This window comes from Prionailurus bengalensis, chromosome C1 (assembly GCF_016509475.1).
Source record: "Prionailurus bengalensis isolate Pbe53 chromosome C1, Fcat_Pben_1.1_paternal_pri, whole genome shotgun sequence".
In the NCBI taxonomy this organism is placed as follows: Eukaryota; Metazoa; Chordata; class Mammalia; order Carnivora; family Felidae; genus Prionailurus; species Prionailurus bengalensis.
Genome location: NC_057345.1, coordinates 19,595,802 through 19,656,749, shown reverse-complemented (window position 1 = coordinate 19,656,749; position 60,948 = coordinate 19,595,802). Strand labels below are relative to the sequence as shown.

General features: G+C 53.0%; 6 protein-coding genes across 7 annotated transcripts; 2 read left to right on the top strand and 4 right to left on the bottom strand.

Annotated features, from left to right (window-relative positions):
* Positions 1–11,164: 11,164 nt before the first annotated feature.
* On the bottom strand, positions 11,165–26,764 carry CATSPER4 (cation channel sperm associated 4). Its single transcript, XM_043574133.1, has 11 exons — positions 26,044–26,764; positions 25,846–25,920; positions 25,226–25,369; positions 21,258–21,359; positions 16,530–16,627; positions 16,255–16,375; positions 15,911–16,044; positions 14,459–14,633; positions 13,024–13,235; positions 12,542–12,707; positions 11,165–11,638 (listed from the first exon to the last, which is right to left on the bottom strand). Exons 1-11 carry the CDS (start codon positions 26,110–26,112, stop codon positions 11,585–11,587), a joined length of 1,350 nt encoding a protein of 449 aa, XP_043430068.1. The 5' UTR covers positions 26,113–26,764; the 3' UTR covers positions 11,165–11,584.
* Positions 26,765–26,861: 97 nt separating this feature from the next.
* On the bottom strand, positions 26,862–37,121 carry CNKSR1 (connector enhancer of kinase suppressor of Ras 1). The gene is made up of 21 exons (XM_043574132.1): positions 36,851–37,121; positions 34,343–34,500; positions 34,055–34,236; positions 33,413–33,497; positions 32,956–32,997; positions 32,771–32,875; positions 32,150–32,209; positions 31,980–32,048; positions 31,579–31,680; positions 31,424–31,494; positions 31,271–31,344; positions 31,015–31,121; positions 30,907–30,937; positions 30,156–30,328; positions 29,185–29,258; positions 28,971–29,042; positions 28,448–28,521; positions 28,222–28,283; positions 28,043–28,142; positions 27,767–27,948; positions 26,862–27,516 (listed from the first exon to the last, which is right to left on the bottom strand). Exons 1-21 carry the CDS (start codon positions 37,074–37,076, stop codon positions 27,244–27,246), a joined length of 2,322 nt encoding a protein of 773 aa, XP_043430067.1. The 5' UTR covers positions 37,077–37,121; the 3' UTR covers positions 26,862–27,243.
* A 3,487-nt stretch (positions 37,122–40,608) lies between these two features.
* Positions 40,609–42,859, top strand: LOC122480117 (putative transmembrane protein ZNF593OS). 2 transcript variants are annotated; one of them, XM_043574131.1, is made up of 4 exons: positions 40,609–40,641; positions 40,746–40,819; positions 41,099–41,249; positions 42,180–42,859. In XM_043574131.1, exons 2-3 carry the CDS (start codon positions 40,775–40,777, stop codon positions 41,240–41,242), a joined length of 189 nt encoding a protein of 62 aa, XP_043430066.1. In that variant the 5' UTR covers positions 40,609–40,641; positions 40,746–40,774; the 3' UTR covers positions 41,243–41,249; positions 42,180–42,859. The 2 variants fall into 2 exon arrangements, with proteins under 2 accessions (XP_043430066.1, XP_043430065.1); XM_043574130.1 differs by having other exon boundaries at positions 41,099–42,859.
* On the bottom strand, positions 41,555–42,401 carry ZNF593 (zinc finger protein 593). Its single transcript, XM_043574129.1, has 3 exons — positions 42,202–42,401; positions 41,944–42,006; positions 41,555–41,849 (listed from the first exon to the last, which is right to left on the bottom strand). The coding sequence occupies exons 1-3, from the start codon at positions 42,399–42,401 to the stop codon at positions 41,708–41,710; spliced, it is 405 nt and encodes a 134-aa protein (XP_043430064.1). The 3' UTR covers positions 41,555–41,707.
* On the top strand, positions 42,394–47,150 carry CC1H1orf232 (chromosome C1 C1orf232 homolog). The gene is made up of 5 exons (XM_043574128.1): positions 42,394–42,505; positions 42,892–43,966; positions 45,080–45,163; positions 45,274–45,371; positions 46,813–47,150. Exons 2-5 carry the CDS (start codon positions 43,883–43,885, stop codon positions 47,111–47,113), a joined length of 567 nt encoding a protein of 188 aa, XP_043430063.1. The 5' UTR covers positions 42,394–42,505; positions 42,892–43,882; the 3' UTR covers positions 47,114–47,150.
* A 1,163-nt stretch (positions 47,151–48,313) lies between these two features.
* Positions 48,314–52,411, bottom strand: FAM110D (family with sequence similarity 110 member D). Its single transcript, XM_043574127.1, has 2 exons — positions 51,685–52,411; positions 48,314–49,564 (listed from the first exon to the last, which is right to left on the bottom strand). Exon 2 carries the CDS (start codon positions 49,468–49,470, stop codon positions 48,640–48,642), a length of 831 nt encoding a protein of 276 aa, XP_043430062.1. The 5' UTR covers positions 49,471–49,564; positions 51,685–52,411; the 3' UTR covers positions 48,314–48,639.
* Between the last annotated feature and the right edge of the window lie 8,537 nt (positions 52,412–60,948).

Below are 60,948 nucleotides of genomic sequence, written 5' to 3'. Positions count from 1 at the left end.
GTGAAGCTTTAAGGATAGGGCATAAAAAAAGATTTTGACCCACAGCACATGGCAAGAAACCAATAAATATTGGTTGTGATTGCAGTTGCTCTTGTTTTAAAGGGGTTTTGTGGCTGTCAAGTTTGGAAACCGATATCTCAATCCATCGAACATGGCGTCATTTATAAGGACATTCCCAGTCTGATGGGGGACAACATGGTCTTTTCCCCAAAAAAGACTGGTCTGATAGCTAAGACTTGACTCCATTCCAGAGAATTATTCCTCGGTCAGATGGATATAAAGTCACAACTGGTGCCCAATCACCCATTTCTCAGTCCTCCCTGCACCCCACTCCTCCCCTAGACACTCCCCCATTCTTAACAGGCATCCCGTCCCAGCTTGCTTACAGAGAGGCAGAGTCCACAAGTACCCTCCTTCGTCTCCAGCACGAAGACCTGCACACGGTGATCCTCCTCTATCTTGCTGACACTGGGACATCCTGAGAAGGTGCCTTCCCTAAGGATCCAGCGGTAAGTCTTCAGGAAGCAGCTGCTCAGAACCACCTCAATTGTCTGTGGCTGGCAGTGCAGGGCCACCAACACTAGGGACAGTTCTGCAGGAGGACAAGAGCCAGTGCAAGGGCTCCTGGGATGATGCCATAGGAAAGGGTACTAGTTCTAATCTGGGTAGAAGAGACATTGTGGGTGTATTAGCCTAACCCACAATGACTCCCTTAAACAAAGACTCCCCTCATGGGAGTGACATCCTTATACCATGATGGCCCTGGGGGACCCTGATCCCTGGCCTCAACTGATCCACTCACAGTCTCTTTCCCAGGAACTGAGCCTAAAAGAAGGTGATATAAAGCTTGAGATTCTGAGACAGCAGTTCTCGGTCATGCGTGCTAAGAGGCAGGGGAGCCAGTGTGTGGAGAAAGGAACAAAGTAGGTATAGGTGCAGAATGAGACGAGAGGCAACTCCCTGGTTCCTGCCACTTTGACAGTCCCAAGTCCTAGACCCTGGAGAACCTGCTTGGAGCCTATCCGTGGCCTCCAGGAGACACCTTATAATAAATTCTCCTGTCTTCCCTGAGCAGCCCAACCAAACAGTTGGTTTCTGTCACTTGCCTTGCAAGATTATTTTTAGAGATGCTAATTTGTTTTGTTCTTTGATTTCCCTCACATTCCAACAGGTAGCCTGGGCCTTGGGGATTTTGAAGGGCTTACACTGCTTGAATCAAGCCTCCTGTCTTATAAAGGTCGAATCTGAAGAGACAACACTGGGGTGCTTGGCTGGCTCAGTCGGTGGAACATGTGACTTGATCTCGGAGTTGTGAGTTCGAGCCCCACGTTGAGTGTAGAGATTACTTAAAAATGAAATATTTTTGGGGTGCCTGGGTGGCTCAGTTGGTTAAGCGTCTGACGGTTGATTTCAGCTTAGGTCGTGATCTCACGGTTCCTGAGATCGAGCCCCAGGTCAGGCTCCACACTGACAGGGCGGAACCTGCCTGGGGTATATCTCTCTCCCTCTTTCTCTGCCCCTCCCCTGCTTGTGAGCCTGTTCTCTCACTCTCTCTCAAAACAAATTAACCTTAAAAAAAAAAACTTTAATTTTTTTCTTATTTTAGAGAGAAACAGAGCTGGGGAAGGGGCAGAGGGAGGGAGGGAGAGAGAGAGAGAGAGAGAGAGAGAGAGAGAGAGAATCTCAAGCAGGCTCTGTGCTCAGCACAGAGACGACATAGGGCTTGATCCCATGACCCTGGGATCATGACCTGAGCTGAATTCAAGAGTCAGATACTCAACTGACTGAACCTCCCAGGTGTCTTCCCGAAAATAAAATCTTAAAAAAAAAAAATGAAGAGACAACCCTGAGGGAGGGGAGGGAGCGCCTTTGGGAGCCAGGAGCAGGAGGCTGGGGTGTTTTCAAGCCCTCTTCAGGACTTTTTAGTCTCATGAGCCAACAAATTCTGTTTTATTTCATGGTTTCAATTTTATTTATTATTTATTTTGCTCAAGCCAATTGGGAATAGGTTTTCTGCCACTTGCAACACACTGTGTCCTGAAACCTTTTTTTGGGTGATGAATGAGAAGCTGATACTCAACCCTTCCCTCCTTTCTGTACCTGCTCTTTCCACACTTTCTGCTGAATTTGAGATGACCTGTTTAAAAGTCATTAAAAAGCAAAATGTACTGGAGATATCAGTGTAAAATATTTCTGGACTTGTTTTATTATTTTGAGTTTAAAGACTTTACCCTTTCCTTTTTTTTTTTTTTTTTTTTTTTTTACCATTTATTTATTATTGAGAGATGGAGAGACACAGAGCGTGAGCAGGGGAGGGGTAGACACAGAATCGGAAGCAGGCTCCAGGCTCCGAGCTGTCAACACAGAGCCCGACGTGGGGCTTGAACTCACAAACTGAGAGATCATGACCTGAGCCACAGTCGGCAGCCCAACGGACTGAGCCACCCAGGCGCCCCACCCCCTTTCCTTTTGAAATAAGTTCACTGTTTCTGTTTTGGCAGGCATATTTGGTCAGAGGGATGGGTTACAATTTAAGGGCAGGTGTGTGAGACGGGGCAAGGTGGGGGTTAAGTCAGCCACATAACTTTCTGCTATTGCAATCAATAGTATATTGTGATGCAGAATGCCAAATAATAATATTGATAACAGCTAACCCTCAAACACGAATGCTATGCAGTAAATGTGCTCTTAACCCCGGCAGAAGAAAATGAGGCACAGTTCAAACCCAGACAGTCTATCTTACAGACTTTATGTTCTTAGTAACCGGGAAAAAAATTAACACAAAAAGAAAAGCTGTCTCATCCTTAGTGCATGAAAACACAATAATATGCTTCATAACTTCTGTGGAGGGATACACACAGTATTTCACAAGTGAGCACACTATCCTGGTCTCACCAAGACAATTTGTTGACATGGGGACAACCTTCTAATGAGCCAGCACCTACTCGGGGCTTGGCTAAAACCCCCTGGGTTGGACTTGTCACCCCAGTCACTTCTGCCTGCCCAGCACTGCTCTATTCTCATCTGAATTCCTCTCCTCTGTAGCCAAGTGTATTCCAAGGTGCTGCATAAATGTTCCTCAGAATGAGGATTCTGGGGACAGATAATCTTGGGAAATGTATACTATAATCTGCTTTCAAAATCTGATTTTTAAGGGAGTCATGGTAGATGGTGGAATATTAAAGCCTCTAAAAAGTCCCGAGTCAAGAAACCATTTTGTTTAATCCAGTATTTCCTCCAATATATTTAACAACAGAACACCACCCTTTTTTTTGTGTAATGTCTATTGAAATCCCAAGGCACTGGTGTCCCACAAAACACAGTCTGAGAAATACTGGCCTGTAAGTTAAACACTGACTAGCTGTGAACGTAATGGAAACTTCATCCCAAAGCTAGATTATCCAGAGAGCAGAAGAGGAATGCTAAAGAAGTATTTTTTGAAGGAATTTGATATTTGGAATTTTTTAATGTTAATTTATTTTTGAAAGAGAGAGAGCGAGAGAGAGAAAGAGAGAATGAGTGGGGAGGGGCAGAGAGCGGGAAACACAGAATCCCAAGCAGGCTCCAGGCTCCCAGCTGTCAGCACAGAGCCTGACGCCGGGCTTGAACTCACGAGCCGTGAGATCATGACCTGAGTCAAAGTTGGACCTTTAACCAACTAAGCCACCCAGGTGCCCCTGAGTTTGAGATTTTATAAATTTTTTTTTCAACGTTTATTTATTTTTGGGACAGAGAGAGACAGAGCATGAACGGGGGAGGGGCAGAGAGAGAGGGAGACACAGAATCGGAAACAGGCTCCAGGCTCTGAGCCATCAGCCCAGAGCCTGACGCGGGGCTCGAACTCACGGGCCGCGAGATCGTGACCTGGCTAAAGTCGGACGCTTAACCGACTGCGCCACCCAGGCGCCCCAGAGATTTTAAAGAGCAGAGTAGTCATTTTAGGAAAATAAGAATTTTATAAAATTGAAAGGTTTGGGAGTTAGAATTATTTTGACTATGGGGGACATAGATTTGGGGGATACCATCATCTTTTTGATTCCCAGGACCCAGCTTCTGCCCTGCCAGAGGGTGAGTCTGGGAGTTAGTTGTGTCACGTGAGGGAGGCCCTGTAAACTCAGCCTCTCTGTAGTATCTGTCACACTGGTCTTGTCCCAACAACTATCTAGCCCCTCCTGGCCTCTTCTGGGGGCTACAGCCTTTGTCTTTCATGGATCATCAGTTCCTTCCTCTGGGAAGATTCATTTTCTGGACAGCATTGGGGTCCTGGGAGCTGATGAATTATCCATTCTATCTCTGATACGGAGTGAATTTTTATGCTCCCCCCCCCACCCCAGCAATCCATATGTTAAATCCTAACACCTAATACAACGGTATTAGGAGGGGATGGATGGGATTAGTGCCCCTATAAAAGAGACTCCAGGGGGCACCTGGGTGGCTTGTCAGTTAAGCAGCTGACTCTTGATTTACATTCAGGTCATGATCTCATGATTTGTGAGATCGAGCCCCACATCAGGCTCCACCCTGACATCAGAAAGCCTGTTTGGGATTCTCCTTTTCTCTCTCTCTCTCTCTCTCTCTGCCCCTCCCCCACACATTCTCTCCCTCCCTCGCTCTCTCAAAATAAATAAAAAATATTAAAGAAAATATTTTCTCTCTCCCTTTCTCTCTACCCTCCCCGCCCAACCCAGAAAAGAGACCTCACAGAACTCCCTTGCCCCTTGCACTATAGAGAAGATAGCTGTCTATGAACCAGGAAGTGGGCTCTTATCAGATACTTAATCTGCCCGTGCCTTGACCTTGGACTGTGAGCCTCCAGAACTGTGAGAAGTAAAATTCTGTTGTTTATAAGACACCGGGTCTGGTATTTTGTTACAGCAGCCTGAACTTACTACAACAACCTCATGTGCTCAGCTACCTAGCCTCTTACTAGAAATCACCTCTACCCCAGTGGACTCTTTAGAGGCCAATGTTTGACCAAATCTCACTGGCCCTCCCATGGCCTTTGGACACTCATTTGTCTGGGCCTTCACAGAGTTCTGATGTCCACTCTGGCCCCCACCTCTTCTTTGCTGTATAGACACGAGTTGTTCAGACTCACTCGAGTAGGCATAGTAGCTGTTATCAGCTACTCCCCCTTCAGCTGGGTACTTGTCTGGAGCACAGGCTCGTGCTCCAGGACTACTGCTCTGGGTGGGTTTAGGGGAAGCTTGACTGGACCCAGTCCTATCAGAGGGCTGTGTTGTCCCTGAGGAGCTGGGGATAAGGGCTATCAAATGAGCAGCTGCTGTCTCAGGTGACTGGGCTGCTGCAGTGAGGGCACCAGGGGCTGATTCCACTGGCCCAGAAGGTGTCCGTGTGGCAGAGCCGTGATGTGTTTCAGACAGCGTGCTCACCATGCTGGGGTGGGGTGCGCCTATAGTTTCTCCTTCCTGAGTCCCAGATATGGTTGTTCTAGAAGCAGCTGTCCCTAGGGTGGTCAGGGTCAGTGTGGATAACTGCACTCGTTGTCCTGGATATAGAGATTCTTTCACATCAGTGGTCTTGTTCAGTGCTGTTGAGGATTTCATTGTAGCTGACTTCTCAGAGACAGCGGCTATCATGGACCTTGATGATGTAACGTCATCGCCTGGTATGTTTAATGCTGCTGGAGCAGTGATCTTGGCTGACCTCTGAGAGTCAGTGGACAATGATGATTCCAATCCATTGATTATGGAGCTTGATGCTAAACGGGGTGTGGTTGGAGCTCTCTGATTGTGTTTTAGGGTCTTAGCTGAAGTGGCCATGCTGGACAAGGCCGCGCTTCTGGATCTCTCCTCCTGGGTCTCATGTATGGGGGTTGTCTGTTCAGTGGACCCAGCAGAGCGGTTGGCTTATGGTAAAGTGGGAGGAGTAGCTGGTGTTGTATTCTTCCGGGACTCTGACGTTGCTGTCCTCCTGATTGTTGGTGATGCGTTAATCGGAACTGCAGACATGTTGTCTCTCCCATTGCTGGATAGAGCTGAGGTTGTCAATGAGGATACTGTAGGTCCCTTAGGCAGAGAGACTTTTGTGGAGTCTGCTGTATTTGATTCAACCCCCTGGGTTGTAATAATGCCTGTAAACAAAGAAACAAACAAAAAGAATCCAATGCACCTGTTCTCTCCACCAATCCAGAGTTCTTTTCAAATGTTCTCACTTAACCAAGTATCTTTTTTTAAAAGAATTGTTAATGTTTATTTTTGAGAGAGAAAGAGAGAGAGAGAGCATGAGCAGGGGAGGAGGGGGAGACAGAATCTGAAGCAGGCTCCAGGCTCCAAGCTGTCAGCACACAGCCTGATGTGGGGCTCAAACTCATGAATCATGAGATCTGACCTGGGCCAAAGTCGGACGCTTAACCGACTGAGCCACCCAGGTGCCTCTTAATCAAGTATTTTTATTAGAAGATTCAATAAAGGGGCACCTAGGTGGCTTAGTCGGTTAAGCGTCTGACTTTGGCTCAGGTCATGATGTCACTGCTCGTGAGTTCAAGCCCCACGTCAGGCTCTGTGCTAACAGCTCAGAGCCTAGAGCCTGTTTCAGATTCTGTCTCCGTCTCTCTGCATCTCCCCTGATCTCTCTGTCTGTCTCTCTCTCTCAGATATAACATTAAAAAAATTAAAAAAAGAAGATTCAATAAAAATAATATCAGCACCAACTACATTATTACTGCCTCACATTCATTTATGTGCCAGCTCTGTGCTAACACATAGTAACTGATGCATGATCTTAATTCACCTTATTTTTTAAATGTTTTATTTTTATTTTTGAGAGAGAGAGAGAGAGAGAGAGAGAGCAAGTGGGGGAGGGGCAGAGAGAAGAGGGAGACACAGAATCCAAAGCAGGCTCCAGGCTCTGAGTTGACAACATAGAGCCTGACGCAGGGCTCAAACTCACGAACCGTGAAATCATGACCTTAGCCAAAGTCGGATACTTAACTGACTGAGCACCCAGGCACCCCGTCTTAACTCATGAATTTAACTAGTGCTGGCAACTATGTCTTCTGCTCAATAACCACTCTAATTTTTTTTTTAACATTTCTTTTTGAGAGACAGAGACAGAGCATGGGCGGGAGAGGGGCAGAGAGAGAGGAGGACATAGAATCGGGAGCAGGCTCCAGGCTCTGAGGTGTACACATAGAGCTTGACGCAGGGCTCAAACTCACAACCATGAGATCATGACCTGAGCCAAAGTCAGACTCTCAAGCGACTGAGCCACCCAGGCGCCCCTCAGTGACTCCTCCAGAGATAGCAAAAGGCAGAAATCTGCCATAGCATTTGGTCTTTGGTATCTGGCTGCCTTTTTTGGTGTGAGTTTCCTACTGCATTGAATATGGTTCTAATATTGAAAGATATATGTTATTTTTTAAGAAGGCTCCAACACCCAGTGCAGAGCCCAACACAGGGCTTGAACTCATGACCCTGAGATCAAGAGTCAGATGCTTAACCAACTGACCCAACCAGGCACCCCAACAATATTTTGGTATAATGTGAACGCTAATTGCAAACCAAGTGCTTTATTTAGTGCAATAGCAGTCCAGGATAGTTTTTGATATCATTCAATTTCACTTTGTCCAAGTAAGGCCCTGCTTCAATGCACGAGCATTGGTATGGTGAATCCTGACAAAGAACCTGAGGTAAGGATTATTATTTCTTAAAAAAAAATTTTTTTAATGTCTATTTACTTTGAGAGAGAGATAGAGCAAGCGGGGGATGGTCAGAGAGAGGGAGACAGAGAATCCCAAGCAGGCTGGGCACTGTTAGCGCAGAGCCTGATGTGGGGCTTGAACTCACAAACTATGAGATCATGACCTAAGCCAAAATCAGGAGTTGGATGCTTAACCAACTGAGCCACCTAGGCGCCCCAAGGGTTATTATTTCTATTTATCAGATGAAGAAACTGAGGCTCAGACAAGTGAAGAGGTTTGTGCAAGGTCACACAGCCAGGAAGTGGTGACGCTGCATTTGAAACAAGGTCCATCAGATTCGGGAGCCCGGTGTCTCCCCTAACACACTGTACCAACTTGCAAAAACACAGCTTCCTTCTCATGGCTGAGCCAAACCACTCTCTCTAGAGAGAAAGGCCCAAATCAGCTATCCTGAGCTGGATCCCTTGGAAATCTCCCTCTTTCCCCTGGGCGAAGGGCAGAAATAGGCCCTTGACCTGCTGCTCTGTCATTGCATCCTTGGCACAGTAGCCAAAGGACTAATTCAGAAAACTAGAAGTTGACTCAGCACAGGTAGCAGGCTCATCCATCCCACAATCTAGGTCTGAAGAGGCACTGACCCTTGCGTTCAATTCTGCCCCCACACAGCACCTGCTCCTTCCACACTCCACTTTATTCTAGCTCTGTGCAGAGCTGAGGGGTCACAGTAGGGCAGGAGAGCTGGCCAGAATGCATGAAAGAGTAGACCAAGGCTCTAGACCTGGCTCTGTTACTGACTTGCTGTGTCATCTTGAGGAAGACCCAAACCTCTTGGTACTTCCATGTCCCCTCAAAACGGTGAGGAACAGAGAAGTCCTTTAAACTCTAGTGATCTGTGGGTTTGCAACATAAATCCTGGCTGTAATGAAGAGATGTCTTGCCACAGGCGTCTCAAGGTTTTATTTGCAGGGAGAAATGTTTCCATCGGATCTGATTTTGTTTTTCCCGCATCTGGTTAACCAGTTGTTCCTGCTGCCTTATGGAAAAGTCCGTCCTTTCCCCGGTGATTTGTCACGCTGTCATTATGTATCCAGACCAACTTCCATGCTCTTTCATCCCATTGGTCTGCTTGTCTATCACTGTACGGGCACCATGTTACTTTCATGTAAATCTCAGGATCTGGTAGAGTGAGTCTCCCATCTTGCTCTTCAAAATTATCTTGGCTTTTGTTTGCCTTTGGTTCTTCCATATATTTTAGAATCTCCTTATCAAGTTCTACACAAACCCTGTTGGGATCTTGTTTGGAAGTGTGATACTTAGTAAGAGCTGACAATTTCATGATACTGAGGTTTCCTGACCACAGCATTTTTTTTGAGAGGCAGTGGAGTGTAGACTCGCCTCTGAAGTCAGACCTGGCATAGAATCCCAGCTCTGTGATAGGGGACAAATCACTTCACGTCCATGAGTCTCAGTATCCTCAACTCTACAACAGGGATGATAATGGTCACTGATGGTCATGGGGGTTAAATGAGATAACACCTGTAAAGCACTTAGCACGGTTCTTAGCATATAGTAGGTGCTCAATGAATAGAACCTGTTGTTGGTAATGACTGTCCCCTTCTCCTCTCGCCAAGATTGGTATCTGCTTCCTGAGTGCTTTGCCAAGGATACTTCTCCCTTGAAAAAGCTATGGACTTGTGGGAGTGGTGAGATGTGCAATGTCCTGCCCCTTCCCAATATCTACCTTCATACTGTCCTAGGAGCTCAGTGCCCAGGGCTGTACTCCTTCTTCAGGCTCGATGACGCATTGGAGGTGGCAGTTGTTCTTTGTTGGAGGAGGGCAGGGGATGGCAGCAGGGGTCCAAGATCTTGGGTCCCCAGTTCTGGGCCATCTTGGAGGGAACTAGTTTGCTGGAACCCCAAGCTCTTGGCCAGGCCCAGATGGGAAGGATAGACAGCAAGGGAGACACAACTGGGATGACAGACAAGATGGAGTAGACAAAGACAACATCCTGGAAGAGGATAGAGGGGCAAAGCCAGAAGTCCCTTGAAGGTTATCCTGTCAGGCTCCTGCCTCCAAACTCATCGGTGCCTCAAGCCTTTCAGACAATTTAGGATTGGGGCTAGTGATGGCTGTGCTCACATTGCAAGATTTTCCTGGGTACACTACCTTCTGTCTCTTCTTCTCTTGTCACCTTCTTCCCTTCTCTGGCCAGCCAGAAGAGGGGCTATGAGAGCCCCCCAGAAGAGGATAGATAGAAAGGGTATATGGGGGTACTCGCCAGGAAGACTGAAGGCTCCATCCCCGGTAAATAGCAGTTAGCAGTAAAAGCCACTGGATGCCCATGGCTCTGCCCATGTTGATGGTCCTGGAAAGCACGGATAAGGAGTCTCAGCTTGAACAGGGGAACAGACAGCAGCTCCAAGACAGTGAGGCACTGCTGGCACTGGTGCCATCTCTCATCTGCCTGCTGAGTTACCACCCCACCCCCAGCTGTCCAGACTCCTTCCCAGCTGGCCCCAGGGGGTGCTTTACGGGGCTGGAACCAATGCAGACCAGAGGGGGATGGAGGGTGGATTTTCTCATTAGTTGCAATCAGTGGGCCTCTGGGGACTCCCATTCCAACTGGTGAATATCCCTAAGGCCCCTGTTAGCCTTTGTTGAACAGCTGGGCAGAACTCTCGGCCTTCCAGGCTTCTCCCCAACCCAACCCAAGGGAATCTGAGTCTCAGGGACGTGGATGATCTTACTGGTCTCCCAACTCTTGAGCTAAAAGTTGGCCATTGGATTTTAGAGCTGGAGAGCAATCTCACCCTCGCCCCACTGCACAGGTGGGAAAAATAAGGCCCAGTGACTTACCCAAGGATGAGAATCCAGTCCTCCAAGGCAGTTCTTCCTATTGCCCATGACTTCCGCAGCTCTCTCAGACTCTCTGCATTACCCAGCTCAGGAATTTGCTGTGGCTCTCAATGGTCTTTACTGTGAAGGTCCCAAGACCTCACAGGTCCTAGGTTCCCCACTAGACCTCATTCACTGGACCCACAGACTCCTCCTGCTATCTTCCAGCAAGTTCCAGTGCCCCTCTCCTCTGAAAAGCCTACCAGGACCCATGCTTTGCCAGTCACTCTCCATTGCCCCAGCATAAAACTGCTTGTATTTGCACAACTTGATCAATGGTGACCTCAACAGACTAGGGCTCCCCAGAATAAGGACCAGTCTTCTCTACCTTCAGAGAGGGAGGGTAGGGCTGTCTCCATCAGACCAGGCTCCTAACCATGAGGACCAAATTCCCACCCACTGCCACCCCCCCCAACCAAAAAAAAATTAGAACACTAAGGGCAGAGATTATATCCCTACCATTAAGTCACAAATTTTCAGGGTGCAGATTCTCTCTCCCATTAGATTAGAAGCTCTAGAGGGCTGTCAGTAACTCTTCCACCAGACAAACAGGCTTTTGGCAAGAATTGCCCCAAGGGGTTTGTAGAGCCACCATTCAGACATACTGATCCCAACGCAAAATTTTATTGTCAATACACAGATGCCTGGCCCCACTGGCCTCACCTTTCTCCTCTTGGTGCTTAAGCCCACTTAGGCCCCATCTAGCTCTGGCCTAATGCAGAGGACCAGGGATGCCCATCCTTAGGACAAACCCTGGCTGCCTTAGCCAGCACCCCCACTAGGTGCTCATCCTTGCTGTGGGGCTCCCTCTCTCATCCAGCATCCTTGTCCATCTGAATTCCTCTGAACCTGGGGTTCACAGGTACAAGCCCTGGACATGCCACCCCCTTCTCAGCCCCAGGCATCTGCCGAGGTGTAAGGGAGAGGATGGGCTCAGACCAGGCTGTGCCAAGTCACACTAGAGGTGCAGGAAGATGCAGCAGCTGGGTGTGTGTGCGCAGGTCCCTTGGCTCCCGTCCTGCCTCTCAGCGGCTGGCCTTATGTTTGTTAAGGAGCAGGTTTGTGTTGGATTCCTGAACCTGCAAACCAAGGGGTTTTCTTGTCGATCCCTCACCTTCACATGGCAAACACTGCCTTGCTCCCCTCCCCTCCTGGCAGCTACCCTGCCAGGCCTCCCAGGGAAGTCCTTCATATGTCTGACTCTAGCTGCCTTAGTATCCACTCTGAGCTTGGGAGCCCAGGCTGTGGACATTCACAAGGCTCCAGGCCATTCTAGCCCAGTCAGGTGGTTTGGGAAGTGGAGAAAGGAAATTAAGTTATGTGGGTGTGTGCCTTTTTCTCCCTAAAAGCTTCCTCCCTCAGGAGGAGGCTGTGTGTGTGTGTGTGTGTGTGTGTGTGTGTGTATATATATATATATATTTTTTTTTTAAGAGAGAGAGAGAGAAAGGGAGCACAAGCAGGGGTAGTGGGGCAGAGGGAGAGAGAGAATCTTAAGCAGGCTCCATGCTTATCCCGGAGCACAACACAGGGCTCAATCCCATAGCCCTGGGATCATGACCTGAGCCCAAATCAAGAGTCAGACCCTCAACTGACTGAGCCACCCAGGTGCCCCAAGAGGAGGCCATTCTGATGCACCCTGGAGAGAACCCAGGGGCCCTCTGCCCCCAGTGGGCCTACGTATCTGCCACTAAGCAGAAACTGAGCTGGCTCAAGCCACCCTAGGAAGGGGTAGGTTTGAAGGCATTAGAAACATAAGTGGCTCCATGGGAGGAGCCTGAAGGGAGCCGGCAGAGGCTCTCTGAGGAGGAAAGGGTGGAACCTAACCGATCAGCTGTGGCTGAGGGAGCGCAGTCCATGCACAGAAGTCTAGAAGGTAGACCAGTCTTGAAATCGACAGAAAGTTTGACTAATGGGGCAGAGGCTGAGCTGGGTGGGGTGGCTGGACGAGCACTTATTGGGTAGGAGAGGGAGGCTGCATGCACCTTATCCCTGTTGATGAGCGCAGTGATCAAGTCTTGCTGGCAAGTCATGTCGTGGATGTCCAGGGAGGACCCACTCACCACCGACAGGCTCAGGGACACATGCTTGTGCATCAGCTCCTCCTCCTGCTCCTGGTTGAAGCGGATGGAGCGCACCTCCTCTACTATCCTGGGGGCAGAGGGGTGAGTACTTTCCGAGGGCTGAGGGAGTTTGGAGGGGAAGGAGAAAAAGGGGGGCAGACCCCACATCTCTTCCCTGGCATCCACCCCGCTTTGCCCTCCCCCCTCACTCCTATGGAGATCCAGCCAAAGCTGTGCGCTCACTTGGGATGGAAGAACAGGGAGGTCTGGGGATTCTAGCTCCTGCACCCACAGACCCCGGTCAAGTAGGGCCCCAGGGTCCGTGTTATAGGATGGTGATGGCCCCGAGGTCTGCGCTCAGCCCAGACTTATGGGACTCGGGGTACCCCCAATGCCCGGCCTACATGTTAAGCTCATCTCGGATCTCCTTGTACTGCATCAAGTTCTCCTGTATTGCCTCGAGCACCAGGCAAAAGTTGTCACAGGTGTTTTCCGAGAGGTTAGACAGGTTGCCCCCCGTAAGTGGCTCCTGGGGGAGGCCAGACATCTCCAAACGGGCGACCGCACAGTGCACCAGTGGCAGGTAGTCACTTCCATCCTCCTCCTCCTTGCCTGTCTGGGAAGAGGGAAACGGGGAAGGGACAGAGCTCAGCCGGCACCCCTCCCCCAGTCCCTTCCTGCTTGGCTTCGGGGAGGATGAGTCTCCTAGGATACCAGGGTTCTAATGCCCCTCATTGAGCTCCAACAGATCTTAGCCTCCCTACGCTGGTGGTGGGAGGCTTCAGATGCATAAGCCCTTTCCCTACCTCTTTGAAAATTCTTAGCCCCTTTTCAAAATTTAGCACCCAGTTTCCCTCCTGATAAATCCTACCCAGCCAACTTCTAAAGCCCTGTCTACTCTGAAGTCATAGCCCACAGCCGTCAACATTTTGGAAGTACTCCACCCTCCACCCCCACCGACCTTTTGGAAGTTCTACCCCTGAATGAGTAGCACTGCAGCTAACATTTAATGAGTTGTATGTGTGTTCATTTATCTCCATAATTCTCATAACAGTCCTATGAGAAAATAACTATTATTATTCCCATTTTGCAGAAGAAATTGAGGCTTAAATTGGTTATCTGCCCAAAGGTCACCCAGCCACTCAGTTTTGAGTTGCCATAGAAATAAGGCATCTAGGGGCGCCTGGGTGGCGCAGTCGGTTAAGCGTCCGACTTCAGCCAGGTCACGATCTCACGGTCCGTGAGTTCGAGCCCCGCGTCGGGCTCTGGGCTGATGGCTTGGAGCCTGGAGCCTGTTTCCGATTCTGTGTCTCCCTCTCTCTCTGCCCCTCCCCCGTTCATGCTCTGTCTCTCTCTGTCCCAAAAATAAATAAAAAACGTTGAAAAAAAAATTTTTTTTTTTAAAAGAAATAAGGCATCTAGGGGGCGCCTGAGTGGCTCAGTCAGTTAAGTGTCAGCTCTGGTCATGATCTCATGGTTCATGGGTTCAGGTCCCACATTGAGCTCTGTGCTGGCAGTGTGGAGCCTGCTTGGGATCCTCTCTCTCTAGCTCTCTCTCTCTCTCTGCCCCTCCCCCCTTGTGCACGCGCATGCTCTCTCTCTCTCTCTCTCTCAAAATAAAAAAACTTTAAAAATCTAGGAAATCCATACCCCTCAGATGTCACTCAAGGTAGGGGATGCTGCCCCCAGGTCTCAGGCTTGACTTTCCCCAGGCCCTCGAGTGTGGAAGCATGTGCATGTGCGCTCACATACACACATACACACACATATGTGCACATATACACAGTCAAGTCAGTACATTCTGCGCCCTCCTCCCTTCTGCCCTTCCATCCCACTCACCTCACGGAAGGTTGTCTGATGCAGTTGTCCATGCTCCCCTGCCTTCATCATCTGCTCCAGATTGGTGGTCACCACAACGACCAACAGGTTGATGCCAATGAAGGCACCAATGGTGATGAAGATGGCGAAGTAGACAGCACCCCCAATCTCCATTGCGTACTCTCTTGTCTCCATCCTGGAGATGGCAGACAGGGGCCCCATCACCTCCCTGGCCCTTTGAGCCTCGATTTCCCCATCTAGGAAACGGGGACACTACCTCAAGGCCCACTGGGTCTGCTACCTCACTGCTGTTGTTCTGATCGAATGCCTGTTCCTGACTGTCATAGCAGCTGCTCTTTGTTGAGCACACAGGGCCTCAAGCCAGCCCTCTAAGGTGGAGATGTGTGCATCGGCATTATCAAGTTTAATCTATTGGCTACACTCTTCATTCACGATTTTCTTATTTTAAAAAATAACTCAAGCTAATAATAGGAGAATTAGAAGGAAGATATATAGGAAAAAAAAACCCCATCTACTATTAATACCTTGTTATGAATCTCCTATAAAATATTTTCCTAAAGACTAGGTCTTTCTTTCTCTCTTTCCATACACACACACACACACACACACACACACATAGACGCACACACGCACACACGCACGCGCGCGCGCATATAGAGATACTCTGTGCCAGGCTCTATGCTAAGAGATTTAAATAGATTTTCTCTGTTGATCCTTACAGCAATTCAGACACAGTTAATTACAATAATCCCCAATCAGCAGGTGAGGAAGCTGAGGCTCAGAAGAGAGATGAAGGAATTTGTCCAAGGTTGCATGGCTAGTGTGATGGAGCAAAGACTCAAAAGCCCAGCCTCCAGCATACCTTTATTGTACACTCTATGATTTTCCCACTACCTACATCATAATGGGTAGTGCCCACAGAAACCCTTTGCCAGCTGTGCTTCTAGTCTCACAAGAGATAAAAAGAAATCAGTCAGGAGGACCCACTTCCTAGAGTGCACTGGAAACAAATAGGGTAATGGAAAAGAACAGAACCTGGTGGCCATCTATGGCCCCAAATGGACTTGGGCAGCAGGTGTAAGAAAGAATGAAATGGGGCTCTGAGTTCCCAGGAATCCAGGCAGCTTGGTGGGCTCAGATGTGGGCTGGGAGGCTGTCCTGAAACCACAGAGCTGCTCTCTTGCTCAAGGCCTACCCAGTTGTTTAGCATGACAGGAGAAATGATGAACAGGCCTGCAGTAGGACTTTGAACAGGTGGAATTTCAAGGGGAACAAGGCTTCAAGCAGGCCACAAACCCAGAGGCCCCAGTCTCAGGGGTCTCCCTTTCCCCAGTTTGAAGTTCCAGGCACCCCCCCTCCTGCTGGGCACACCCTCATCCCAAGCTCTGGACCACCCACTCCCACTGCCTCGCCCCACTGGGCTGGGGGCCCGGAAGCCCCACAGACACTCACTGAAAGTCCCTGTAGATGTCCACCCAGCCATCTTGGGTGATGCAGATGAAAAGGGTGTACAGGGCAACCTGCATGTTCTGGAAATGCATGGGCACAAACGCACCAAAGAGAGTGACCCCGAACACGGAGAACACCTGCCAGAGAAACCAGAGAAGATGCCTGGACTTCACCCAGGGACCTTGGGGACAGGACATGCACATGCCACGCAAATGAACACCGCCAAGGGAATGACAGGGATTCAGGCCCATAGGCCTCTCCTCTTCTTCCAGACACCCCTGTATCCCCAATGACCCAGGGGCCCCGCTCAGGGAAGGGGAGGATTGAGGGCAAGGGAGGGCACTGACCAGCATGAAGAAGAGGATGAGGGTCATGATATTGGCCATGTCAGGCACCGACTGCAGGATGACACGGATGATCCGGGCCAGAGGCTCCACCGCCATGCACACGTGCACCAGACGAAGCGCCCTGTGGCACAGCCTCTCAGGGGTGCCCCCTGGCCCCTCCCAGGCCCCTCCTCCCCCCGCCCCCTGACCTGCCCAGACAGGCAGAGCTGATCCCCACCTCATCTCCTTCCCGGGGTCCAGACAGTTCCCCTTCTTCTCCCGAGTTCCCAGCTCACCTGAGGGTATAGGTGATAGAGATGGCACTGAGTTCATTAATGAAGAACCCCAGGAGCAAGATAAAGATGATAAGGAAGTTGAGGATGTTCCAGCCGTCCTGGGGGGGTTGGGGGGGCCAGCCCCAGTGGGGTCTATCAGGCCCGGCCTGTGGGGACATCCTGGGTCTGCCCTCCCACTGCCCCAAGGTTGGGAGGCTCAGTGTTCCTCTCAGAGCAGGGCCAGTCACCTGCCATCCACTGCTGTTACTTATCTGCATTCCCCAAACGTGCCACAAAACACACATGCCCTCCCTGTCTCGTCCGTGTGTCCACAGCCAAGTGCAGTCTCAGAGACACACGGTGGAGACTCTCACGTACACACAGCTAGTTCTTAAGCTGAGCAGCCACCTGGGCTAGCGCACTGCTGAAAATGGCCTGGCCCTACGGTTAGGTGACAGGAGAGCGTTCGGATGCTCCAGGCTTTGTGTGGCTCACACTATAATTAATAATACAATAAAAGTAAATACTAATAAAAACATTCAAGAACACTACTTCGGTAGCCAGTTCAGAAGTACACTAGCCCTCACTGTACGAGAGAGAGAGAGAGAGACAGAGACAGAGACAGAGACAGAGACAGGAAATTTTTACAAGCTCTCTGTCCAGTAAGGCACAAAGTTACATAGGGGTGGGGACTGAGGAAGGAGCCTCATGTATGAAAAGTTCAAGCACAGCCACGAAAGGGGGAATTTATCTAACAAACAGTGGATACATGTATGTTTTAGCCAGTGATCCCACTACTAAAATCTGACCCACGGAAACTCTGGTTCAAGTACAAAATGACACCTGTGTAAGGTTGAAAACAACTAAAGTGTCCCGCAATGAGACACCGATTGAATAAACCACGGAGCATTTATTCAATGGAGCGCTGCGTAGCAAAAAAGACAAATGGGAAATATCTCCATGTACTGATACAGAAAGGTTGCCAGGATCCATTAAGTGACAAAAGCAAAGTGCGAGGGGAGGGAGGAGGGAGGCAAAGGCAAACAAAGGAAGGGAGGGAGAGGAGGGATGGAGGACAAAGGCAAAAGAAAACTAAAGTATACACATATTAGCTTATGATCGCAAAATACACACTGATAGGCTATAAATCTAAAAAGATTACCTGGGGTGGAGGGGAAGAGATGAAGGGAGGGAGTGGAAGGAAGAATTCTCTGTGTACCTTTCAATATAGTTTTCAACCAATCTATATCTGCATTAAATATTCAAAAAGAAAACTTTTTTTTTTTTTAACGTTTTATTTCTTTTTGAGACAGGGAGAGACAGATCATGAACAGGGGAGGGTCAGAGAGAGGGAGATACAGAATCTGAAACAGGTCCCAGGCTCTGAGCTGTCAGCACAGAGCCCGACGCGGGGCTCGAACTCACGGACTGCGAGATCATGACCTGAGCCGAAGTCGGCCGCCCAACCGACTGAGCCACCCAGGCGCCCCAAGAAAACTTTTTCTAATGGAAAAAAAAAGGTCTTAAACGTATCAGGTAGAACAGTGAACACAAGCCCTCCTGGAATCCCACATTCGGCGTGCCTGTGCCTACACGTACATCAGGAGACGCAAGTCAGCCTGGCCACAGATCCGGCGTTCTAACCAGCCAGTATTAAGCTCCTACTATATGCCAGACCCTGCACCAGATCCTGAGGATACAAGAGGACTTCTGCCCTGCAGGGCACACAATTTCCAGGAAGACAGACTGACAGTAAATTGAAACTCCATGTGAGAGAGATTGTCAGGGAGACACAGTAACACCTAACCTGGCCTGGGAGAGGCGGGAGGACTTCCTGGAAGAGAAGATCTCTGAACGAGTCTGAAGCTGTAAGCAGGAGTAGAGCAAATGAATAAAGTGGCAGGGAGCTTTCATAGACGAGAGGTCAGCTTGCACAAAGACATGGAGGCGAGAAGCAGCGGTGTGTGCGGATGCGTGAGGGTATGCGCTGGGGAGTGCAGCTGCAAGCAGTCTGGTAGCCGGAACTTCAAGGGCAAGGCAGGGAAAAATGAGGCTGCAGAAATAAGCAAGGGCCACATCGTGGAAGGCCTTAAGCACTATAAAGCCTTTCGACCTGATCCTATAAACAACAGGGAGCCAGGGCAGGATTTTAAGGATACTTTGGCCTGTGCCTTGGGGAGATTACTTTGATGGGGGGGGGGTGGGGGGTATCCTGGAGGCTAAAGCAACATCCTAGTGGGAGAAGACCAGGCAAGAGCTAGAGAGGGGTAGCAAAGATGCAGAGGCGGCAAGACATTTGAGAAATGGTTAGGCGGTGAAACTGATTAATAGGCTGTGGGGGTCAGGAGGAAAAAGGAATCCACAAGAGTAGAAGAAAAGGAAGAGCTGGGGACAAAACTTTGGGGATTCCTACATGGTGGGGTCATATTTTGAGATATTAATTTACAGGCTTTCCACTTTCCTGCATTTCCTCTTTCCCTCCCCCAGCCTCCCTCCTCCACAACAGCCAGGGGGGTGAGGGAGAAGGAGGCAGAAACAATCTCTAACAAACCCTGGTTTTCACCCTGGCCCCTGATGAAGGTTAGGGTTTAGGACATGAGTTCTCAGCCAGGGATGATTTTGCCCTCCAAGGGACATTTGGCAATGTCTGGGGACATTCTTGGTTGTCACAACTAGGAAGGTGCTAAGCGGCATCTAGTGGGGAGAGGCCAGGAATGCTTCAGAACACCCTCCAGTGCACAGGACAGCCCCCACAATAAAGGATCATCCAGGCCAAAAGGTCTATAGTGCTGAGGTTGAGAACCCTGGGTTCAAGGGACAAGCAGAGTGGCTGGGAGGAGCACAAGATTCTCAGGCTTGCTTCAATTCCCTTGTCCTAATGAAAGCCTGGGGGTTAACCTTGAAAGTGCAAGGCCCCCTGGGGTGCCTGGTTGCTCAGCCCACAGAGGGTGTGACTTGCCATCTCAGGGTCCTTTGTTGAGTTCAAGCCCCACACTGGGCGTGGAGCTTACTTAAATAAAAATTAAAAAAATTAAAGAAGCATTGCTAAGAAAGTGCAGACCCCCTACTGCTGCTGAAAAAAAAAATCTCAAGAAGATACAAAGGAGGAAATGTTTTCTCTTATGGAACAGATGTCTGCCTGCCTCCAGGGCTAATTCTGATAAAGTGGACCATTGAAATGTTCACACAAAGCACGGTACCTACTCCCCTCCCCTCGAGTGAGGAAACACTAAGGGTGTGCACCATCCCTTCAATGTTCTGGTAATGAACATCCTTGCAAATGTTATTTGCACAAAGCAGTCTTTAAGACGCCCAGACTTCAGCAATGTTGTTCTGGGTTCAACTACACCGTGTTCTGTGAACCTCTGACCCCTGGAAAGCTTAGAATTCTAACTGGTTATCCTGGTAATGGTATTAAAAAAAATTTTTTTTAATGTTTATTTTGAGAGAGAGAGAAAGAGAGAGAGACAGACTGTGAGCGGGGGAGGTGCAGAGAGAGAGGGAGACACAGAATCCGAAGCAGGCTCCATCCAGGCTCTGAGCTGGCAGCACAGAGCCCGAAACGGGGCTCAAACCCACAAACCCTGAGATCATGACCTGAGCCGAAGTCGGCCGCTCAAATGACAGTCACCCAGGCGCCCCCTGGTAACTGTATTTAAATGATACTTCCTTTTTTGAAAGGTATAAAGACTTGATAGTCTTGTTGTTGTTTTTTTAATATTTTATTTTAGGGGTGCCTGGGTGGCTCAGTTGGTTAAGCAGCTGACTTTGGCTCAGGTCATGATCTCGTGGTTCATGACTCGAGCCCCATGTTGGGCTCTGTGCTGATCGCAGGAGCCTGCTTTGGATTTTGTGTCGCCCTCTCTCTCTGCCCCTCCTCTGCTCATGCTCTGTCTCTGTCTCTCTCTCTCAGAAATAAACATTAAAAAAAACTGTTTTAGGGGTGCCTGGGTGGCTCAGTCGGTTAAGCGGCCGACTTCGGCTCAGGTCATGATCTCGCGGTCCGTGAGTTCGAGCCCCGCGTTGGGCTCTGTGCTGACAGCTCAGAGCCTGAAGCCTGCTTCCGGTTCTGTGTCTCCCTCTCTCTGACCCTCCCCCATTCATGCTCTGTCTCTCTCTGTCTCAAAAATAAATAAACGTTAAAAAAAAAAACTGTTTTATATGCTTGAAAAAAAATATTTTATTTTAAGTAGTCTCTATACCCAACATGGGCTTGAACTCACAACCCTGAGATCAAGGGTTGCATGCTCCACTGAGTGAGCCAGCCAGGCGCCCCTAGTAGGTTTTCTTAAAATCTCTTCTCAAACATGGCCAAAGGCAAAATAAATCCCTTGACTTCAGAAATGACTTGACTATAGGGGTTTGCACAAGTGCTCACTTGTGAGGGGCAAAGAGAGAGGGGCAAAGAGAGAGGGGTAGAGAGAAAATCCCAAGCAGGCTCCATGTGGTCAGCTTAAAGCCCAATGAGGGGTTCGACCTGGGGCTCAAACTCACGAACTATGAGATCATGACCTGAGCCAAAATCAAGAGTCAGACACTTAACTGACTGAGCCACCCAGGTGCCCCAGTACAAATTACTTCCTGCTGCATCACAGACATCTCAGAAGTGGTTGGTCTCTCTCTCCACACAACACACACACACACACACACACACACACACACACCCTCGGCTTGTGGGACCAGAAGCCCAGGAGTGGGGTGCAGTCCCTAAGGAGTTGGGGTGATGGCCGAAAGGACCCAGGATCTCACCTTCCAGAAAATCCAGAAGCCATTTAACCAGCCGAGGAGGACCTCACAGATAAGGATGGTCAGCACAATGTCATCTATGGTAGAGAACAACTCATAGTGTTTCTATATGAAAGACAGAGAAAAAGAGAGGGGCAGAGAGGTCAGTGGAACAGAGCCTGGGCAAGGCTGGGCAGGGGGGCATCTGTGGGGGGAAGGGCAGGCCCGTAATCCTGCTGCTCTTCATCCTCAGCAACTTGGCAGCTGCCTTTAGTCCACATTGTCCATGTACATGCCAGGCACCGTGCTAAGGCCCCACATGTGTCATTCATGTCAGCATCACCATCGTCCTCCAAAGTGGGCTTTATTCCCGTCTCACAGATGAGGAATCAGAGAGGTGCCTGAGGCCACAGAGTTAGCAATAAAGACTGTTGTCTGACTATAGGGGCGCCGGGGTGGCTCAGTCGGCTGGGCGTCCGACTTCAGCTCAGGTCATGATCTCGTGGTCCGTGAGTTCGAGCCCCGTGTCGGGCTCTGTGCGGACAGCTCAGAGCCTGGAGCCTGCTTCCGATTCTGTGTCTCCCTCTCTCTGGCCCTCCCCCACTCACACTCTGTCTCACTCTCTCTCTCAAACATAAGTAAACATTAAAAAAAGAATTAAGAAAAAAAAAGACTGTTGTCTGACTATAAACCTTTGCTCCTAACCTCTGGAGCAGGAATACTTGAAAAAGGGAGGTGGCTGAGAGGCAGAACAGGCTCCAGGATTGGAAGGAAAGGCCCTGGCCACTGAGACAGAGGGCACCAAGCCTCATCCTTCCTTCTCTGGTTGTCCCAGACACTCCTGCTGCTTTGTCTCCCAAATCTCCCAGACAAGGCCTGACCGACTTCCTGCATATGCCCCCCACCCCCCGCCGCTGGCCTACTCACGGGTCCAGTTCCCTGGGTGGATGGACTCATGGATGGATGACCATGACCTTGAATTCTGTTTAAAATCCAACTCACTGGGGCGCCTGGGTGGCTCAGTCGGTTAAGCATCCAACTCTTGATTTCGGCTCGGGTCATGACCTCCCAGTTCGTGGGACTGAACCCCACATTGGGCTTGGCACTGACAGCATGGAGCCTGCTTGGGAATCTCTCTCTCCCACTCTCCCTGCCCCACTCCAGCTCTCTCTCAGTCTCTCTCAACATAAATAAATAAACATTAAAAAAAAAATCCAACTCACTTTCCCCCAATCTCCCATGAAGCTGTAACCCTACTATAGTTTGTGACCCTGTTAACAGCTCCCAGCCTCCAACTCCACCCTGGTAGTTACCAAAGTCCCTTGGACTCCTCTCTTTCTCCACTTCCATGGCCAACAGACTCAGTGCCTCAAGGTTCACTACCACACGCAGAGGCCTCCTGGTCCCCACAACCTTGCCCTCACCCATATCCACTGGCCAATGAAAGGCTGGGCAGAGTTTCTTAAACCCAGATGGGAGATTAAGGTTTTGGGCTCCCTGCCTGTTCCAAATTGCCTAAGGGTGTCATGGGCCAGGGATGTCGGTCTATAACAAGGAAGAGCTTTCTGTCCCCTCAGCTCCACCCCGCTGACTCCCGGGGGCAATAAACTCTCTGCACTATTTGCTGCAAGAGCTTCCTAAATACTCCATCCGCCTTCTCCAAGTCATGAGCATCCATGGCTAAATCAGAGTTGCTTCCTCCACCCACAAGCCTGCTATGGCTCCCAATGGCATAGGGACAAGGTTCAAAACCAGTCTGGTATTCACAGGCCATGACCTTCATGGACACCTATCCTACACCAGAGCTTTTAGCTAGCATTTTTTGACTGGGACCTATAGTAAGAGGTGAATTTTGTATTTCACATCCTCCCTCTTTCCCCCTCCCCCACTCTCTCGCGTGTGCACACACGTACAATTTCCATTTCATTCTTTTTCATTCTACTTCATTCTGTATCAGAATGCTGGTATCTGCAGTCTAAACTGATTTCACGATCCGTTGAGGGGTTGAAGCTGCCTTGTAGTTCTACTTGTGCTGCAATCTTGGCTGTTGGGTGTCTGCCTCCACCACATGGGAGGCAGCTCCTGTCAAGGCCACAGGAACTAAATCCAAGGGATGCTCCATGATCCTTCTCTGGCCTCCTCTCTTGCCATTTCTGGCCCCAGACCAGACAGCACACTCTCCTGGGTCCTCCCCACTTTACTGGTCACTCCTCCTCAGTCTTTCATGCACCTCCTCCATTCTCTGTCCTTCAGTTGGAGACTCTCCTCAGAGCTCTGTCCTGGCGTTCTTCCCTTCTCACTGGATATGCTCTTCCCAGGTGACCTTGTCTACTCCTTTAGCTTCTGGCAACCATCCACCCAGACGCTGGCAGCCCTCACGTTGGAATCTCCACCCCCACCCCCCCCACCCCGAGCTCTCAGCAGGATCTCAGAGTTGAGCTCTAACCTCTCACTAGACATCTCTATGTGGATATTGCATGGGCGCCTCAAATGCTACTCAATTCAAAGTGACCTCGGCATTCTCCCCAAACCCACTCATTGTCCTATGTCCCCACGTCCCAACAAACAGCACCGTCCCCACACAGTTACTCAAGCCAGAAGTGTAACTTCTTGCTCTCCCCTTCCCTACACGTGTGAGATGATGATGTATGTTAAAAAAAGGTGGCACATAGGAAGTGCTTATGAAGTGTTTGCTATAAAGAAAAGCAGTCGGGAGGCCCATGGATTCAACTCCTAGAGAGTTTCAAATGCATGTGACCTCTTTTACCAACGGCCATGGCCCTGGTCCAAGACCCACCATCTTTCACTAAACTTGCCAGACCATCTTTTCCCATTCTTGGCACCCTCCTTTCCGTGGTCCACACTGTAGCAGCCAGTGTAAGTTTTCTGAAACACACGTCTGGTTATGTCACTTTCGCGCTTTAAACCCTTCCCTGACTTTCCAACGACATAGGATAGAGGCCATCCTCCTTATGATAACTTAAAAACCCCGCACCATCTAGCTGCTGACCATCTCTCTGAAATCATCAGCCACCACATTGGACATTTTTAAAACACTGACTTCAAATAGCATAATTCACGTATGTAGTATACGCCTTGTAAAGAAATTAAAACATGGATAAGACCAAAGTCATACTGGACTTCCAGACCAACACACAGAACTCGCTCACAAGCTGTTTTGCCCACCCTAAACACTCTTTCCCACCGCTCTTTGCCTGGCCAACTCCTATTCACTCTTCGTTCTCAGCGGAAGCATCCTTTTTCTCCAGGAAGGCTTCCCTGACCCTACCGGGATGCTTACTCTGAGCTCCCATGTACTCTGACACTCAGGCATTTGTAATGACGTGCACGAGTCTGAGACAGGATTGGGTCTGCTGTGATCATGCCCGGAACCCCAGCACAGAGTGATCCTCGCTTTGTGACTATTTGTTAAAATGGGATACCCTTGGTGTGCCTGGGTGGCTCAGTCGGTTAAGCCTCCAACTTGGGCTCAGGTCATGATCTCACGGTTCATGGATTCGAGTCCCACATTGGGCTGTCAGTGCAGAGCCTGCTTGGGATTCTCTCTCTCTCCCTCACCCTCTATGCCTCTCCCTCACTTGTGTTTTCTCTCTCTCTCTCTCAAAAATAAATAAACTTAAAAATGTGTGTGTGTATGTACATATATATGTGTGTATACACACACACACACACACACATATAATGGGATACCCTTCCCAACCAGGCACCCATTTGTCTGCCTCTGCTCACACCATTTTTCTCCTGCCCTTCCTCTCTACAAACCCAATGCCTTCCTCAAATCTGGGCCCCCTCCACCACGAGGTCTTCCTTGATCTCTAGTTCCCTGGAACGTCAGAATTGACAGGCCCTTGAAGAACATTCAATCCAATCACCATGAACAGATGAGGAGTCTGGGGCCCCGAGAGAAAAGTGCCTCACCCAGCCCTTGCCCCATTAGATCAGTGGGGGCAGAGGTCAGGCTGGAGTCCCACCTGGCCAAGGAAGGAGTTGGTGCGCAGAGCAATGGTGATGGCGTTGACCACCAGCAGCAAGGCCAGCAGCAGCTGGAAGGCTGGGTGACGAAGCAGCTGCTTGATGTACATGCGAGTGATGAACTCCTGCATGTCCCAGGTATCCTGGGAGAGGGCAGGGGACCTTCCTTCAGGCAGGTGTCACGGTGGGAGGCCTCTGCCTGGACGTTTGTTCTCAGTGAATGGGGTCCCGGGGGGGGGGGGCCACTCTAAGGGGAGAAGTTGCCTGAGAGGGGTCATGAAATGGGGGCATCAGTGTAGGGGTCACTACCTATACGGCCACTAAAAGCGGGTGACTGTTGGGGGATCTTTGTGGGGATCATTGGAAGGGAGACTTCTGGGGTCTCTGCTGGTGACTGTCATTATATAAGGGTTCCCGTAGGGAGCACTGCCTGGAGGTTATAACATGCCATGAGGGGGCCAACACAGGGATCACTGCTGGGGAGGGTCCTCAGGGGGGTTGTTTAGAAAATAGAAGGGGCGGCGTTATTCTGATGGCCTGTTGCCCCCTGGGCACAGCTGCAGAAGGGTGACTGTGGGGTGGGGGTCGCTGCCGGCTGCAGCCCAGGCCTCCTCCTTACCCTCGTGCTAGTGATGTCTCTGCGGTTGATCAGCACTTGCTCCTCCGGCCGGGCGTAGGGCTCGTGAGTGGCCCTCTGTGAGGGTGAGGAGAGGGCCGATCAGTGCGGCCACTGCCCCTGGGGACCCAGTGCGGTGTCCTGTGCCCCACCCTACGCTGGTATGCCCAGCTTGGGTGGGCCGAGGCAGGGGCCACCTACCATGACGTTCAAAGGTTTGATATTGATGTCGGTCCACTGCTGCCACCAAGTCCTTCGGTTATCCATCATAGCTGCTCCGTCTCCTCCCACTTATCAAAGAAACTTCATTCCAAGTGGCCTTGCTCCCCCTCGTGGTGAGATCATAGAGGACTCTGTGACCTCCAGCTGTCTGCATTCCACCAAGGAATTCTGACTGTAAGAGAAGCTCCTCCCACTGACTCCCCTTGGTCCCCAGGGAGGAAGCCAGGGACACTAAGGGGCTGGGCTGCGGTCAGCGGTCAGAGGCTGATGGGAACAGGTCAGGTCTCTTGTGTGGCCTGGATGGAGAGATACAGGGGCATGTCCCTGCTCTGGGTCCAGGAGCTAGAGGTAAGACTTGGAGGAGTGAAGAGCAGTGTTTGGCCCAGAGGCCCTCCTCCCAGCAAACCTCAACCTGTGCTCCTCTCCGTGGGCTAAACCATCCACCGCCCCAGTCTCCAGGCCCGCCCACCCTGCCCTTCCATGCAAGATGGGTTTCTCTATCTAGAGTAAAAGGCTGGTTTCTGTTTCTCTTTGAGCCCCCGGGGATGGGGCAGGAGAGCACCCTCTGGTCTCCAAAGGGCTGGGGAGAGATGGGCATGAGTGGAAGCCCTCACTAGCACGGATCAGCAGCCCATCATCCTGGCAGGCATGTAGCTCCGGGAATAGGGCCCAGGCCAGTGTGAACGCATGGCAGACTAGTTACCAAGAGCATTCGTGCCCTTCTGACATCCTTCCAGCCCTGTCCCCTCTGGGGACAGATTCCTGGTTCTAATATGGAAGTCAAAGGCACATGTGGATTCATTTTAGATACACTGATTTTATTCTGTTGAAAGGGTCTCTTGTGTGAAACGAACACCTACACAGGCTGGCTTGGGGGAGGGAGAAGTGCACAGTCTTACGCCCCAGAGGGGGAGAGAGAATTCCTTAGCCCCGCTTCTCACTCCTTAATTGGCAAGAGAGGATGGCACAGAGCTCACTTCACCTTAGCCCACTCTGAGGGACAGAGGAACAGAAATGGTGGACGCTGAGGCAAAGGGGGGCACCTTGGGGTGATACGTGGACTGGCGCTACCTTCAACTTTGAATAGAACCCGGGGATACTCTGTCCTGGGCATGTCAGAGGCTGCAGGCTGAGGTGGTCCTCAAGGCCACAGGTCAGGAGCCAGGGTACTAGCCAGGGTCAGAGGTCAGGAGGTCCGCGGTGGCTCTCTGGGGTCAGGGGGCAGAGATGGGACTGTTCCTCGGGTTCAGAGGGCAGGGGGTGGGAAGACTGTTCTCTGGAGTCAGAGATCAGGACTTGGGAGTGGTGGCCTTCAGCCTGCACCAAGCCCCAGGCTCCCAGGCTCTCTGAGTAGAGCTCCTGGTTCTGCTCCTTCCACCGCCGGAACTTCTCTCCAGTCAGCTCAGGGTCGCCTAGCACTTCCTCCAAGGCCTGCAGCTCCTGCAGCTTTGCCTGTGAAGAGGGTGGGGGCTAAGGGGTCATGATCACCCAGGGAGAAGGGCAGAGCCCAAGCCCAGAGCTAACTCTGGAGTCCGGTGCTTAGAACCCAGCACCTGGCCCGGTCTAGCACTGATCCTTAAATTGAGAGTCTGGCTCCGGGAACCTAGAACTTGGCCCAGCCCACAGCTGAGCCCAGAGCTCAAGGCCAGAGCCGAAAGCCCAGAGCCCAGTCCTTCACCACGCCCAGTGCCCTCCAGCTGACCTTGAGTGTGCTCTGTAGCGCGCGCACACGGTGCACTCGTTCATTGAGCTGGGGGTCTCGGTTGCGCCGCATAAAGGAGCTCCGCCATTGTTCATGAGTGAGAGGCTGGGGCTGGCCCAGGAGGGACACGCCACCCTGCCTCAGCCCCCACACCATTCCTTCCAGTGCCCCTTCACTGTTGTCTGTGGGAGGGGGGAGCAGATGAGGATGTGCCCATCCCAGCCCCCACCACCCCCACCCCACCATCCATCCCAGCTCCCAGCCCCGGCACAGCACCTGTTGGTGGGTCAAAGGAAGTCCGTGGGCCACCCTGCATGGGGGTGGCTGCAGGTAATGTGTCTCCATGGAGTGGACTCCAAGCTCGGGCTTGGCTGGGCTGTGGGCAGGGTAGGAGAGAAGGGTGGCATTCCGACCCCCATGGTCTGCCATTTGCCCCCTACCAGTCTCCTACTCACCAAGCCCGAGCGGGACCCAGCCTCATCGTCAGGATCTTCTGCTTCTGTCTCACTGTAGCAGTCTGGGGCGGGGGGGGGGGGGGGGGGGGGGGGGACAGGAGCAGTTGGGGAGCCCACTCAGCATCACAGGGTTTCAGGAGGCCAGGGAGTGGGCTAGAGCATGAGAGTTCCCAGCCCCCATTCCAGGAAAGACAGAGGCTCAGCTGAGACCTGGTGAGACACCCACCTTCCTCGCGGGGCAGGGAGGCCCGGCCTGGAGACTGGTACTTGGAAATGCAGGTGATGAGATGGCGCACCCACCTGTGGAGGGGCAAACGGGTCTCAGGGAGCTGCCATTTACTATATGTCTGGGCTTTTCACCTATATCGTCTTCTGATTTAATCTCCAGAGCACTTCTGAGAGGTAGGGACCCTTTGTTTTATTTTATTTTATTTTATTTTATTTTATTTTATTTTATTTTAAGCAGGCTCCATGCCCAGTGTGGAGCCCAACACGGGGCTTGAACTCACGATCCTGAGATCAAGACCTGAGCTGAGATCAAAAGGCAGACACTTAGCCAACTGAGCCACGCAGTCACCCAGTCCAGCCACGCAGGAACTTTTATTAACCCATTTTATAGATGATGAAACTGAGGCTCAGAGAAGTGAATGCCTTGACTAGCTCCTATCTGAGAGCTGGGATTTGAATCCAGGTTTCCAAGCACCCAAGCACTCATGTGGAAGCTGGGAGATCAGGGGGGTGGCACTCACATGCTCAGATCCTCCAGGGTATCAGCAGCAAAAATGAAGGGTTTGTACACGTCATGGGTGAGCTGGAACACACTGCCAGGGGGCACAGGGCCTGGGTCAGCCTGGCTGTGCCCATCCAGAACTGGACTGGGAATCCCAGCTACCTGCTGCCCCCGCTTCCCCGCTCTCCCTTTCTTGCCCGACCCCCCCAGCTTATCACAGTCCAGGACTTAACTACTTTTTCTTCTGATCCTGTCCACTTTCCAGACTGTAGTTGGAAACATTGATGAGGCCCTCAGCCTTCTCATCCTGGGGGGGAATCATAGCGTGAGGGTCAGCTCGAAGGCCCAACACCCTCGAGGCCCAGTCAGGTTCTTGGAGCGGGGGAGGGGAGAGGGTGTGTTCTGGGCTCTCCAACCACAAATCTCCCCTTGCCTAGAGCTCAGGGCAGGAATCTGGGGTGGGGGCAGGGTTATGACCAAGGGGCACCTTTGAGACAGCAAAGGGGAACCAAAGATATCCAGGCAAACAGCCAGAGAGACAAGACTGCTTATACATTTGTTCTGTCGTTAGACACACACAAAGCTGCTTCATACCCCTGAGCTTTGCAAATGCTGCTCTCTGTTCCTGGCTTTTTTCTCCTTTCCATCCAACTAACCCCCAGGCGTTGATTTCTCAGGGGGCCTTCTCCACTCTTCAGGCTGGACTGTCTACCTCTGCTGGGCTGCTCCCCATCCCTGGGCTTTTCCTTCGTCACGGCCTGTGTCCCCTGAACTGTCCTTGAGTGTGTGTACATCCTCCCCCCACCAGCCTAGAGGAGCAGGAACTGCCCAAGTCTTCCCTGCGTCCCTAGTAGCCGGCTAAGAGCTGGGTACACGGTAGGCACCTGAATGTTTGTTGAATGAATAAACAGTCGAACAAATGGCCCATCACTAGGACAGACAGAGTAACAGAAGAGGAAGGAGAGGTGGGCAGAATAAACGTGATTCTTTCTGCACTGCCCGCGATACCTTTCCCAGACTGCTTTTCCACACATATTCACTCATTTCTCTCCAAAAAGCACCCTTGTTTTACAGATAGGGCTCGGGGGGCAGGGGGGTCTGCGGCCTGCCTATGACCACAGATGGAGTGGATGGTGGAATAAGGACAAGAACCACGGCTCTGACTCACCTGCTGACCTGTGTTGGGGTGGGGGGTGGTGCTCACCTGGGGCTGGCGGTACCAGTAGAGTGTGTGTCTCTTGAGCACGAACCAGCAGCGGCGCCAGCGCGGACCCATGAAGCCACCAGCCACCTTGCGCAGCAGGAGCCAGCCGTCACAGTCTGGCTGGCCCAGCTCCCGGCATGACACCCGCCGGCGACTCAGCCGCGTTGCCACACCTGCAGCACAGCACGGCCTGGGTGATCAGGGACCGGCAAGGCATCCGGGACCCCCAAACGTGCTCCCCACTCCCCCACAAGCGTTCCCCGGTGGTATTTCTGAACCCAGACTCTACGCCTGAAATGTTACAGGTGTCTCCCTGAGGTAGGGCTGACTCTTCCCGTTTTATTTATGTATTTATTTATTTTTGAGAGAGTGCGAGTGGGGGAGGGGCAGAGAGAGAAGGGACAGAGGATCTGAGGCGGGCTGTGCGCTGACAGCAGTGAGCCCGAGGCGGGGCTCGAACTCACAAACCACGAGATCATGACCGGAGCCGAAGTCGGCCACTCAACCGACTGAGCCACCCAGGCGCCCCCGACCCTTCCCATTTTAGAGACGAGGAGATGAAAAATCAGAGGACAAGCCATTGGCCCAAAGTCACGGAGCAGGTGAGAGGGCCAGGCTGGGAGTCTGACCCCAGAAACAGCTGTTCAAGAGAAGCTGTGTGTGAAATGTGAGGGGTGGTCTTGCCAAGCACTGTAAACACTTCTAAGAGCTCATATCAGGGGACCTCCACCCAGTCAGGTACATCTTTTACCTTTTGACTTCTTCTGACGAGGGACAGGACTCTGAAAAGACCATAAGGGGTTAGAGAAGGATCTGGGGCCGGAGCCACACACCCCTCCTCGCTGAGCCCTCACCTTACCTTGTCAGGGTGCTCCTGGGGTTCCCGAGTCATTGCTACCCCTGCTGGGAGCGTGGCTGGGGGTGCAGGGAAAATGGGTAGGGATTCAGGGTCAAGGGAGGCAGAGGCTGTCAGGGAGGAAGGAGAGAGAGGGGGGCCCGTGAGCCTAGCCCCAGGCTGGGCAGTAGGGTGAGGGTGTTGGAGTCTGGGGATCAGAGCCAGGCATCCCACATGCCTTGCCTGGGGCATCTACCACCTGGTGGGAGTTTGAAACTACCTGTCCAGGCAGCGCTGGGTCCAGGACTTGGGTTTGAAGTCAGGTCGAAGGCAAAGACGTCTTCGGGTGGGGCCCTGGGGAGGGCAAGGGGAGATGAAAGGAGTGAGCCCGTGGCTCCCCCTCCTCCCCTTGCACCCGCAGCAGAGCCATTACCTGGGAGACTGTGGGGTGAGAGCCAGCGAGGAGATCGTCAGCTGTGGGGAGCCCAGGGCCCGAGGAGGGGTCTGGGGAACAACCAGAAATGGTGACAGAGCTGATGACGAGGGGGGTCTAAAAGCAGTCTGTGGGCAGGGCTGAGGGACAGTTACCTGTGGGGGGGTCTTTGGTACTGGGACCTTCTTCAGCACTAAGCTGACCCCGGCTGGCTCTCGAAGCAGCTCCCTCACCACGTTCTTATGGGGCCAGCCCACCTGGGGGACAGGGCAGGGGGAAGGACAGGGACTCTGGGATGATGGAGCTGGCCAGGAAGCTCTGGAGTAAGCCAACAGCCCTCGCCCTTGGCCTCCTGCCACTCCTCCTCCAGGAGGCCTCCATCAGCCCCTATACCTTGCCTCTGCCAAGGCCACTCTGACCTGTGGGAGCTGGTTCACTTCACGGGAGGCAGCTCCCACAGCCCTGGTCTCCCCAAGGGACCCTCCCCACCCACCAGCCCTGGGCTCTACTCGGTAGCCCCTTCACCTCCCGCCGTGTCCCTCTCTCCCTCACTCACCACCACCTGCTCGTTGACCTGGACAATCTCGTCTCCAGGCAGGATCTGCAGCCGGGAGTCCGCAGGGACCTGGTATGGGGGGTGGGGCTCATAGGGTGTGCTTTCCATGGGCCTGAAGCCGGCTCAGCCGGAGGGTAAGACGGCAGCTGAGAAGAGCGTGGGATTCTCACCTGAGTGCCCACGCGGGACACGAAGTGCAGGCAGTTACTGGTGGTGTGGATTTCCAGACCCTGCCAAAGCAGAGGCTGCAGTCACTGAGAGTATGAGGGAACTGGGATTCTTGGGTCGGGGGCATGGGGGAGAGAGCTGGCCCCAGGTTGGCACTGCCCACCTCGCTGTGTGACCTAGGGCCTGCCACTCCTCTCTGGGCCCCTGCCTCCTCCTCCAGTAAGGGCCAGAGGGAAGCTGGTCCCCTGACTAACGAAGTAGGAGATTCTCAGCAGCCCTCCTGAAGGGACAAGCAGGGATAGGGCAGGGACAGGGCAGGGCTGGAGGCTCCTGTTTTCCTAACTAGTCAAAGATTAAGGCAGAAAAGTCCATGTCCTTTCCCCAGTCCCCTAACCTGCCAGGTCTGTGTCCAGGACTGGAACGTGTCACCTGAGACCATACCAGCTAAAGCCCCTCAGGACTGGAGAGAGTGCTGAATGACAGTGTGTCCCCAGGAAAGTTCTCTGGGCCTTTTTTAACAGCTGTACAGAAAAGGCCTTCCAGCCATAACAGTACAGGGTTCTGTGGGAGGCTATAGCCAAATCCGAGGACCCGGACAAGGCCGCCAAGGGGTCAGCGCTCACCAAAGGATCGTCCAGCTGCACACGCTCCAGCACAGCCGTCTGCTCTAGAAGCTCCTGGGGGCTGCAGCTCAGGATGGCATGGCAGATCTCTACCACATGGCTGCACTGGGGGAGGGGGAGCAGGATGTCTAGCTTGAGCCCCCATCCCACCGCCACCCCTACTCCCCACTCAACCCCACACTCACAATGCTCAGGACTTTGCTCTCCTTCTCAGCTGCTGGACTGTCCTGGAAGCAGAGAGGACAGTTTTCTCTGAGTCGGGGGCACTGCCTTCTCAGAGGACAGGGTGGGCTTCCCCAAAATCCCTCCCTGCGTCCTGCATGCTGGTCTCCTCCCAGAACTACGGGGCCTCAGAGCTTTGGCTCCAAGGTCTCGTCCCCTGATGCCAGGCCCCAGAAGTCACCATACATGCCCTCCCCCACCCCACCCTCTCTTGAGAGTCAAACTTTCTGAGCTGCCCCTGCCAGCTAGGAGACCCCAGGCCCCCATTGCCCCCTACCCAGCGGCCAGGCCTCTCTTCTTCCTGCCTCTGCCTCTTCCCAACCCCCACAGCCGATCCTGTGCTGATTCACAGGTTATAAAAAGCTCTAGCCTGACTTGGTCCCTACAAACTGGGCCAAGCCTGGCCCCTGGTTCTTCTACCTCCTGCAAGGCCTGGCCCAGCTCCGCGCACAACTCCCCAATCTTCTGACAGGCCGAGAAGTCGTTTAAGCGAGAGAAGAGGTACCTGACGGGGGAAGTATGGAGCAGTGGTTAGGAGGCTGTGCTGACCGGTCAAGTCATGGAACCGCTCAGAGCCAACGACTCATTTGGGGATAGATAACGCTTACTCTGACGGTTTTGATGGGGGCAAAGAAGATGATGGATAAATCTAAAGAGCTTAGCACCAGACTTATTTGTCAAGTGCCTGATATGTCCCAAGCCCTGTTCTAGGAACATGATTACAGCAATAATGATATAACTTCAGCTGCTGTGAGGTGTCTGGAGCTCTAAGAACACCCAACAGGGAAGGCTTCCCAGAGGAGGTGACATTTGAATTGGGACCTGTGGGACAAGCAGCAGCACTGAAGAATGGAGAAGCTCTCTATGCAGTGCTATGAATGAGTGGGAACCCAGGCATCCCGGTGCCCCTGCACTGACCAAATAACCTCTTCGCCCTGCTCCACAATATCTGAACAAGAACTAAGCTCTGTTCTTCTCTCCCACGCCCCGGAGGCGGCCAGGGATGAGAAGGGTCCCTTCACCAGTCAGCCCAACCAGGGTCTTGGGAGGAGCCCGAGGTACCTGTTGAGCCAGAAGAGGAGGGCACGGGCCTCATGCACCAGTTCCACAGCCGCGCTAAGGACATCAGCAGGGGGCTCAGCACAGCCTTCCAGGTGGCCTCCGACTAAGCTCTGGAAGGCCTGGGTCACCTCTAGCAATCCCTCCGTCAGGCTCTGCAGATTCTCTGTCTGTCGCCCAGAGCTCTGCACCAGAGTAAAGGCAGGTTATCTCCTGACAGTGGCCAGCCCCCCCATCAGCAACCCCCCAGGCGGATGGAAGCTGCAGCCAGTGTGGCCACCATTCACTCACCAAGGCCCGAAGCTGTTCCACCCCCTCCAGGATGAGCTCCTGGTGGCCCAGAGGCCATACGGTCAGAGCCTCAAGGCTTTGGGGACAGAGCTGGAGCAGGTACTTGCCAGGCAGCTCCCAGTCCTCAAAGCAATAGTCCTGCAGGGAGTCATCGAGGCCTGGAGGGAGAACAGGGGCCAGCATGGAGGGGGCCGGGAGTGCCAGGGCCTTTCAGGCCACTTTTTCACCCCCACAAAGCCCTGTTCCCTCCCATCTGTTCCTAGCATCAATCTGGGGACCCATTTCACAGAGGGAAACTCTGAGTTGCCCTCAGCTACTGAGTTGAGTAGAAGAGTAGAGGATAATGGCTCTCAAAGGGTCTCCAGAGCACCTGCAGTGACAGCCTCACTGGAGAACTTGTTAGAAATGCACAAATTCTCGGGGTGCCTGGGTGGCTCAGTGGGTTAAGTGTCCGACTTTCAGTTTTGGCTCAGGTCAGGATCATGCGGTTTGTGAATTCAGGCCCCGCATGGGGCTCGGCGCTGGCAGCGCGGAGCCTGCTTGGGATCCCCTTTCCCCTCTCTCTCTGCCCCTCCTCCACCCGCAGTGTCCCTGTTTCTCTCAAAAATAAATAAATGAACTTAAAAAACCCCCACAAATTCTCAGCCCCACCCCCTGAATCAGAACTCCAAGTAGGCCCAGCATTTTCCATTTTAACCAAATCTCCAGGTGCTTTACTCAAGTCTGAGAACCATGGGGATGGTGATGAGAGCACAAGACCTTGGAGTCAGGGAGGGCTAGTACGTGAGCAAGTAACTTAACTGCTCTATGCCTCAGTTTCCTCACCTGTGAAATGGCAATAATAAAAGCACCTACCTTCTAATCCTGTGCGTATTAAGTGACATGACTGAGATATGTCAAACACTTGGCCTATTCCCAGGTTCATGGTAGACAGTAACAGCCACCACAGTATTATCACCAGACTCTTTAGCCTGGTCTGCAAGGTCCTGTATGATCCGGGCACTAAGTCCCTGTAGTGTAACTCCTGAGATGCTCTTCTGCCTCAGGGTCCTCGCATGTCTTATTTCTTCTGCCCAGACTGTTCTAGCTCCCTCACTCCCCTTTTTAATTCAACTGCCTCCAGGAAGCCTTCCATGACTTCCCAGGGTAAGTCGGAGGGCTCTCCTGCTCCCTCTGCCCCTGTGCCTCCACTAACACTTGCACTTGAGCATCGACCTCTCCCACTTGGTCACCCCCTCAGGCTCTGGGCCATAACTAACTGTTCATCTCTAACTCCAGCCCATGTCTGGCATAACGCGGGCCTAAAATAGGGAAAATGTCTATTGAAGGCTTATTATGTGCTGAGCAAAATGTTAAGGGCTTTACACATATTAACACAATCGGTTCTCACTGAACATAGGAGTTAAAGATTATTGTTCTCCCCATTTTATAGGTGGGAAAATTGATAAAAATAGAGATTAAGTAGCTTGCTCACTCTTTGAAGGAATTCCTTCCATTCCAAGTCAGGCTCCATCATTGGGGAATGTGAGTGTCACTGACAGCTCTCCTTCATCCCCTTGTGTGACATTAAGAACACTGGACTAAGAGTTCATGGACCTGTTACTCCATGAGCAGCTCTTTGCCACGTACAGTGACCCTGTTGTGCTGCCTTCCTCCCAAAAGGCTCCTACATTGAGCCACACATACGAGGCACCTGCCATGAATGTCTCGTTTTGTCTACTTCATGAGATCGTTGTTGACTTTCTCATCATGTGGATAGAGAAACTGAGACCTCTGGTCACAGAGCTGGTGAGTGGAGGGGCGCGGCCTGGAACCCAGCCTGGGAGTCTGACTCCAGCCCTGAATCCCGCTTTTTAGGGGCTGGTGGCCCGGAGCCTGCCAGCAGCCTGCCAGCAGCGCACTCTGCTCCCATCAGGAGGGGGACTCCCCTCCCCTCTCCCAGCTGCACTCCTGGCCCGTTTCCCACCCATCGGGGCTCACTGCCTCTGGCCAGCTTCTCCTCCCCTGAGGCTCCCAGGCTGGGGTTGTGCCAACCCCTTCGGTGTGACTGGGGCTTCTGCTTCTCTCCCTGGGCGCCTCAAGGTGAGAAGGGAAAGGACAGGAGGGCCGGCCATATTCCAAAGCCCGAGCAAGTCACTTCCTGGCTCAGTGCGTCAGTTTCCGCTTCTGGAAAATGGGTTTAATAACAGCCCACTGAGCCCTGGGGCGGAGGGGAGATGAAGGAGATTGAGTGGGCGTGGGCCACCCCCCTGTTTTCATTACACAACCACCGCCTCCCCACGGCCACCTTGGCAGCCCCTTGCGATGCTGGGGCGATGAGTGACCCCCTTCTGAGTTCTCGGAACCCCCGGGGTCATCTCGCCTATCCTGCCTAGCACAGTCCCGGGTGGGTAAAAGGCAGACACTCTATAAATTGTTGACTAACCGACAGACCTGGAACGTCCTTTTCCCCTTTCCTCTCCCCGTCCCCGGGCCCCTCAAGCCCAACTCTGCCCAGGCCCCACCCACCTCTCAGCCAAGCTGCCACCTTCGCGGGGGTCCAGGTCGCCACTGGCTCCATGGCCGAGACCGGCCCGCTGGGATCCGCTCCCGCCCGGTCCCGCCCGCGCAGGAATTTCCGCTCCCGGAGTCTGGCCTGGGGAGAGGCGGGGGCCGGCCGGGGCGGGGCTCTGGGCGGAGCCACCAGCTTACCTGGGCCCACGTGGACGGCCAGGTGAGGCGCGGCGACAGCCATTGGCCCCCCCGGCCTGTCCGCCTCCTGCCCCGCCCTTCAGGCGTCCTTAGGCAGCGGGGCCGCCGGACCCGGAGGCGGTGTCATTGGTGACTCAGGCGACTTTAGAGCGCGCCTGGGATCCCGCCCCAAGCTGGATTGTCCTTTAGGTTCCGCAGGAACAAAACAAAACAAAACAAAACAAAACAAAACAAAACAAAACAAAACAAAACAAGCACAAAACTGCATAAAGGTGAGCAGGAGCTCAGCAGCAAAGTACAGAACTTCGAGAGCCAGAGCTCTGGCTGCAAATGCCAGCTGTGCGGCTAGTTAGCTATGTGCCCCTATCTACCATGTCAGTTTCTCTGTTAAATGGGTTGCGATGCAGAGTACCTGCGTTATTAGCTCTCAAATTTCTCGAACAGGGATTTTTAGCACCCCCCGTTTCTGCACACAGACGCTTTTGGCTATGGACCCTTTCTCAGAATAGTGCTTTTGGAAGCATTAAAAAATGCTGGAGATTACAAGGAAGAGAATTATAACCAAAATATACTTGAAGACACAAATTTATGATTGGGGCGCCCGGCTGGCTCAGTCGGTAAAACATGCAACTCTTGATCTCCAGGTTGTGAGTTTGAGTCCCTTGTTGGGTGTAGAAATTACTTGAAAAAATAAAATCTTAACCGCCCCCCCCCCCCATTTATGATATAGTAATGGGTTTATTAGCATGAAATAACAAGACTGGAAGTTAAAGTTAAATTTTCCTTTTCTTTCATGCTTTTTATTTTTGAGAGAGGGAGGGAGGGAGGGGCAGAGAGAGAGGGGGGACAAAGGATCCAAAACAAGCTCTCTGCTGACAGCAGCAAGCCTGCTGTGGGGCTCTAACTCACGAACCATGCATTCATGTCCCGAGTCGAAGTTGGACACTCAACTGATTGAGCCACCCAGGTGCCCCTAAATTTTCCTTTTCTAATGATATCAGCTAAACTCTGGGGTGGTCTTTGACTCACCTTTTCACATGTATTTATCAGTTAACCACTAAATATAAGGAATCAGAAGAATAATGGAGAAGCCTGGGTTACTGGTGTGAGAACGAGTGGATTTACCATTTGGTCACTGACCTTCTACTGGGCTCAGAGGTGCCCAATCAATGGCAGCTATGTCGCAGGAGTGTCTGAAGGGGTGTGATTTAATGGTGGGCTAATAACTATCACGATTCTGAAACAGTTATGAGCATACATAATGTTGAGACACTTGCAATAACTACAATTTGGATGAAAAAATCTGTGATTTAGAGGTGCCAGGGTGGCTCAGTCAGTTGAGCGTCTGACTTTGGCTCAGGACATGACCTCATGAGTTCAAGCCCCACATCGGGCTCTGTGCTGACAGCTCAGGGCCTGGAGCCTCCTTTGGATTCTGTGTCTCCCTCTCTCTCTGCCCCTCCCTCTCTCAAAAATAAACATTAAAAAAAATAAATAAATATTAAAAAAATGTTTTTTAAATCTGTGATTTCAATTGGTGACAAAGCCACAGATACTGCTAATACTTCAATCCATATAGAAGGAAGTGGTAAATTTTGGTTACAGTTTAGTGAAAATATATCACTTTTTTTCCCATCCAAGTTTATCGGCCTTCTGTATTCTGAATCCCAGTTAAGAGCTTTTCTCTTAGAACAACAATCTGTGACATACGATTTGTAGCTATCACCACCACCACCATCCCAGGCCAGGAGACTCCCAGGACTTTGGAATCAGACAGAATCACTTCCATTTGCGGTGTGACTGCGCCCAATTTCAACACCTCTCTGAACTGTTCCTTCCTGTCTAAAACAGAGACACTTAGACCTTAGTGCTGTGAAGATTTCCTTGAAGTGTTTTGAAATCTGTCAAATGGGATGGATCTGAGCTATGATTATTGCTTTAGTTCTATGGAGAGGGGCCTGGGAAGGCTTCCCAGGGCCTGCCCCTCTGACTGTGTCACTTTGGAATCCCTACCAGTGCCCCAGTACCCAGCCTTCAAAGCCTGACATGATCTTGCCCCCAAATCCAAATTCTGCACTTGGCCTCTGGATGGCCCATATAAATGGGTGTGTGTTAGTTGCCATCATTTAATAATTTCACATACAAATTGAGTTCTTTGGAACTTGGCCCGCTCCCCTGGCTCCCTCCTACCATTACATTCGGCATCAAACAAGAATGCAGATTGTTATCTGCATCTTTCAGGGTCCTCGAAGGTACCTGCAGGCTTGACTCCCTCGCTGGTGAACCAGCAGGCTCCCCTGTGCAACACAGCCCTCCCCTCTCTGGCTTTGTCTTTGGCCCCATTCATGCATCCTCATACCCTGAGCTGCACGTGTCCTTTCATCACCCCTCCGTTTTGCCCTCTTCCTTCAACAGCCTCCCTGCGGTGCTCTGGGGAAGCCCAGGAAACACACACCTGTCTCCACCACCCTGATTTCATCAAACACCTACCCTGAGCCAGCCTGAACACACAGTCCTGTAGGGCAGAAACAGACAGGGACTCACCACTCCCATGCACCCCTAAAAGGATTGGGGGCCTGACGTCCACAACATTGCCTTTATTTAAAAAAAAATTTATTTATTTAAGAGGTCATCTCTACACCCGACGTGGGACTTGAGCTCACAACCCCAAGATCAAGAGTCGCATGCTCTTCCGACCGAGGCAGCCAGGCGCCCCACATAACCTTGCCTTTATTTTCTGCTCCTAGCACCTGGCAGGGGTAGGCAGTTAAGGGCAGAGTAAATGGTAGTTTCTATTTTAAAGGTAGTTTTCTGAGTTTATAAAAGTTCCTTCTGTATCTTTGTTGTAAAATATTCAAAGGTTAGCAGTAGGTCATTATATCTCTATTCTAGGCCCAAGTGGGGACCACTGTAAAGTTTCCATTCTCTGCATATGCAGGTATTCTGTATACTATTCTGAAAACATGTTGTTGTTGTTGTTCATATTATAAGATAACCAATACCAAATGAATTAATACACGTTAAGTGCTTATAATACTGCCTGGCACAGTCAGCTGTTTTTTAACGTGCCATGGACAGCTCTCTTAATCAGTATATGCTAATCTCCTTTTATTATTGTCCCCAAGCCAAGAATAGGAAAGTCCCTGCGGGAACTTCATCTTGCAGAAAGAAGTGATATGTGCCCTCCCCCCCCCCAAGGTAATGGGCGTTGATGTAACAGAAACCAAGTGAAAAGGCTCACCAATGTTCAGGGCGACCGGGAGGGCTAATAAGGCACCCTGCCCCTCCTTTGCTTAGGGCTGACTGGTGATATCCGACCATCTGAGGAGTAGGGATAGAGCCAGGACCCGGGCTGGGGAGACCCTCCCAGTACCTGGTCCAGGTCTAAGACTCCTGAGCGCTGCCAGGCAAGGCCTTTCCTGCCCTACCCAGCCTGGCCTCCCTGGTGAGTGGGGGAGGTGCTGCTCAGGCCTGATGCTGATCTCTCTTGACAGCTGCTCCTGAAGCTGGCAGGATGGGCAGGCGGGGGAAGGGACCAGATTTAAAGGTTCAGCTGCCCCGCCCCCTGCCAGACCTGGGAGGGCAGACGCTGGTGAGCATCCTCTGAGGTATGGCTCCCATGGATATGAGAGGTCAGACACCTCTATGCCCTGATTTCCACTCCTTGGTATTATGAACACCACTAATCCTCATTCCTGCTTCCACCCCACAGGCCGCCAAGGAAGACTAGTGGCACCCACCATGAGATTTCGACGCCTGACCCCTGGCTACTTCCGGGTGCTACAGGTAAGTACCTCTAACCTACGGCTTCAGCCACGGACCCCCTCTTTCCCCTACCATAGCTGGGCTAACACCCCCAGCATCCAGGCTGTCACGTTTCCTGCCGCCTGAGCGGCCAGGGCCCAGATGGGCAGTGAAGCGAGAGGGATTGGGGTGGAATCTCCCTGGGGCAGCAATGGCATCCATATCTCCTTCACCCAGCTGTACCCTCTCAGCTCCTTCCCACCCCCCACCTTCCCAGAAGTCTCAACTGACCCCTCAGATGGACCCTCTGTGTACCTCCAGATGCAGATAGCTGGGGAGCTCAAAGCAGAGCCCCGGAGTCCACTGGCCGGGGTAGTGGCTACACTGCTGGCTGTCCTTGGACTGGGTGGCTCCTGCTATGCTGTCTGGAAGATGGTGGGGCAGCGGCGGCCGCCACAGGCCTGATGATAAAGTAGGCAGCCTCACGCCCGGGGCCTGGGGGAGGTGACTCAGTGGGGGCTGCAATCTCGGGAGCCCACTTCTTTTCTGAGGGTCAGTCCCTGATCTTCCCTCTCCCCTTCACTGACCTGGGCTCCATCTTGGGGCTCCAGCTCAGATGCCAGGACCCCTGAGGGAAAGCAAGGCTGTAGGTTCCAAAGCCGGACCAAGTGGGGGATGGACACCCTCGGCCCTGTAAACAAGAGTAACAGAGAAACCCCTACAGGGCAGGAGTTTGGAGGAGTGGCCTGGAGGTTAGAGAGTCAGAGACAAGTCCTCTTCATCCAGTTCCTTTATTGGGGGTGAGGGCACCCAGAAGAGGCCATCCACTCCCCAAACCCAGGGCCGAAATAGGTTGGCACAGTCTTTGCCAGCCTAGCCCTTGCACCACTGTCCATGGGCAGTTCCCCTGCCCTACATCCTCAGGCCATGTCAGGGAGATGTGTCCATCTCGGGGGCCTCAGTGGATACTTCTGTGGGCACGGCCAGCCGCTGGGGGGGCACATAAGAGCCCATACCCGCTGCCCTTTCGGCCTCCTCCTGACTGTAGGGCTCCACGCTCAGCTGCTTTAGCCTGGTTGAAAGAAGAGAGAGAGTTGGGAGCTGACCAGATGCAAGCCCTGTCTGCCCAGCACCCGTCCACCAGTCCTCTCCTTACTCCTTCATACCTCTTCTTGTGGTCTTTGGATCGGAAGTGGGTCTTCAGGGTGGTGGAATCGACGAAGTACCTCCTGTAGGGATGGGAGGTGGGTAAGGAGGAGAGTGAGGTGATGCATCTCAGGTATGCCTATCTCCCTGACGCGGGGCTCTGAGCCTGAAGTGATGGGAGGTCAGCAGACCCCGCGCGTCCTGGGACCCGGACCTCACGCCCCCGTCCCGTCCCGCGCACCCTTCTCCTCCCCAGGCCAGGCCCGGCCGGGACTCACGCGCAGGCCAGACAGCGATGCAGGCCGCCCCCTGGCAGGTCGGGGTCGGGCTCGGAGCCCAGGTCTGGACGAGACCGTGCGGGAACCTGGGGCCGCAGCTCGCGGTGAATTTCGTCCAGGTCCGGCTGCCGCCGCTTCGCCTTCATCTGGCGGGCCAGGGAGTGGGCTCGGTGAGCACCCGTCCGACGGGAGCGACCCATGGCCAGTGACGGCGGGGCCAGGGGGCCCAGAGCCGGGTCAGGGGCACACGTGCGGGCGCTTCCGGATTGCTGGATGACGTCAAGGACGCCCGGGGGCGGAGCAGGTTCGTCCAGACTGCCTCAGATGACGTCACTCGCGCAGGCCGCTCCTTGAGCGCCCCCAGGCGGCGGTCGACGTCAGAGACGGAGCGCCGGGCGGGGCCCAAAGCTTCGGCTTCCGCCCAGGGCGAGGCTTTGGCCCGGGAGCGGCTGGGTGGTGCGGGCCCCCGGGGGATTCCGCCCCCTGACCTCCGGTCCCTTCTGGCCCGACCTGTCTCTACTCCATCCCTTGGCACTATCACCCCATGCTTGTTCCCAGATCTTAGACTCCACGGTCAGCGGGGGGAGGGAATATGCCTTGAGCATCTCTGGGAGGCACTGAAAAATGTCTGTGATGTGAATAAATGAATTAATGAGTGCGAGTGAGTAAGTTTGGGATCTGGCCCCACAGGGACTCCTGAGATACCTCCAGTTCCTGACAAAGCGCTCACCACTTCTCACCGTTCCCCAGTTATTCCCTTGGGTCTCCGTCCTTCGTGCACCCCCTGTCAAATCCGTGAGCAAGGAGTGTTCTGCTCAGGCATCTCCTCAGACTGCACGGGGTCAGCAACTCTCACAAGAAGTGGAAGGGCTGGCAGAAGCAGCTCTCATCTTTGCCCCCTTTCTCTGAGCCCTGGACTCCCTGGTGTGGGCTGGCAGCAAAGGCAGAGATACAGCCTAGGTATTTTGTGCTCAGAGTGGGGAGAAGGCCAGAGAGCCTTTCTCCGTTCATTGGAGCCTGGTGCCTTCCTGGCTGACCAGAGCAGCTCAGCAATAATTCAGGGGCTCCAGCTCTTTGGAACCTGTTGCCAGGAAACAGGGAGACATGCACGTGCATCCCTGGGAGGGGAATCAGTTTCCAGCCCAGACAAAGCAGAGAAATGTAAGCCCAGGGTGCCAGCCAGGGGCTTTGAGACCTCCCCACTCCAGTTCACAGTTGAGTGGGGACATAGGGCAGGGCCTGCTGAAGGCACAACTGGTATGGCTACAGTCACAGGGGCACCGGTGTGGGTCTTGGGCCCAAGGACTTTATAAATGGACTTTGTGAATGCAAGCAGATTTTTTTTGGAGCCATTCCAAGAGATCAAATTCAAGTACCCGTAGGGCCAGGAAGCGGGCCTCCGTGGAGAGAGATGTCTCCATTATTCTTGGCCAATATGGGTCAAGACAAGGGGCTGAGGCCACAGAAGCCAGCTCTGTCCTGTCTCCACCCCAGACTCCTCTGGATCAGTTCACCTGCCTGACAGTGTGCCAGCTGGGGAGGCTGGTGCATCTTTAATGAAGTCACCTGATCCCTGGGACAGGCTCTGGGCCTCACCAAGTTCCTGGAGCCAGACCCGCTGGGTGCCCACTGAGTCACTGCCTTCCTGAGCTTGGGTGCCAGGCCTGTTTTCCCTGCAGCCATGAACCAGGCCTTCTGGAAAACCTACAAGTCCAAAGTGTTACAGACCCTCAGTGGGGAATCTGAGGAAGACCTGGCAGAGGAGGTGGGTACCATCCATGTTTGCTGGGTGGGTCATGGGCAGAGAGAGCAGGAGTGAGATACAATGAAGAGCAAGGGACAGGCTCTGTGAGGGGAGGCACATTTGTGCAGAAACAATTGGCACCTTCAAGGATGACAAATGGCCTGGTGCCGAAAGCCAGGATATTTCAGGAAACTGAGGAAGAAGATTGGGGGGCCACGGGAAAAAATGGTCATTGTCTCCCACGATGGACTCCATCTCCAAAGATGGCAGCCAAGGGCTGCCACATGGAAGAGACCAGGAGGCAGTAGCCACATGGGGCACATGCAGCCTGACACAACTTCCTAATGGGCAGAGCTAAGCAGAATTGGGATGGCTTGCCTGGAGAGGAAGTGAGGCCTATGGTCCTAGAAGTCGTGCTTGCCCTTAGAGGGTCACTGTTGCAGCATCAGATCAGAGCCAGACTTGGAGCATGTTTATTCTGACATTTAAAAAAAATCAAAAAGGCTCTGACACTGGGAACGGTCTTACATCTAGAGGCTGTAGTAAGTAGCAGTTCGTGCAAACAGATGTGGCAGGGGCAGGAATTAGTTCTATAGGGTGTGTGTGTGTGTGTGTGTGTGTGTGTGTATCTCCATCTTTGTGTCTGTGGATGGGTGGAGAGGTTTAGTGTGCTGTAGATGGGCCTCTGCGCCGCTGCCTGAATTTCTGTAAGTTCACAGGTGTGAATGGTATAACAGTGTACGTGTCCTTGTATAGGTGCCTCACAGCACGTACAGCTATGTACAGGCGAAGAGGCATAGCCCTGTGGAGGCATGCTCATGTACAGGTGTGTGTCTACATCAGCATGCATGCCATTGTCCACACATTTTTGGGTGTGTGTGGATACGTCCATGGGTGGGCAGGTATGTGGGCTCAAGGGTGTCTGCAGGGGTTTCCTATACAGGTAAGGTATGTGACTGGTGACTTTGTGTAGAGGTACACTTGTATGTATTTATGGAGGGCGTGAGGGGACCAGATGGGTGTTTAGTTGTGGGGGGTTGGGGTGCCGGGGTGTGCGTACTAGGCTAGCAGCAGGGGAGGGAAGTCCCATTCCTCTGGGACCTCTCTCATGCTGGGAGGGGTCTTGTGTCCCAGAGAGGGAACCCAGCGTTAGTGGACTCTGAGCCGGCAGAACCTACCGAAGAGGCTTTCCATCCCATGTCCCAGTTGGCCCGCCGGGTGAGTTCTTCCTTCTTTACCCCAGCCCTGGGGAGCCTGGAGGAGGCTGCTGTGGAATCCTGGGAGGTGGTGCTATGACCCTTCCCTGACTCCCAGCCCCTTCCTCCTAGGTTCAGGGGGTCGGGGTGAAAGGTTGGCTGACAATGTCGTCTCTGTTTAACAAAGAAGATGAGGACAAACTGCTGCCACCGGAGCCCTGTGCCGACCAGTATGTGTTGGTGGGGGCTGGGATGGGCCTGGGGTCTCCCTTCTCCCACGTCCTTTCCTTCTGGTCTATTTGTCTTTCTGACCAAGGAGGGAGGGGGAGAGGCAGCCACGGGCTGTTTCAGTTTCTCTCAGCAGGAAAGAGGCCAAATCATCATATCTGGAGATTAGGTTAGATCTCAGGGGGACTTTAAGGGCTGTTGGGATTAAGGTGCTAGGAGGTATTTTAGGCTCTTTTTCCCCATCCACATGGGAGGGGTCATCTCCCTACAATCAGGGAACAGAAGACAGAAACTTTAGGCGCTTGGAACTGAGGGTGGTCCAGATCAGTGGTTCCCAATACCCTCATCCTCCTAGGGAATTTCTGCCAGACCCTCCTTCAAAGATTCTGATTCAGCAGATGCAGGATGAGGCCTGGGGTCTATATTTGCAGCCAGGCTCCTGAAGACCTGAGGCGGGCTAGTCTAGGGACCGCTGTCTTGCTGGGGATTAGGGGATGGTACCCGGGCCAGCTCCTTTCTCCTAGCTCTATTTTGGCATACACTGCCTCCCTGCCCTTTCCTTCAGCCCAGTCCTGCCTCCTTCCTCTGACATTCTCTTATTCCTTTCTCCCTTCCAGTCCCCCTGACCCACCCATCTCTCCAGCTCCGGGGTTTCCTTTCTGTCCCCTGGCGCTCATCTCTTGTCCCTCCCAGAGCTCCAAGGACCCTTCCTTAGCCCTGAGGCTCCCACCTCAAGCCTCATCACCGTTCCTTGACTGCCCTTCCCCTCCAGGCCACCTCCCCAGTCCTCCTCCCGGCTAAGCCTCTGATCTAGGCGTTTCTCATTCCTCTGGGTCTCCTCACCTGTCCTCTCCAGGGTTCCCTCATTTTCCTAGTCCCCCTTTCCCTCCACCCCAGAACATTGCCCCTGCCCCCGCCCCCGCCCTGCCTCTTTCCCCAGCGCTGCAACCCCGGCTTCAAAGACCCTTTCTCGAAGATTCTGACCTCGCCCCTTCCCCCGGATGGGGACTTGCGCGGGGGTCTCACTCCTCCCGCTAGCACCGCTGGGCCCCGCCACTCTCTCCGGTCCCCTCCCACAGCTTTCCGGACCCGGCGCCTCAGGCTTCCCTTCTCTGGCCTTGCCCCTCTCCCCGAGTTCCTTCCCTAAACCCCCGACCCCTACTCTCTCCCCAGGGATCTTGGTCTCGGCCCCCTCTTCTCAGACCCCTCCCCTAATCCCCTGACCCTGTCCCACTCCGGCCTCCTTTCCCAGTGCCTCTGAACCCTCCCCTGGCCTCCAGGTCCTGACCTGCGTCCAGTCTCCCGGCACGCCCCCCCCCCCCCCCTGTCATCTGACCTCACCCTGGCTTCCCCGGCCCCACTCTTAGCGTCTGCACCCCGTCTCCCCTCTTCGTCCTCTCCTCCCGCCTCTCGGCCGGCCCCTGACCCGTCCCTCTCCCGCAGCCCGCTGGCGGCGAAGTCCCCCTCGCAGGCGGTGGCCGCGGCGGAGGCGGAGCCTCGAGGGTCCGGATTCTGGGACACGTTCGCCAGCAGGTGGCAGCAGCAGCAGGCGGCCGCGGCGTCAATACTGCGCGGCGCCGAACCCAGCCGGGAGCCGGACCCCGAAGCCGGGGACGAGGCCGCGGAGGAGGCCGCCGAGCGCCCGGAGCCTGGGGAGGCCGACACCGTGGCCGGCTTCAAGTGGGGCTTCCTCACCCACAAACTGGCCGAGATGAGGGTGAAGGCTGCGCCCAAGGGTGACTAGCCGGCCGGTCCAACAAGGCGCCCGCTCTTCCCCTCGCCCCCCCCCCCCCCATAAAAGCCCTGACCCTGACCCGACACCCTGTGTGACCGCGTGCTTTTGTCCGGACCTCAGGGATGACTGCTTCTGGGTGGGCAACCTCAAGGCGGGGTCCAGCTCAAAGCGTCCTCCACCTCTCCCCCCAAAAACGTACAGGGAGAAAATGACCAGACAGTCCTGGTGTCAGGAAAGGTTGTGTCCCATTTAGACTACAACTTTCCAGGAAGCTGAGGAGCCCTAAAGAACAGGGCCCGTCGCCCTGTTCAGCCTCTTTTCATTCGACAAACGTTGCCTGTGGCCCTTTTATGTGCACAGTCCCTGTACTCGGGGAAGGAAGGTCAGAGACAAAGGAAAGAACTCAAACTACCAGCGGGTCCCACACAAAGTGACAAGTTGAGGCATAAAAATAAGGCTGTACTTGGGAGCTCGGAGGAGATGAGGCCGATTGGGAAATTCAGGAATTTCTGAGGGAGAATGAATATATGTAATCTTAGAAGGATGAGTGGAAAAAAAGGGGAAGGTAACTCAGGCAAAGGGAGGATGACCGTAAACAAAGACGTGGACGTGTGTGAGGTAAACAGGGGACCCTGTGTGTCTCTGACGGAAAGGAAGACAGTGGCAGGATGTGAGGCTCCTGGTTGGCAAAATCCTCATTTGAAGAGTCCCTTCCTTTACTGTCCTCAATTCTGGATTCTTCACATCTCAGCCCATTCATAGCTAGTAACCAAAAGGGGGCAGCAAATCTCCAGGAATGCGGGCGGCCTTTCCGGGCCGGCGGATCCCAGGTTTTTGGGGCAGACCCCTCGCCAGAACTCCCCAAACGCGCTATTCCAGGCTCCCAGCTTTAGTTTGGACCGACCTCACTCAGGTCAGGATCAGTGGGGAAGATGATCATAGTAGAGTCACTACCAATTCAGTAGCGGTTTTAGCGGCTGTCGTTTATTGAACATTTCCTATACGCCAGTCACTTGGCCATGAGCTTGAGGACCCTTTCAAAAATACTTTGATCACCGAGGGGTGCAACTGTGATTCGGAGAGGTTAAGTGTCTGCCTAGGGTCACGCAGTGAGCCTGGAACCCACACTCCAAACCCACGCACCTAACCACGCAAGCCCGCCCCGCCTCTTTCCTCAATATGGACTCTCTAATCCAACATCACGACTCCTTTAAATAACATTGTGGTTTTATTCAGCAGATTCTCTGATCTCCCACCCCAGACCTCTCTCCCCAGACCCGGCCTCCACAGGGGCCACATAGCTGCCCCCTCCCCCTCCGCCGTCTGCGCTGGGAAGGGCCTTTGGGAATCATTTTGTCCCAGCCTCCCAAGGTTCACAAGGGGAAGCCCAGATCCAGAGGAAAGGTCTCGCCCCACGGCACCCGGAGCGTCAGAGGCAGGGCGTCCCTTCCGGTGCCCGGGTCCAGCCCCGCGCCCACCCCTTAACCCTGCCCGGACTCCGGACTTCCCGGAAGCCCGCTCCCGAGCGGCCGCAATCACACCTCGGACTCGCGCGGCGGGTCGCGGGCGCGCTGGCAGCCGTACAGCCACTGGATGACGCGCGCGTTGCGCTCCACCACGGACACCGGGGGGCGCCCGTCCCGCGCCGAGCCCGCGGCCTCCGAGCCGCCGCCGCCGCCGCCGCCGCCCCCGCCGCCGCCAGCACCGTCCGGGCGATCCGTGTCGCTGGACGTCCAGTCGCTGGTGTCCCCGGAGCCGGGCGGCGGCGGCGCCCCGGGCTGGGGGCTGGCGTCGGCGCCCCAGCTCTGCGGAGAGAAGCGCTCAGCGCCCAGCACCTCCACCAGCGCGCGCTCCAGGCCGCAGTAGTTGAAGAAGCGCTCCTTCTCCGACAAGGGCAGTGAGCATGTGGGGCACAGCGCCCGCTTTCCTGACGCTTCCGGGGCATCTTGGGGAGCGGCCCAAGCCCCAGGAGCCGCTGGTCGCTCGGTTGGGCCGGGACTGCTCGAGGTGGCGTCGCGGGGGGCCCCCAGGAAGAGGCGCCGCACCAGCCCCTGGCCCTTGGCGTTCTCTTTGTTCACCGAAGCCTTGCAGTCCCGCTTCTGGCGGTAGAAGATGAGGGAGTCAGGCCTTGGCAGCCGCCTGCCGCTGCTCCGGCGGGCGGGCCTGGGCGTCCTGGGCGATCCAGGGGGTCCCAACTCATTGTAGGGGTGCGGGGAGAGCGGTCCGGGACCCCCACGCAGGGCTGGCTCCTGACGTCGTGCTATCACTTGGTGTGTCTTGACATACTTGGCTTTGTCGGCCTCCAACCTCTCCACGGCGCTGGGGGTCCGTCCCCTGGACGGGGTGGAGGGAGAGGCCAGGATCATCTTAGCGGAGCTGGGCAGGATAGTACCCCATAAGCCACTGGAGGGAGGAAGCCAGTTGAGGAGCCAAGAGCAATTGGTCGGGACTCCCTGGTACCTACAGGGAAGGAGGAATGGTCAGTGGGAAAGAGTAGATGGCCCTGCACCTCTCCTGTAGGCATTCCTGGGAATAGGATCAGCCAGCCACCCCTCCCCCATCCAAATCAACCAGTGCCGTGTCCAGGGGGCAGAAGCTCAGGCCACCTCTTCCCCTGCTCTCCTATCCCTCAAAGAGGTTGAGCAGGGGCTCCCTGGCCGCCCAGAAAAAAAATGCCCCTTTGGGGCACCTGGGTGGCTCAGTCGGTTAAGCGCCGACTTCCGCTCAGGTCGTGATCTCACAGTCCGTGAGTTCGAGCCCCGCGTCAGGCTCTGTGCTAACAGCTCAGAGCCTGGAGCCTGCTTTGGATTCTGTGTCTCCCTCTCTCTCTGCCCTTCCCCTGCTCGTGCTCTGTCTGTCTCAAAAATAATAAATAAAAACATTAAAAAAAATTGTTTTAATGCCCCTTTGAGGGTGCCCTAATCTGGCCGCGGAGCCATGCCAAGCAAGCATCAGCAAGCAGGACACTTGGAAAAGGAAGTGGGGCTGGTCCCAGCTCAATTCCCGCAAGTGGCCTCAACCGGAAAAAATACCTCTTCCCAACCCAGCAACTTTGAATCCTAGACAAGAAGGCTCCCCAGCCACAGGCTGGCTCTGGCGGGGTCCACCCTTCCCTCCCTGAAGCACTGGGGGTCAGGGATATAACTACAGGGTAGGAACCTCCAGTAATTGCAGCCAACTGCCCTGCCCAGTCCCAGCAGGGCCATGGGGAAGGAGAGAGAGAGAGCTGGTCACGAGGTCAGATCAGCCAGCTACCTGCCACCTCTGTACCTCTGCCAAGGAAATTCCCCAATGCCCAACTGTAAACATCACCTCTGCATTTCCATTTCACGGAGAAGGAAACTGATAGAGAGCAAGGGGCTTAATCAGGTCTTACTGAGAGTTAGGAGACGGGTCTCTAACCTCGCACTGCAGAACTAGTCCAGCTGGCGCCTCTCCTTGCCTATCAGAACTTCCCTCTTGTGTTTTGCTTCTATTCCTGCTGCTATAAAACCAAGCAGTTTCCATGAGATGTGGGCCCTTTGCCTCACTCAAAAGTTCCCTCCACAAATTCTTCCCCATAACCGGCCAGCATTCCCGGAAATCTGCCCTCGGGGTCCCTGCCCTCTTCTCATCCTGAGACCCTGTGACCCTTGTCCGCCACCTCCCCTCGGCCACTGGGGAAGAGGACCTGGGGCGGTTGTAAATCAAGAGCTGACAGTTCCGCTGGCAGTAACAGAGGGGGCCACCCACATGGCTCAGCAAACCCCATGCCACCCCTGCTCCCTGAATCCTCCATTCAGTTGAAAGGGAGACATAAGTTCTGGGGGCTGAGGGACCTGACCTCCAGTCTAGAGGCAACAAAAGAACAGAACTTGCCAGGGATAGAGGGAGGGTCCCCGCCCCCAGAGGCCTTGGAACAGAGACCCTGCCAACCCCCCCAGCCCAGCATAGCCAGTTCAGCTTTACTGGCTCTGTGTCTGTCTCTCTCTGTGTCTCTCTGCCTGTCTCTGTCTCTGTCTCTGTCTCTGTCTCTCTCTCTCTCTCTCTCTCTCTCTCTCACACACACACACACACACACACACACCTATCTAGTGTTTAGTAAGTCAGTCCATAGGTAGTTGGTGGCTGGGAACTCAGGCAGCAAGGAGAGCCTGGAAGTGTCCTCCCTCCCAGCTCTCAAGAAATAACACCAGGCAATGGGTCAGATTCCAAGGTCCCAGGAGGGCACTGTGCTTGTCTGACCTCATGGTTATCCTCCCATCCCCTTCTCCTCTTCCCAGCCCAGAGGAGCAAGGCTATAAAAAGTCCTTAAACACAGGGACCAAAATAATCTGCCGTCCGCTGTCTCTTCCCTGCCTCCTGGGTTGGCCCTGATGCTCGACCACAGATGTTCCACCCTAGAAGCCTGGCAGACATTAGGGTGCCCTCCGTCCATTTGCCCACCTTCTCCCAGTCCTGTGGTTAGTGGTCTGAACTTTGCTCATGGCTTCAGCTCTGGACATGGGCTGGGGGATTTGTTCGCTGGCTTCGTGTCAGCCTCCCAGCTCTAGGGTCCCTGAGTGCCTGCCCACCCCAGCCTGGGCTCAGGATGCACTCACCTCTGAGTATGGAGGCTGAATGCAGGGGTCCCTGGGAAGGACCACAGGAGGCCAGGAGGGACAGCAAGGACTGGAAGTAACTTTGGTAGCAGCCAAACCTCACTCTCCACAGGAAAAGGCGAGAGAGCCTCCACCCCCCCACCTCCAGATTAACCCTTGCCTTCCTGACCAGGAGCCTGGTCTCCAGTTAACTCCTTCCTGGTCACAGTCTCAGTGCTGGAGAGGACCCTTGGACCAGGTCCAGCTCCTTTATTTTACAGCTGGCCACACAGGCCCTGACAGGTTAAGTGATTTGTATGGAGGCACAGTGAGCTTGGGACACTGCCAGGACCCTAGATAAGGTCTCCCGATTCCCTAGCTTCCTCCAGAGGCCTGGGGTAGGGACATTCTATTCATGTGGGGCCAGTCCCCTCTGCTAGGTGTTTGCAGAACCTCTTGGTTAAATGGGAAGGCAGAGCAGGGTCCTAACTGACTGTGCTGTTTCCTCTGTAGCAGGTTTAGGCCTGTCCTGATTGGGGTGTGTGGATGGTGTCAAGCCTGCTCTCCCTAGGGGTGAGGCCAGGAATCTGCAGCCTAAGGGTGGGGGCATGGGTGCCGCAGATGTGCGGGGTGAGCCTGTCCCAGCAAGTCTTGGGAAGACAGCCACCTTGGAGCCCATTGGAGGTGCCTCTGCCCATGGTCCTCTTATGGCCAATGAGATTGGCTGGGAAGAGGTGGTGAAGGAAGGATTCTGGGGCCAAGCCTGGGTCCTTTGGTCTCCTTTCTCCCTTGCCCCACCAGGGACTTCTAGAGCTGACATCTCATGTCTCAAGGGGGAGCCCTGTCCCTGCAGTGCTTGGTGCCGGGAGACCTCTTTCCTTCTCCCCAGTAAACTGCAGCACCCAGAGCAAAAAAGTCAATGTCCCTGCCAAGGGGCCCCTGCCCTCCTTCAACTGACCACTTTCCACAAATCCCTTTCCCTCTCATGTAGAACTTTCAATGTCTGCAAAGCACATTCACACCTGTGCTCTTGGATCTCCTTTGTCTATCCTAAAAACCCTAGGGGGTGCCCCCCCCCAGCAGAGGTGACCATCCCACTTGATGGATGAAGAAACAGGATCTTGCCAAAACTCAACTCCAAAACCACTCTCCACTGTACCCTCTGTCTGTAAAGTAAGGTAATGAGACTGAAAAAATCAGAGGCCCATTTGCTGGTAAGAGATTTTTATCACCTAGTTAAAGGAAGTGTTTTGTTTTTTGGGGGGTTTTTTTTGGTCCACGATAGTTCCATATTGTATTATTACGGCTCTTTGAGAAGTGCTTTCATCTACACGATCACAGTTCATCCCTCGGACAATCTTTGGGGAGTAGTAGGTTTTAGTTCCCCCATTTGACAGTTGAGAATACCGAGACTCAGAGATGTGAAATGACTGATCCAAGCTCACACAAGGCAAAGAACTTCTACTGGGAGATTAATATATGCTGGACACTGTTCTGTGTGTGCTTCATGCCATGACTAATATGTTTAAATCTCCAAACAACCCAGTGAAATGGGTACTTTCTTTCTCCTAATTTTATAGATGCAGGTTGGAGTCTTGGCCCATAGCGCTGAGATCTGGTGGTGAAGGGGTTAAGCGTGGAGGCTGGGCAGGGCCCAGCTGGGATGCTGTCAATGGCAGGAAACCTGGCCCGTGAAGGAGGGGGAGGATGGGGCTGTTGTGTCTGACAACCCCCATCCCTTTGGTCTTAAAGGAGCATCCGGGTTGGGAAGGGCAGGTAGGGTGGGGTGGGGAGTGGGCTTCTCAGCTCTTTTCTAGGACAGATGCTGGACTGCAGAATGAGGGATTCAGAGTGGAACGCAGGGGCTGCCCTGGGGCAGCCCCTCGTCTGATGAGGGTGACTAGAAGGGACTCTGCTTATAGGAGCACTCCATCAGATGGGGGAGGCAGCCCCAGCCCTCGGAGCGCCCAGTCAGAGGGGGGAGACACAGCTCTGGAGTCCGAGGTGGGGGATGGTCAAGTAGCCTTGCTCTCACCAGCACACAGTCTGAGGGGTGACAGTACCCTGTCCCAGGATGCCAATGGAAACAGACCCTCTACTGTGCTGGCGGAGCAGGCTCATGGAGGAGAGGTCAAACTGGATTGGCCTTCTGGGTAAGAGAGCCCTGCAAGTCAGCGAGAGAGTGAGGAGTGGGGAGATCATGAGGTGGAGCTCCAGCTGCCTGCCCCCACCCCGTCTCTGGGTCACACTTGCCATGAACGGATCATCTGTCTTTCTGGTAATGGATCCCTAGGGACATCCTTAAAGTGGCTCCTTCCGGTGCTAGAGGCAGGACCCTGGGCCTGTGGGAGGCCAAATCTGAGAGATATTTCCTTCCCATTTCCAAGCTCATTCCCGGATCACCTTGATGATCAGTTGGAAATGGGCTGAGTCAGAACTGGCTCCTTCCGGAGAAGGGGGGGGGGGGTGGGGAGGCTGGGGGAGCAGCTCTGGTCAGTGTCGGGAATAATGAGAAGGCTCTGGGAGGCCTTCAGATCCAGCCTCAGGCCCCCGACCCACACTGTCACCTCCCTTAGCAGCCAGCTACAGGCCCCTCACCACAGCCACACACACCTCAGCCCCTGCCTTTGATTCTAACCCTGGTGTAACCGCTCACTGGCTGTGTGGCCTGGAGCAAGAACTCAACCTCTCTGAGTTTCCTTCTGTGTAAAATCGGAATGAGAAGACCCAGGTCTTGAGTGGCACAAAGAAGTGGCAGCTGAGAAAGCCCCTGGTGCCTCAAGGTGCGCATAAATGTTAGATGGATCTGCCTCTTAGCCCCTGCCCTGCAATGACACCTCCGGCCTAAATGGTTTCTAACCCCACAGTCTCAGCTGCTGTCAACAAATCATTCTGAACTCTGCTCTGCGCTGTGGGGTCAGCAGCAGGGTCAGACCGGTTTCTGCCCTCAGGGAGCTCAGCCTGCTTAGGGGTGGATTGGGGGGCAGGGGCATGACAGACTGATCACAACTTCAGCCAGAGCAGCTCTTCTTTCTGTGACCGAGATGAACAAAGCAGGGGAGAGGGGAGGACGTGTGTTCTGCCAGAGAAGAGGGGGGGGTACGTTTTTCAAAGAGGGGGTATCTGGGCCTGGAAGGGATTTCTGGCAGGGGTGGGATGTCTGGTGGGGTCTGGAGGAGGGGGGTGTTGGGGGAGGGATGGTGAAAGCTACAGGCCCCAAAACAGCAGGAGCCAGGGTGTCAGGGAGGGGACTGCAGGGGGTGTGGAGAGGGGAGGGGAGGAGGGGGAGAGAGAGGGAGGAGAGGGAGCGAGGGACAGAGGGAGGGAGAGGCTCAGGAGGCCTGAGAGACAAGATGGGGTGCCGAGAAGGGAGGAGATGCGTGAGGTGGTGGGGGGTCCTGAGAAAAGGCGGCTCAGCAGAGAGGGCTCCGGGAGGGGTCAGGAGCTGCCAGCAGGAGGGGCCCATGGCGCCGATGAGGCCCCAGCACCACAGGAGGGGCCCCCTGCGCCATGTGCGCCCCCAGGGAGATCAGAGCAGCTATCCTGTAATTCGGGACCTTCCGTTTAGGAAAGAATCTCAGCCACAACAATAGCCTGGCTCCCGCTCTGCCTCCGAGGGGTGCGGCCTCTGGGCAGAGCCGTTGCCCAGCACCCACCGGGGGAGGGAAGGGCAGCGGGGTCGTGGAGAGGAAGGTGTCATGACACGCTGTTTGTGGAGCCCCTCCGCGTTGCCAGTGAACACAGTGAGTAAGAGAGAGGCTGTCCGCTCGCACAGCGCTTCCAGCGCAGGGTTAGAATAAGGAAACCAACTCCATTTACTGTCCGCTGTGCGCGAGGCGCTGCGCTCCTCGCGACACCTGCTTCTTCCCAAACCCTAGGGGGTGCGGGGAGCGAGCGGGCAGAGGCGGAGAAGTGACTCGGCCAGGGTCACACGGCTTGGAGGCGGCAGAGCCGGGCCTGCAGAGCGGACTCGCACCCACAGGGCAGCACCCGCGGCCCGGGCTCTTGGGCAGATCTGCTCTCCCTCGAGGTGGAGCCCGGAGTCTTCCGGACGCACGCACGGGCGGGCACGAGGGCAGCCCCGGGTGGCAGCGCTTCCCCACCTGCTGGCACCTCCTCCGCCCCCACGCCTTTCTCTGGTCACCCTCACTTTCCTCCGCTGGCCTCAGCGAGGGCGCCTCTTGATCCAGTGCAAGGAACCCAAACCATCCAGTCTCCGCTTAGCCGAGTAGGGAACACACACATGGGAGAGCAGTCGGGGGCAGGGTTCGCGTGGAACGCGGCGGCAAGAAATGTATCCTCCTGCAAACATTGACAAATATGCATTCATAATGACAAGTTGAAAAATATGTCTTGGTGTTTCTTTTTAACACAGAGAAAGCCATGAAAATATCAAACATGACTGAATTTAATTATTATTGCACACGTATGGGTATTTTGGTCAAGGGCCAACAACACTGGATGAGTAAGAAAATAAACATGGGAGTAATTCACAAATTGTTCTAGCTTTATTCCGTAAAATCTATTTTTCTTGTCTTGATTTAAGCAAAGTTACTAAATATGTTACTATAGTGAAAAGCTTCAGGGGTGCCTGGCTGGTTCAGTCATTAGAGCATGTGACTCTTAATCTCAGGGTCATGAGTTCTAGACCCAGGTTGGGTGTAGAGATTGGTTAAAAAAAAAAAAAAAAAGTTTCCTATCACTCGTGTTCTACTGGCAGTAATGCCCTGCTAGCCTCTCTGCAGTTGCTTTCTTGTTAGTTTTTTTTAACATTTCTATTTGGTGAAAGTTTGATCTGTTGACATAGTAGGAAGTAGAATCGAACATAAAAATTTTAGTGTTTTTAATGTTTATTTATTTAAAAACACTTTTAATGCTTATTTCTTTTTGAGAGAGACAGAGGGTGGGGGGGTGAGGAGCAGAGAGAGAGAGAGAGAGAGAGAGAGACAGAGCGAGACTGCGCATGAGAGAGAGAGAGAGAGCATGAGCGGGGGAGGGACAGAGACAGAGAGAGGGAGACACAGAATCCAAAGCAGGCTCTAGGCTCTGAGCTGTCAGCACAGAGCACAACGCAGGGCTCGAACTCAGGAAATGTGAAATCATGACCTGAGCCAAAGTCAGACACTTCACCCACTGAGCCACCCAGGCGCCCCTCAACCATTTTTTTTTTAATTTTTTCAACTTTATTTATATTTTTAAATTTTTCTTTTTAACGTTGATTTATTTTTGAGACAGAGAGAGACAGAGCATGAACGGGGGAGGGTCAGAGAGAGAGGGAGACACAGAATCCGAAACAGGCTCCAGGCTCTGAGAGGTCAGCACAGAGCCCGACGCGGGGCTCAAACTCACCGACCGCGAGATCATGACCTGAGCCGAAGTTGGACGCTTAACCAACTGAGCCACCCAGGCGCCCCTCAACTTTATTTATTTTAAGCAATCTCTACATCCAATGTGGGGCTTAAACCCAGGTGCCCCCAACATAAAAATCTTAAAAAACAATTAAATTTAGAGATGAACTATTGCATTTATTTTTAAGAATGTTTATTTATTTTCGAGAGTGAGCAAGCAGGGGAGGGGCAGAGAGAGAGGGAGAGAGAGAATCCCTAGCAGGCTCTGCGCTGTCAGCACAGAGCCTGATGGGGGACTCCAACCCACGAACCATGAGATCATGACCTGAGCTGAAGTCAGATGCTTAACCCACTGAGCCACCCAGGTGCCCCAAGGTGATTTTGATATCGGGACCCCTTTGAAGAGCAGGGATCCCTCTAGTCAGTTCTAAGGGTGGCACAGAGCTGTGGGTGTGTGTCACATTGAACACACCCAATGGTGGGGACCTACCCTTCTGTATGTGAGGAGGGTAATTCCCGGAAAAGGTGGAGGTTGAGAGCTGGGCAGATACCCAAAAAAGTGAGTATTACAACCATCATCCCTAATATCATCACAGCATCGTAACTAACACCTTAATATTGTCACGGGTTTATAATCGTCACCTTCTTCACAGTCATTGCCAGCTTCTCCATCGTTTCCAGCACCATGAACCTCTGTGGTTTTGGCCACTCAGCAATTACCCTCACCCTACCCTGACCTTGGCCACCTGTGCTCTCAGAATGGAGAAACTTGACTCAGGGTGGGTTGCTTGACCTAGGCTTGGGTCAAAAAGCCTATCACATTTCTCTGGCCCCAGTTCTTCATTTAAAGATGGGCATGTAACTCAATTACAGCCAAGGGGAATTTTGCCGAGACCGTTGAGACAAATCTCTCTCCTCTTTGCTGTGCAAGAACCTGGGAAGACAGAGCCCAGAGGGTCCAGCCTGCCCGAAGACTGCGTCAGCAGAGAGGAAACAGTATTGAGAGTCAGAGACAGTGAAAATGGACCTTGATGAGTGGGGCCTTTGTATCTAATCATGTCTGAAGCAAACCTCTACGTGGTCTTCACAGTTGGGGAAGCCAATACCTTTCCCTTTGGCTTAACCCTGCTGGGTTGATTTTTCAGTCACCTACGTCCAAAATAAACTGGAAGGAAACATCATTCTCTCCAAAACCAGGGTCATCATCAGAGTGCCTGCAGCATTGAACATGAGAAGCCTTCGTTAGCTTACCATTCTAACCCATCTCCGCACTAATTTCTCAGGAATGTTGAACAAATGCTTCCAGGTTTGCTGTGAAGCAGACTCAAGAGAACAGAAGTTCTCATTAAGGAGTCAGGAGACCAAAGTTCTGGTCCTGACTTTGACATGAACTCACTCTTGGTCTGAAGCAAGTCGCTCTCTCTTGAGTGTCAGATTCAGATCTATTAAAAGGAGGAAAGTGGATTATATCAGTGGCTCCCCAGTGCTATTCCTTGGTGGATTCCAGTCGGCTACATAAAATTTACCTGGGGAGCTTGCTAACAAGACAGATGCCAGACCTCTGTCCTTGGAGAACCTAATTTAATAGATCTGGTGGGGAGTCAAGACGGAAAGACTAGGGGCGCCTGGGTGGCTCAGTCAGTTAAGCGTCCGACTTTGGCTCCGGTCACGATCTCACAGTTCGTGGGTTCAAGCCCCGCATTCGGGCTCTTTGCTGTCAGCATGGAGCCTGCTTTGGATCCTCTGTCCACTCTCTCTCTGCCCCTCCCCTGCTCACGCTGTCTTTCAAAAATAAACATTAAAAAAAAAAAGAAGGAAAGACTATGACAGTGGCTCAGACCGATTTTATCGATATGAAGTACTTTCCTAGAGATTCTAGATGTAACGTGTTATCTCTTGCAACTGAAGGTAGCTCTAATATTGCTTGTTCAGTTGACTGAAACATGAGGTGTATTTAGGGAGGTTGAGATGTCGGCATATCTCTGGTGAATGTGTCTCATGTCTAAGAAGATAGGAATGTTGCCGAAGATTTATCATGTGAAATTGTGTATGTTCCCTAATCCCACTGAGTACATCCCCCTACCCCCCCCCCCCACAAGAGGGCTCAGAGGGTAGTTCTTCACCTCCGTGTTGAGATAAGCATAAGTGAGAACACCAGGATCCTTGGAAAATTTTATGGTGGATGTGCCCTGCAGTTGGGGTATATTGGGAGAGGAATCACTGAGATGGGTTCCCCTGATTTCATTAGGGGTGATGGGGTCCTGGAGGAGGAGAGGCCAAGTGGCAGGGCTGAATTGCCAGACTCAAGGTAGATGCTTTCACTGCAGGTAAAGTGATCACCAGCATGTTTTGACTTGCCGCGATCTTTGATCAGAGTGTCCTAGCAGTGAAATAGACGAGCAGCTTATTCAATCGATACCACTGACTTATATAACAGAAACACCTCCAAGTCTTATGGCCAGAAGCCAAAGGTGAATTGTCACCGTGGAGCATCTCAGCCTTGTGTCCTATGTCCAGATCCAAGCCAGTTCACAGAGCTGATGTCCTGATTGAACAGGAGGCCAGGTCCTTTAAGGGAGGACCCTGTAGCACTGCCATAGTGTATAGTGTGTGTCTTTCTCCAAGGAAGGGGGAAGGGAAAACTCAGACCTTTCAGGAATTACTAGACATTGACTTTGAATTGATGCTAACATCTGGGAACCCAGGATTGAACATATCTAAAGCTAACCTCCTGATCTATCTCTTATCACCCCAGATCCACTTCAGCATCCTTCCAATTGCTCAGGCCAAAACCTTGGAGCCCTCTTGGACACATGTCTTTCCATCACATTCCACATTTAATCCATCAGCAACATATGTTGGCTCTATCTTCAGAATACATCTGGATTTATGTCACCTCTACCACCCCGGTCCAAACAGTTGTCCTCTCTTGCCTGGATCGCTGCAGTGGCCTGTAAGGCTCTCGTCTAACCTCATCCCACTCAGCAGCTAGATGAGTCCTTTGCAAGTGGAAGTTAATTACCTTAGAGCTTCTCTGCTCAAGTTCCTGAAAAGGACTCCTCCCCGAGTGAAAGCCAACGTCCTCAAAGGCTCACAAGGGTTTACGTAAGCCCACCTTATCTCTGGCTGTCCTCCCTCTCAGCCACTCTGCCCCAGATACTTTGACCACACGACCTTGTCTACCTTAGGGCTTTGAGCCACTACCTGGAATGCGTTCTCTTTAGATCTCTGCTTTGCTGACTCCTTCACCTTGTTTTAAGCCTTTGTTCAGCTCTCACCCCAGTGAGATCTCCCCCGACCATTTTATTTAATAATTCTCCAGCATCTTTCTTCAGTATTTGCCACACATTTTATTCTGTTCTACTTTTTCTTTGCATCTACTTATTTTTTTTTAACTTAGCACATTCTAACATACGAAATAATTTACTTATTTACGTTCATAAATATCTCCCCCACCTAGAGTGTAAGTTCAGTGAGGGAAGGGACCTTTGTTTTATTCACTGATATATCCTGAGTACCTCGAATCAGGCCTTGCACTCAGTGGGTGCTCAAGACACTTGTTTCATGGATGGATTTTGAAGAAACCCTGGAGAGACTGTGGAGGGGGCTCGAGAGGGTCCCTTGAGAGGGTAGGTCTTGGGACCGAGTGATGCAAAATTCAGGTCCCAGAAGGCCTTCTAAAACCATATAATTTCCCCTTCTGGCCAGTGAGACTCGAGGGAAAGTCTGCTGCGGGAGCCTAGGGAACTTTTCCCTCTCTCAAAGAGACCCAGGGAGAAATGGTCTCTATCCTCCCCTAGGTGAGCTGTCTAGATGTGATTCTTATAACTATTTTGGTTGTCTGGGACCCTGAGGAGAGCAAGTCTAAGGAAAAAGCAAACAGTGGGTGTGTGTGGATAATCTGGGTCCTTTCCTCATAATGTGCCCTCAAGGAATG

Coding starts and splice junctions, on each gene's coding strand:
- CATSPER4 (XM_043574133.1), bottom strand. CDS start 26,112: ATGATGGATAACCGAAGGACTTGGTGGCAGCAGTGGACCGACATCAAT. Junction 13,236..14,458: donor ATCAGACAACCTTCCGTGAG/GTGAGTGGGATG, acceptor CCCTCTTCCCAG/ACAGGCAAGGAGGAGGAGGA. Junction 11,639..12,541: donor CGCTCATCAACAGGGATAAG/GTGCATGCAGCC, acceptor CTTGGTTTGCAG/GTTCAGGAATCCAACACAAA.
- CNKSR1 (XM_043574132.1), bottom strand. CDS start 37,076: ATGGCTGTCGCCGCGCCTCACCTGGCCGTCCACGTGGGCCCAGGTAAG. Junction 31,495..31,578: donor TACCAAAGACCCCCCCACAG/GTAACTGTCCCT, acceptor GTTGTTCCCCAG/ACCCCTCCTCGGGCCCTGGG. Junction 27,949..28,042: donor TTCCTTTGACCCACCAACAG/GTGCTGTGCCGG, acceptor CCCCTCCCACAG/ACAACAGTGAAGGGGCACTG.
- LOC122480117 (XM_043574131.1), top strand. CDS start 40,775: ATGAGATTTCGACGCCTGACCCCTGGCTACTTCCGGGTGCTACAG. Junction 40,820..41,098: donor GCTACTTCCGGGTGCTACAG/GTAAGTACCTCT, acceptor GTGTACCTCCAG/ATGCAGATAGCTGGGGAGCT.
- ZNF593 (XM_043574129.1), bottom strand. CDS start 42,401: ATGGGTCGCTCCCGTCGGACGGGTGCTCACCGAGCCCACTCCCTGGCC. Junction 42,007..42,201: donor CATCGCTGTCTGGCCTGCGC/GTGAGTCCCGGC, acceptor CCATCCCTACAG/GAGGTACTTCGTCGATTCCA. Junction 41,850..41,943: donor TCCAAAGACCACAAGAAGAG/GTATGAAGGAGT, acceptor TCTTTCAACCAG/GCTAAAGCAGCTGAGCGTGG.
- CC1H1orf232 (XM_043574128.1), top strand. CDS start 43,883: ATGAACCAGGCCTTCTGGAAAACCTACAAGTCCAAAGTGTTACAGACC. Junction 43,967..45,079: donor AGGAAGACCTGGCAGAGGAG/GTGGGTACCATC, acceptor CTTGTGTCCCAG/AGAGGGAACCCAGCGTTAGT. Junction 45,372..46,812: donor CCGGAGCCCTGTGCCGACCA/GTATGTGTTGGT, acceptor CCTCTCCCGCAG/CCCGCTGGCGGCGAAGTCCC.
- FAM110D (XM_043574127.1), bottom strand. CDS start 49,470: ATGATCCTGGCCTCTCCCTCCACCCCGTCCAGGGGACGGACCCCCAGC.